We start from the raw sequence: 70,914 nt of genomic DNA on the forward strand, positions 1-70,914 counted from the left end.
ACATGTATTGTGCTTAACATTATTTTATTGAACTTAATTAAAAAAAAAATTTATTATGCGTACATTGCACGTAATATCAACATGCTATTTATATATATCGTTATTTATCTCTCTTTCATCTCATTTTACCTTCAATAATCCTAGAGCAACCACTAATAAATATTTGCAATAAAGGTAGATATATACAAATATAACACAACTAATAATAGTTCTTAGATTAATTAATCATGCATGATTATAAATGTGTTTTTATATATATACACTATTTAATACGACATAATTCATAATTGAATGAAGGTCTTCATGAGCACAAACACAATTAATGGTATATATCAATATTTTTGTTAAGAAAAACAAAATATTCTTAATAAAAATATATGTCACACTCATTTATATGTTTAATCAATACAATTAACTTATTTATTTATAATTTAAATCACTCCTACTTAGTTTATTATTATTATTATTATTATTATTATTATTTTATATTAGAGAGAGAAAATTTAAACTTAAAATCTCATCTTTATTAAAAAAAAAATGTAAAACTACTAAAAATATACCTATAACCACTTATATATATAAAAATATTATATAGTAAAATTAGTTTATTAAAATACAAAATATGGTAATCCTTTTATTTTTTTTGCTCAACTTATTAATTGTAATATATTTGTATTCTCATAATTTCTTTTTTTTTTTTTTTTGACAAAACCAAATTAAATATATATTATTAATTTTTATTTCAACTCAAGAGTCTCTCTTAATAAAATCCTAAAAAACCATATTAAGAATATTGTGACTTGAACTAAATTATCAGTTTCAAATCATCTATATGAGAGTTCTTTTATCATTGACGATATCAGAGTAAAAGATGTGAGCTAAAGATATAGTTGGAGTCTACATTAACGCAAGCAAAAAGACAAAAATTCAAGACAACCAAAAAAGGTAGAGACTAAAAAAATAAAATTACTAAGAACAAAATAAAATCTCTGATACCAAATGTTAGAGAAAAAAAATAAAAATAAAAATAATTAATAATAAATAACGTTATATATATACATATACTAAGTTAGTATGTATGTGTAAAACTAACTAACAGAATTGTAACTAACTCCAACACTTTATGCTAATAAATGTTAACACGGTATTTAAGAAAATTAACTGCGGTTACAATATAACACGGAGCGAATCACTTCTCTTCTTTCGATGTCAACAAATGAATTTAAGTATCAATAAGAACATAATTATAACACGACATAATAAATACAATAAACATAGATACGATCAATAGGAGATAATAATAAAAATTATACTTATATTAATGTATTATGATTATACTAATTAATATTGTGATAATATATGTGATAAGTGGATATTTCGCGTGTAAACTCAATTCAGTTATTCTTTTCTTTTTAAAATATACACTTGAACCACAATAAAATCAAGTTATTAATTTAACTTTAACTCAGATGATAATTGACAAAAATGATTTCCTCATAAAAATATCATCTTTATTGTACATGGTACACTTCATATATCTCATTAAAATTTTCTAAATAATTAAGATATATATGATATTTACTTATTATATATCTCTAATATTAATATATATGTGTTATCTCTATAAACATATATATATATATATATATATATACATAGATTTTTAATTAGTTAATTTTTATCAGTGAAGTCTTTATAGTGTGATGCCAAGTAAACAAATACTTACACCCATTTTTTTTTTTAAAAAAAAAAACAAATAAAACCATTTAAAATAGGGTTGAAAATCTATTTCATTCTACAAAACCAATATATTCGTAACCTACAAAATTAATGATTCCAAAAATACTCCAAACGTATTTTCCACTATTGAAAAAAAAAAAAAATCTCCCCCAAAAAAACCCTATTTAAATGAGCCCTTCCTACATCATTTTCCTCACCCCATTTCATACTTTTCCCATTTAGAGAGAAATCCTAAATAGAAAATAACTTTATTATTATTCTTCTTCTTTCTTGTTCTTATCAAGAAAAAAAACTTTTCTTTCTTACTAGGGCAAAGAAAAAAAAAACACTATAATATGGGGCGTCGTAAGATTGAGATGGTTAAGGTTCAAGACCGAAGTGCTCTTCAAGTGACCTTCTCAAAGCGTCGAAATGGCCTTTTCAAGAAGGCGAACGAGCTAGCCACCCTTTGTGATGTAGATATCGCGATTATTGTCTTCTCTCCCGGTGGAAAAGTTTACTCATATGGAAAACCTAATGTTACTTCCATAATCGATCGTTTCCTACACGAGCAAGAGCATGGAGTTTCGAGTACTAAGAAGAGACGTTCCACCTCTCGTCGCAAAACCAAGGAGTTGGAGAAGCTCAGCGAGCAAGTTAACAACGGCGACATGGAGTTGGAAAAAGAGAAAAAGAAGAGAAAGAAGAGAAAATATGATGAGAATGAGGAGATGAAGAGGTTGAAAGAAGAGTTGGAAATTCTCAAAGAAGAAGTGGATGATAGAAAGCATGTGGTGGAGGCTTCTTCAACCTTGATGATGATATCTAATGATACTTTCTAAACAATTTTAATTTTATTATTACTATTATTATCATTATTATGTTGCTAATAATAAACATAAATTGATGAAAGTAATATTTTTCTAGAGATATTACTATTCATTAATTTTTATGTTCTATGTTTTATGTCATGTATGAGTTTGTGTAAGTTTGGAGTCATTTTTATGAAATTTAAATGGTGTTTTTGTTTTAGTTAAGAGAGATGAATATGTGTTTTACAATTATTATTATTTTATTTTATTTTATGTTATATGCTTAGCTGGTTTTAAGATGCAATTATGGTATATGAGTAGGAGTGATAATACATATTTATTTTTGTGATTCTCTTTACAAAGAAAAACAAAGTAACGGATATATTTGTAAGAAGAAAACTTTGAAATTATATATATTCATTTGAAACGCATATATATAGTAATTAATTAGGTCAAACTATGTTTTAATTAAGAAACAAACACTATAGACCCTTCTCTTGAAATTTGAATAGAACAAAAATGCATGTGTGTGAATTAATGGTAGAAAAGCATGTAGAGAGGAAGAAAGTAATTAATAAGAATCAAACAATGTATGAACATCAATATATAGCTAGCTATATTAATTTTAGAGAGTTTAAATTGCTTATGTATAAGAGTAAACATAGTCATGAAATATGTTATATGTTTAAGAGATTATAATATATATATATATATATATATATATAATAGAGAAATCACACACATATATATATAGAACACTTTGGTTATAATATAAATTTAACTATAAATATTAATTTAGATTTTGATCAAATGACGAATAATAAAAGAAAAATTTGAAATCTTATGCTTAATTTAGCTACTTAATTAAAAAAATATTAAAATATATCTCTTTTTACACTATATCAAAAATATGTTTATATACAAAGTGTTAGACTTTTTATTTGGGCTTACATTAAGTTTTATTGGTTTTATTAAAACTTGGGTTGATTGGATAGTTTTTTGCTGTGTTAGCCCATGTTGTTGGTGATCAATTGTTAATGGGCTTAGCATCTGTGAGTAAAGTCTAGGTGAAGCAGAAGTGTGGGCTTTTCTAGTTGACTGAAGCCTTTGATGAGCAGGCCCAGCCCAACTAGGGTTTTGTAGCTAAGTCCCCTCCCTAACTCTATAAATACATATTGTCTCATCACAATTGTATACCTTTTGATAATCAGATAAATAAACTGCTTCTGATTTAGAGATCTAGGGAGGAAGACTTAGTTGATAGTATTGTACTATCAAGTGGAGTAACTGCTGTAAATCAAACAGAGATAATTGCTATGGATCAATCAGGTACACATACCTAATTATTATATATTACTATTGTGTTCTATGTTATATACAAATAGATCTTGGGTTCATTATTAATTTTTCTAACATGTGGTATCAGATTACCTATTGTATATGATTTAGAACCTATAATTTTTATAACAATTAATATGTATATGTTATTTTTTTTTTCCAATTACATATTAATTTCGTTATTATTTTATGTTGAATTTTTTATTTTTCGATCTTAAAAGTTTAGGGGTTTTATTCCTCATTAAATTCTCTTTCTTTTGATATATTACTTGCATAAAATCATTGAGCAAATTAGGAGAATTTTAAGATTAATTTTTTAGGGTTTATGTATTTTTTCTTTATGAAATTCAATTTGGGATTTTTGATTCTATTGTTTATACATTAAAATTGGTAGTGCAAATCTCATTACCAACTAATTTACAATGTTTCTACCCATTTAATTTTTCGAATTGGATAACACACATTGTAAAATCGGATTGTTTTTTGTTCTTAATTTTTCGGATTGTTTTTGCCATGAGATCTAGACATTGAGCCTTAAAAACTCGAAATTAGTAGTCTAGATGGACTAGAAATCCAATACCGATCGAAACCCCTCAAAATCCCAAAGTTTTCCGTCGGTTTTCGCCGGAATTTCACGTCCAGACCCGACCGCCTGCAACCGGGTCGGGCTCGACCCGTTTCACCCATGCTGGAGGAAGAAGATAACTCCCAGCCAGCGATGCCCACTCGCACAGCCCGCGCGTGGGGGCGCGTGCGGCACCTTCGGGTGTCGTTTTTTGACGTTTTTTTTTCCATCGTGCTTAAAATTAAATTTCTGATTTTTCTATGATTTTTAATTAATTTTTTGACTCCGTTTAATAATTATTATTATTTTAATGATAATTATGCAGTTAAAAAATTATTAAAAATAATTTTTGATGTTTTTTCAAAATCCGTAAATCATAGAAAATTTTTTGGGTTTCTTCTCGTTCCATAAAACATAGTCACTCTCTTATTTGATTTATCTTGACTATGTAATCTCCACCAATATTCTTTATTTCACATTTTTCCATTAATTGTTGTTCTAAAGTTATAAAACTTGATTATTTGATATAAAAATAATGTGTTATGGTGAACACTTTATTTTTTTTATTATCAATATAATAAAAGCAATTAATATCTCTCTTTTAGAAATTTGGTTGAAAATTATTAATTTTCAATGATTGTTTTATCACCAAATTTCACATGTTGAAGAAAATATTATATATTTTGGTTGACTATATGTGTAATTACTTGCCCAAAGGTAGTATTTACATGTATTAGTTCACATTCCATGAAGTGAGTTAATATTAAATATATATATTTTCATTATTTGCCCAAAGGTAATAATTTAAATATATAAATTTATTATTATTTTTTGCTTGAATTAATATATATTTTTAAGAAATTTATTTGCCCAAAGGTAATAAAATTCTTAAATGATATGTATTTTTTCTTTGTTGTTAACTTCATGAAGGTAGATCATGTGTGTGTTATATTCTCACCCCAAAGGGGAGTTTATAATGACCAGTTGATTCTACAATATTTTCTAATGCATTGCTCATATTGCTTATTCAAGTTTTAATTTTAATTTTTGGATTTTTCGGTCTCCTTTCTACGAACAACAATACCGTTTTCATCTGAATTCTGAATGCTTCAACTTTAAGACATGGAAACGAGATGTGAAAATTACTTTAGGCATAATAAATTTGGACTTATGCCTTCGAGAAGAAAAATCTGCTGATCTTATTCTAATATCAGAATTGTTGCCCAAAAATTCTTCATGCACATTGGAAAAATTCAAATCATCTTAGTTTCATTGCTATGAACCGTTTAATTCCTGAACATCTTTTGATGGTTTGCCAAACACCTCAAATACTAATGAGTTTTTCAAAGTAGTAGAAAAACTATTTCACACTAGTGAAATCGCTAAAGCTGGACATCTTATGGATGAAATGGCAACCATTAAGTATGAAAAATAAAAGGAGTGCGAGATTTTATTCTGAAATTGGTGAATGTTCAGTCCAAGTTGAAAGATTATAATATTCCTCTTCCCGACTTTTACACTATTTTTCAAGTTCTTCATGCACTTCCTGCCTCTTTCAGCCTTATCAAGACAACCTAAACACTTATAGTAAAATATAAAGTGTTAGTAACCTTATTTCTCAGTATAAAGTTAAGTAAAGCAAGCTAACAAAATGAGAAGAATGAGTCTTCTCACTTTGTTTCTCAACTCAAGCCCAACAAAGGATAAAGAAAACATGAAAAGAAGCAACCACAACCAGGGGCTAAGGGATCTCAGAAGATAAGTGAGAGGGAGTCAAAGCTTAAAGTGGCACTTATGTTAGAGTTGATGTTATCTATATTGGCACACTTATTCTTGAATTACAGTTTAGTGTTCAGATTGTTTTGAACAGTAATTTCTTGATTCCTACTTTTAAAGTAATTCAGTTTCGCTTCCGCTTTTAGTTAAACAGTGATTTTCTTTTCGTTTCGCCAATTATAGTGTTGACATTATGTTTGACTCCGAATAATTGGAAACTGTTTTTACTCTGATATTCTTTTCAAATTATCATTGACTTCCTTAGCTTCCTTTTTCAATATTGTGAATATTGTGGATAAGAAATCTTATATTAAGATAACATCCTTATTATTCTGGCACGATAAATCGGGTCATATTTCTAAAGAAAGAATTGATCGATTACTTCTAGCTAAAATTCTTTCTCCTGTTGATGTTTCTGGTTGTGATACTTGTGCTGATTGTACTGGTGAAAAATTGACTAAAATAAGAAAGCAGACTGCTCACTATAGTGACTCTTTATAAGAGATTATCCACACTAACATCGGTAAACCTTATTCCAACACGTTGTGCAACAACAAGTATTTTATAACTTTTATCGATGTTTTTTCTTCTTATGGCCTCACCTTCCTGATCAGAGACAATCCAACGCTTTTGATAAAGTCAAAATCTTTCGAAATGTTCTTGAGAAATCATTGGGAAGAGTCATAAAATTTGTTCATTTTGATCGCGGAGGAGAATATTCTGGTTGTTATATAGAATCTAAACAACACATGAGGCCTTTTGCTGAATATTTTCCAGAAAATTGTGTAGTTTCTCAATACAATATGTCAGGTTCACTGAGAAAAATGGCGTTGTTGAAAGGAGAAACCGCACTCTCATGAATTAGTGAGAAGCATGATGAGTAGAACAAATCTTCCAGAGTTTTTATGGGGTGAAGCACTTATGACTGCAACTTATATTTTAAATCATGTTCCCAGTAAATCTGTTCCCAAGACCCCTTTTGAGTTGTGGACTGGGCGGAAGCCTAGTCTGAATCATCTTCGTGTATGGGGTTGTCCAGCTGAAGTAAAGATTTATGATCCTAATTTGAAAAAGTTAGATCCGAGAATAAATCGTTGTTATTTCATTAGTTATCCAATGCGCTCAAAAGGCTATCGCTTTTCCTGTCCTACTCGTGGTACGCGAATTGTTGAATCTCAGATTGCTAAATTTTGATGTTGTTGAAAATATTCATTCACCATCTCTTGAAATGGGGGAGTCATCTAAAGGAATTTTTATTCCTATGTCTTTTTCAAGAGATGATAATAATAGCAGTCTTATTCTTACTCTAGTTGATAACGCTCCCATTGCTGATGAATATATTGCTCCTACTATCCAAGATGACGGGGGTCCTATTATTGATGAGGAACCTATTATTGAAGAAGGTTTTGTTGTTGATGAGGGTCTTGTTATCAGAGAAATCTAATTGTGGAATATGTCATTCAAAATGATGGTCAATAAATAGAGGTTATTCCAGAAGTACCTCCTATATGGAGATCTCAAAGACATAAGGTGTCAATAAGGTGTGATGATAAATCTATTTACCTTGGAGAAGGTGAATGTGATCTTGGTCATTTTGTGGAACCTCTTACTTATAGTGAAGCACCCAATTGTCCACATTCTTCAAAATGGATAGAAGCTATGGATGATGAGATTAAGTTCATGGACAAACATAATGTATATGTGGAAGTTAGTTCTATTACCTGATGGTTTTAAACCAATAGGTTGCAAATGAATTTTTTAAGAACTAAAAGGGATAAAAATGGACAGATTGAAAGGTTTAAAGCGTGTTTAGTGGCTAAAGGCTTTACTCAAAGAGAAGGTATTGATTACACTGAAACTTTCTCACCTGTTTCCACTAAAGATTCATTCAGAATTATTATGGATTTAGTTGCGCATTTTGATTTAGAGTTACACCAAATGATTGTTAAAACTATTGTTCTGAATGGAGAATTGAGTGAGCAAGTCTATATGTCTCAACCTGAAGGCTTCGAGGAAAATGGAAATGACAATTTGGTTTGCAAATTGAAATGATCCATTTATAGTCTCAAACAGGCATCTCACCAGTGGTACTTGAAGTTTAATAAGGTTGTGACACTGTTGGGTTTCATCGAGAACAAGTTTGACTAGTGTATTTATATGAAGATCAGTGGGAGTCATCATATTTTTCTTGTTCTTTATGTAGACGACATTTTACTTGCCAGCAGTGATTTGTCATTACTAAATGAGACCAAAAATTTTCTGTCTTCCAATTTTGATATGAAAGATCTTGGAGAGGCATCCTATGTTTTGGGGATTGCGATCCATCGTGACAAGAATTGAAAATTTCTTAGCTTATCTCAAGAAGCTTACATTAATCGTGTGCTCAAAAGGTTCAACATGAATTTGTGTAAAGCCGGTTCTGTTCCTATTCTGAAAGGGGACAAGTTCACTAAGCAGCAATGTCCTAAGAACGACTTGGAAAGAGAAGCAATGAAGAATATCCCATATGCAAGTGTAGTAGGGAGTTTGATGTATGCTTAGGTTTGCACTAGACCTTGACATTGCTTTCATGGTCGATGTTCTTGGGAGATATTTATCTGATCCTGACCATGATCATTGGGTTGCAGCCAAGAAAGTTTTTGAGATATTTGCAAAGAACAAAGAGTTTTATGCTTGTGTATAAGCATGTCAACAATCTTTAAGTTGTTGGTTATTCAGATTCAGATTTTGGTGGTTATGTAGATGATTTAAAGTCAACTTCTGGCTATATTTTCACTTTTGTTGGTGCTGCTATATCTTGAAAAAGTGTTAAATAGACTTTAATCGTATCATCTACTATGTATGTTAAATTTGTTGCATGTTATGGGACATCTTTACAAGCTTTATGGTTAAAGAAGTTGATTTTAGAGATACGATTAGTTGATCCTATTTCCTCTCCTATACTAATCTATTGTGATAATAGTATTGTTGTTTTCTTTTCAAAGAATAATGAGATTAGTAGTGCTTCCAAATATAAGGAAATAAAGTATCTCACTATTAAAGACTTGGTTAAGAAAGGAGACATTGTGATAGAATATTTAAAGACCAAGTTGATGTTAGCTGATCCTCTAACCAAAGGGTTAAGTGCCGTGCTGTTTAATAAACATGTTGTTAATATGGGCATTTTAGAATCTTTTGATCTTTTGGGTTAGTGGGAGTTTTGTTTTTTGTTTGTTTTTAGAAATTATTATTTATAATTTTCTGAATAAAGTTATGAACTACATTTTATGTTTCAATATATTTTTATTATTGAATGGATATGTTTTCAATTATGTTTTGTTATATTCTCGAGAATGATTGAATTGAAAGCATGTGGTTCATATTGTTGTGATCATTGTCTTTTAAATTTATTTGCTTATTGACAATGATATGTTGTTGGCTTAATTCTTTAAGCAAGTTTAGTGACACTTACTTATTTTAAGTGGTGTATGTTTAATTTCACTGGCTTATTTATTAAGCATCACGGTATCAGTGAAATTGAGGACTGATAAGGATATTATGTTATTTTATATTGATCACATGTTGAACATAAATCCTTACCACACTACTAGACTTATTGACCATGTCGATTTAATACTTTGGTATTTTGTGATTATGAATGTCTTTTGTTGAGTTAAAAACAATATGATTGTCATAGTTCATTATCAAAGGTTAAATTGGACCGGTATGTTGAGATGCTATCAGAGAACTATCATTTTTAAAGTGGCCACAAATGTTTTCTTGTTGTTCAACCCATGAGTCGTTTTAAAATAAAATTATTTTGATATATAATATATATATGTATTAAAATTAATGTAGCCCAAGTGGGGAATGTTAGACTTTTTATTTGGGCTTACATTAAGTTTTATTGGTTTTATTAAAACTTGGGTTGATTGGATAGTTCTTTGCTGTGTTAGCCCATGTTGTTGGTGATCAATTGTTAATGGGCTTAGCATCTGTGAGTAAAGTCTAGGTGAAGCAGAAGTGTGGGCTTTTCTAGTTGACTGAAGCCTTTGATGAGCGAGCCCAGCCCAACTAGGGTTTTGTAGCTAAGTCCCCTCCCTAACTCTATAAATACATATTGTCTCATCACAATTGTATACCTTTTGATAATCAGATAAATAAACTGCTTCTGATTTAGAGATCTAGGGAGGAAGACTTAGTTGATAGTATTGTACTATCAAGTGGAGTAACTGCTGTAAATCAAACAGAGATAATTGCTATGGATCAATCAGGTACACATACCTAATTATTATATATTACTATTGTGTTCTATGTTATATACAAATAGATCTTGGGTTCATTATTAATTTTTCTAACACAAAGCTCTCGAAATGTAAGTTTCCTGGATAGGTGCAACCTGGCTGGTAGTATTCAGATCAGGGGATCTCGGATGAATGTGGTAAGGTTTAGACGAAGGTATGTGGTTGGTAGATGTTCTAGATATTGGTTCTAAGTGGGGGTTATGATTGTTATATTCTGGTCGAGTAGGTTTCAGACATTGGTATGTTTGGTTAGGGAGTTGTTTCAGGAAAGCTCCAATTTTGAGGTTTCGAGAAGGAAGATTCCAGGTGGGATCAGATTGTCTAGATGAGGGACTCCCGGACAAGAACTTTCGGATGAGTTTAATTTAAATCAAACTTAACTTTTCTTTATCTTTTTTTTTTTTGTCGAAAAACTTTTTCTCTTAATTATTTTTTTCAGCCGATGGAACAACCACAACTCATATAATGTAAAAATAAGAAATTTTTATAATTAGATAGAAAAATTAAGTATAAAAATTCAAAGTTTCCTAATATTGTCCATTCATGAGTAGTATGCATATATAAACACTAATAATTATATACAGTGACGAACCTAGTTATATTATTGTGGGGGCTATAGCTCCTACTAAAAAAAATATTGTCTTTTAAAAAATTAAATGTAAATTTTTTAATTTGATAATTATGAACTAAAATAGTAGAAAAGCTTCCACAAAATTAAATAAATCTAGTAATAGTAATTATAATGTAAGTATAAATATTTTTGTATGATAAATAAGCCCCCATAAAGTAAAAATTCTAGGTCCGTCACTGATTATATATACAATAATTTCCTTAAGACTCACTAGTCACTACAATAGTAAAATTTTTAACCATATAATAAATAAAAAGTAGGATATTTATTCCTCCAACTATATTACTAGTTCTTTCTTTTTTCTAAAAAAAACTACATTACTAGTTCTTTAAAATCGTGTCCTTTCAATTTAATTTCCACATTGTGAAAATTTCTTTTAAATTATTATTATTATGAAATAATATACAATTTTTTAAGTTTATTGATACAAGGAATTTTGTAAAAGCAAGGGAATGAATTGCTCAAGTGAGAATTTTTTGTGTCGTGTTGCTGTAAATTTTTTGGCTAAACTTATTGATGCTGGATATTATAATAAATACTTTTATGTATATTAAGTTATATTACAAAATTGTAGAGTGATTTTATTTTTTACTAAATATTACTTTTTAATCACAATAACTAAATATAAATTGAATTACAAATGTAGCTTTTAGTTTGACTAATATTTTTAACCATCCACGAGGGTTCTCTATCTCCTGAGGTAGTGCACGGATTTTTCAGTTTAATAATTACTGGTATTTTCATTAAAAAAAATATATATGATTTTGTCCATTATTGTACTTTCACGAATTGTAATCCGTGATATACGGCAGCCGTCAGATGAGGGAGTTATTTGATCTGACGGCTGAGATTGATCTAGGGGTAATTAGGGTTAAAAAATAGAAACGTACCCTGACACTCATTTAATGTATCTTGAGACTCATCTAATGTACCACGGAATACATTCCGTGAAAGTACATCACGGGACAAAATCATATCCCTATATTTTTAACCATAAAGTTTTAATGCTTTTAGTAACAATGATATTTTTTTAGGTCTCAATTAAGTAAATTTTTTTTACCATAAAGTTTTAATGCTGCAAAATATATAGAGTGAAAATTACATTATTAAAAGAGTTTTTCTTTTTTTTTAAAAAAAAAAAAAAAAAAAAAAACTTAAGAAGAGAGATATGAATTATCGGAGATCTCTTTTTAATTTGCAAAAATATGCATAGTGCCATTAGATTATATTTACAATCACTACATTATTAATTGTTGAGTTTACGAGTTGAGAATCACCTATCTTACACACATATATTTAAATATTAATAATCATAAATATTTTTTAACGTAATTAAAAGACAAAATTGTATTAATAATTTATCTCACTAAATTAATACATTATTGTCATTTATTAAACATAATGCTCAATTATTATATGAAATTTGTCATATTTATAATAGCAATACATATAGACAGAACGTATGTTAGAGTCTACATGATTCGAAAAGAGTTAAAAGATAAAAAATGAGAAGTTAAATAATTGTTTTAGAAGTAACTAATTTTATGTCTCCTTATGTTATTTCTATATTCATTTTTGTATATTGGAGTTTCACTCTGATACCAATTAAAACAACTAAATTAATCTATAAAATTCATTTAAAATAAAATTAGTCATGCTTGAGTGTTTAAAAAACATAAAAAATTATACAAATATATAAATTGTTATCGCTATCATAAATCTCAATTAATGTAATAACAATATTAAATCAATTATAATTAAATCAAGTAATATAAAATAATAAAATTTTAAAACTTATTGTAACGCTAAAAATATATATTAATTATATAAACACAACACAATATGTAATTTTACTCTCTTGTTTATATGGGATAACAATGGAATGCTTCTCAAAATAATTAGTGTACATTATTTATTTTTACCATTTATATATTTATATATATATATATATATATATTTTACATATAACTAAAAATATATACAACATACATAAATAGGGATATGATTTTGTCCCGTAATGTACTTTCACGGAATGTATTCCGTGGTACATTAGATAGGTCTCAGGGAATATTAAATGAGTGTCAGGGTACGTTTCTACTTTTTAAGCTTAATTACCCCTAGATCAATTTAAGCCGTCAGATTAAATAACTCCCTCATCTAATGGTTGTCGTAAAGTACAATAACCAAACAAAATCATATCCCTACATAAATATATCACATGCATATACTTACACTTTTACATGCCTAAATATATCATATGCACATATTTATAATTTTAAAATTATGGATTATTGTCTCCAAAAATTAACTACCATTTTTATATAGATAATATATGTGTGAAAAATTCATGCATAACATCTTCAGACTAGTATGGAAAAAGAAAAAAAAAATTGATTCGCTACAAAATTTTGTTATGTTTGTGTTAAGTAAATTGTCATGTAATAATTCTTGATTGGTCCAAATCATTAAATTTTTTATTTTTTTAAAAAAAATTAATTTAAATATACCAATAAGAAAATGACACATGGATTATATTTTGACATTTAACAGCGAGGTACCTACAGAGTTCTAAAAATATAACTTAGGTATTATTACTGCTAAAAATTAAACTTAGGTATTTATTTACAACTGAGAGTTGAACTTAAGTATTTATACCGCAAATTACTTTTTAGAGCTAGAATAATTCTATTAAAGGCACAAAGCGAAAGGGATCTTAAGATCAATACAATCAAAATTCATCTAAAATAAGTTGAGCAGAAGACTCGACCACCAAACACTAGAGGTTTCTATAGAGAGACATTTTGAGCAAGAGCATTATTAACTCGGTTCTAATATAGAAATATGAGAAAATAACTTTCAAACATGAAAAATATAATTAATAACAACATCATACTCATTAGACATTTATCTTATTAGAAAGAGAGTTCACCAACAGAGATAGTCTGAAACTAGTAATACGAGTGTGATATTACACATAATTGTAGACATTTTTTTTTTCTTCTTTTGTATTTTTTGGTCTAGGTATCAACTTTTCTAGCAGCAGTTCTTGCTTTTTTAGTTGGATTAAGATAAGCTCAAAGAGTCTCGCAGTTATTCAAGCAGAACATGTAGCTCTAATGGTGGCATTTGTTGTTGGTATTGGACTTTCTCTCAATTCCTTTAAGCATGATTATTTAGCTTTGATCTCTGTCTTTTATAAGAGATTTTCTTTATTTAATGATTTAGGCTCTCTTTGAATGGTTTTTTTAGTTTAGTGTCCCTTACTCATGTAAATTATTCCGTCAATATAATTACACATGAATTAACTGTGTATGCACTTAGGATAGATGTTGAGCTAGTTTAGATGGAATATTTTCCTTTCTTTATGATGTATTCAACTCTAATTTTTTCAATGGAAGTTTTTCCATTGATAAAAAACTGCAAACCGAAGATGAATCACTCAAAAAAAAATTAGGGAAAAAAACAGAAAAATACAAAAAAGGAAAAAAAATTACAAAAATACTTTGGGCCGGCCCATTAAACATTTATACAGTCCACATACAAATATTTACAAAAATATCACATGCACTAAGCCTTCAGCTGTACAGAGCAAACCATAAAGATGAAAATACCTTGATCGTTTCAAAACCGCAAAACAACCAAAATGAAACCAAAACGAGAAAAATACAACTATTAATTCTGGCAAAATCAACTGGAAAAGAAGACCTGCAATGATCTAAACAGATAATGACGAAAAAAAAATCAGAAAAACTGTGAAGAAACTGAAATTACACATTTATTTTCTGTTTTATTCGATCAAAATAACTGCCCCTAATATCGAAATCTATATTCATGAAATGTAGATCTGTAACAAACAGATCTGGAGCTCCCACCAAATCCAAAACAATGTATGATGTGAAAAAATTAAAAAAAAAAAAAAACCTCATGAATAATACATCTACGTTATATACAGTTGTATTTTGATTGATTACTGGTTTCCAATATAAATATATTTTTTTAGAAACACAATAAGAAGAGTAAATTCGAATTAAGGTACAACCAGTTACGTATAAGTCTGTTTATTTTTTGTTTTGGTTGCCTTATAGTTGCATTATCGTTTTATGATAGTTTATATATTATGTAGGAATTTAATTTGACGGTGACTAAGAAATAGTAGTTATACATAGTAAGTTTTGTGCAAATAGTTGCATATTAGTTTTATAATGAAATAACATATGCAAGTAGCAAAACTATAATAAAACTATTAAACAACTGTATACAAACTAAAATACAGGAAAAACTCTTTGAACATCAACATCCATGATAAATCTCATTGTTGCCCATTGATGATATAAAAATGGACAGGAAACAACTAGACAAAAAACATATTAAAAAAAAATACATACAGAAGGTGTTTACACTATTAAAAAACTATGAAAAAACTATTACAAAATGAGAAATAATCAAATGAATAAACTGAAATGAAAAACAATAACAAATCTCGAAAAACAAAAACAGAAAAAAAAAACAACAAAATAAAACAGAAATTAAGACTAAACAAACGAAAATGAAAAACTCATAAAAAGAACAAATAAATTAAACTAAAAAAATAGAAGCCCTAAAAAACCAAACAAAACTAAAAGAAATGTTAAAATGAAAAATCTAAAATAGTAAAATCAATAAACACAAAACACACTAATGTCAAATACGAAAAAAATTTCAAAAAGGAGGGAAACGAAAAAGAAACCGAAAACAAACCTGAGATCGAAGACCAGCTCCATTTTAATCATTTTTTGAGCATCATCTTGATGAGTTTTTTCTTGGGCAACAACCTTTGATTTTTTTTTAGGAGGAGCTCGCTCACGTTTCGACAATTGAGGAGCAAAATCGGAGTCATCGTCTTATTCCTATTAGCTACAGATTTTTTCAACCCTATTTTAGAACTTTTCTTTGGCAAAGGGGAAGGAGAAGAGAAGGGAATGATGTAAGGTGTGATTGATATAAGTCATCAATCAATGACGTGTGTGGCTGCATGCATGGATTGTGTGTGCAAGTGGTAAAAGTGTAATAAAATAAAGTTAATGTGTATAAATGTTAGTTTAACCGTGTGAAGATATATATAATAAAGTGTGTATTTTTTATTTTTGGTGTAAAAATTTCAAAAAATTATGTTATTATTTTTTAGGAGTTTTTTCATTTTTACATTTATTTATTTATTTTTTTTTTGTATTTTTACGAAATTCTACATAAAAACCCTCATAGTAACTAACGGTGCAGTGTAAATCGCAATCAAAATTCACATAGCAACTCACACAAAAACTATCGAAAAAACTACTAAAACAACCCAAATGAAAAATTTGAAAAAAAAATTAAAAAATAGTATTTATATATTTTGTTGAGTGTTATAAATTAATTTCTCTCTTTTTTTTTCATTCAAAAGCTATTAATTATATATATTAATTAATTAATTAATTATGGTCAAATCAAAAGGTGGAAGAAAAGGGAATCAACGTGAATCTTCTCTACTTTGAGTGTCACACGTATAAAAGCAAGCAACCGCACGTGCGAGACACCCAAGCCCAAAAAGTACCGTACCTTATTCTTCTACATTCAATACCTTAAAATTACCAATATACCCTCGTCCTCTTCATTTATTTACCAAAATTACCCTCGACATTTTCCTTTCTCAGATTTTCGCCCAAAGGATCTAATCTTCTTCTTTTTCTTCTGCCATGAAAGATTCCATCAACGAGGTTTCATTCTCCCTCCGTACATTTTTACTTCTTCGCCAACATTTCCAACCCAATCCACTGCCAATTCAACAAGCTGTCTCCCATTATTAGAAACACCAGCTTTTTTCATTTATATATATAACTTTATTAGGCTATAGATATAGATATATTATATATATACAGAGACATAAACTGTAAAGGAGAAGATGATTGAATTGACGGAAGAAGGGTTTTGTTTTCCGAAGCTTTTGGTGGGTGTTAATGTTGCTCTTGCTCTTGTTGATGGTTTTATTGCGGTTGTTTCATTGGCTCAGGTTTGGTGTTTTTTTTTTTTTTTTAATAAATTTCTTTCATTTATTGCGAATTTGAATTGGGTTTTGCTTTTGTTTATCGATTTGGTGACTGGATTTTGTGGAAATATTGCCAATGTGGGCTTTGTGTGGCTGGAATTTGATGAATTGGGTTCGAGTGGATAAATGAATTTTAGATGAGTTGTTTATGTTTTGAAGCTGAATTTGGATTCTGGGTTTGGATTTTATGGCTTTGTTTTGATTGTTTTGATGGTTTGGTTTTGGATTATTGTTAGAAATTGGATTTGGGTTATTACAGGTATCCTCATTGGATAAAGTATTGTGCTTTATAGCTTGTTATAGCAATATGAGACTTAGTTTGAATAAGCTGTAGTTGAACATTTCAAATTTGTAATGTTTTTGATAGTTTGAACTTCATTTTGCTCTGTCGTAAATGGAGAGCTTGTATGAGCATTGTTGTTACAAGTCACCATTTGGATTGTAGTTTATTAAGCCAATTCTATTGAGAATGGAGAGACTAGTTATACATTTGAGGAAACAATGTATAATGCATATTCATGTACTGTTTGTTTTACTTTCTTAAAATGATCAATGCTTATTTGTTTCGATAATTTCAGCTACACAGGATTCATTCCAGGAACAGACACAGTGGGTGGACTCGCCAAAAAGTAAGTGTTATGTTTTTGGACAGTTTCGGTTTATATCTATGTTTGTAATGTGTTTGTGCATGCCTTTTTTTATTCAAGTGATATTGCTAGGGCTGTGATGTGAACTATATCCAACCCTATTTAAATTCGGTTCCTTGGCATACTATGAAACTGTTTAAGAAATTTTTAGAGATGTAGGCTGCTTGATATGTGTTAGAGACTCAACTTGTATCTCAAAAGTTAGTAAAAACCTGTTCCTAATAACCTGAGAAACACAGTCTATAAGTTCCCCACCTAGGAAGTGGTTTCAAGACTCTAGTTTTGAAATTCAGCTCGGTCATAGTAATACTTCATCCCCCAATCTTAACAGATCTCAATGAGACATATTGTGCCTGTTTGTATGCATATTGGTATTTTACAGTGTAATTTACCTTCCCCAATTGCATATATACATACATATGCCTATGTTTGTTGATATATTAATATATGAATGTACGTATAAAGCTTACATTTACAATACATGTACAAGTACTCGATAAATCTTTTTGTGTTGTGTTGTGTTGTTACTGTTTGTATGCCATAACTAGCATCTATCTAAAATCCTATTGAATGTTTTCATATTTACACATAAAACTTCTAAATTTCAGGTCTTTCATCTCATGATTGGCTCTTCTAATATGGGTAAGAAAATATAATTTTGACACTATAAAGTTTATACTATAAATCCCAGAACTTGCTTAGCTAGTCCAAGTTCAAACCTAATATTTGAAAACTACGGCAATTGCTATAGCTAACTACAAACCTAATCTTTTGAGCTTCCCCTTTCGGGTTTTTTTTTTTGACATACTAATATTTATTAGTAACTTTAGCTTAAGCATTTTGACACTTCTGAAACTTACTGTATCATGAGTTAACAACATATTTGGCTTCTCATTACAGGTTACTTTCTATATTTTTTATTAAGTCTTATTGCCGCTTGCGAGGGGTGGCAATGTTGGTCACACTCTTGTGGCTTTGTTTTCATGGGTATGCTTCCTGTCATGGCAGCAAGATATATATTTTCATTAATGGCTTGTTGAAAATTCTTGAAAAGTCAAACTTTTGCTTTGCAGCTTTCCCAAATGTTCTGTTTTCTGCAGCGTTTCTTCTTCTTTTATCGTTCTGGTATGTTTTCTTTTTGGTTGTTTCAAAGGTTCCAAATTTACTTAAGATACATTTTGAATGTAGTTTACAAATCTTAAATATCCTTTCTTCTCAAGTGGTTTGGAGGTATAATTAATTTTTGCTTTAGTTAGATCTAATTGCTGTTCTCAAATCGATCGTATTGCTATCAGCGTATTATAAACTATAAGTGGTGTCTTCTTGCTTCTCGGTCTTTTCTGTTTTTGTTCGCCTTAATAAACTTTCCTATAGGGTTGATCTCTGTCATCAGTCAGATGATGAAGATGATGAGGATGAAGAAAGCAGTGCTGAGGAATCTTTGTTAGAGAAGACATTTAATGAACGGAATTCATTAAACGCAGATAATCACAATCACCGAAGATGTTTACCTTTCCGGTTGGTTCATGTTCGAAGCCGCCAGAAAATTGTTATTTTGGTACGGAAATAATATGTACAATAGCTCATAATTAAGTGTTATATGTTACTACGTTTTCCCGAGATGCATAACTCAGTACTTATTTATCAGGCAACTCTTCTAGCTATTGTAATAATGTTCGCATTTGCCGTTATAATCTGGATTGGGATGGGGAAAAACCCTATTGATTCGACAGTGGTGGCTCGGGTATGCACTACGCACACATTGATACATTTTGTATTTTCTTTCCTTGGCATTGTTATAGAATGCTTTCTATATTTTCCCTTTTCTTAGATTAACATATATTAGAGTTGTTACGATGACTTTATCGATTTATGCAGGTATATGTAGAAGTTTTCGCTGGAGCAATGCTTTTATTAGCCGGAGCACTAGCTTGTTATGGTGAGTAATCTTTCGTTCAAGTTTATCCGATTTTATGGTCTCGAAACTTGTTACACTTTACAAGATGCTATTGATTTGTTTTTTGTTGAATGAAGTAATGTAAATGTAAAACACTCGAAAGAACCGGCCTTTCCAATTCAACACCGATGCTTCCTTATAAAGTCGTTTGTATATTTCATTATAAAGTCAAAAATGTTTATATTACTAATGAACTCTCATGGAAGTCACTACATAGATTGTTTTACGCATGTTTTCTTTTCTTTTTACCATTAATTTGTGTATGCTTTAATATTTTTTTGGTCCTTTTCTTTTTTCAAGGAATATTAATATGCCTGAAAATGAGCAAAGTCAGGACCGAAAGAGCTTCTTCGGAGCTTTGGAAGGTTTTTTTTTTCTTTCCTTTTTTTTTTCCATTTATTCTTAATGTGATATTTCTTAGCTGCGAGTTTATGCTAAACATACTTTACTTTTCAACTTTATCCAGATATAAGATTGCTCAAAAGGTTTGTTTTTTCGGCATATAATTGAAAACCTTTTTATGAGCACTTCCCATGTTTTTATCTTCTTTTTCTTTTCCTTTCATGAAAATTGTGCTGAATGAACGTAACTTTGGGTTCGCAGGTTGCGGGTTTAGCTGTTGTTTGTGTTATATGTTTCACCTCTAGTGCTTTTGTGGCTCTCTTAACCGATATTCCTGTAAGTTCTTATCCATAGTGAGTGTAATGACATTCATTTTTCTTTCAAACATCTAACTCGGTGTAATAGATCTCTCGTGACGTTCATTTCTCAAATTCTTTTCTTAATTGCAGATGCTTTATCACTGGCATGACCAAGAAGTAAATGGTGTTTGTATATTTCTTCTAATCGTGTATTACTTTGTAGGTAAGTAATGCTAACTAAGCCTCCAAATTCAGTTAACGAGTTGATCGTATTCTTCTCTCTTCTTGAAAGAATTAGAGCATAGGCATTGCATTGATATCAAAGAGAAAATTACGAAGTTCCAAACTCTTCGAGACTGTTTGGTTTCTCCCGGAAAGTGTTTTACTTTCTTTTAACACATAAATTCTCACTGATATTCTTGTAAGTTTTAAGATAGGACTAGCCTTTATATAGACTCAGCCACTAACTATAAAGCAATAACAGTATTCTAACTAAAGAACGAAACATCCGACCCTATAGGAACTAAGCTGAACTAACTAACTTGTGACTCATATATTTGAGCTCTAACAATGACTAGTTATGAAATTAAGTTCACTACTATATGTATATTCTCTTGAGATTTCGATTTGGGTTGTTTTAATCCTTAAAAATTCTCAAGATCTCTATTCCAATCAACAGGATTTGCATCAGGTTTTAGTCTCCTTAACACCCCTAATGATTACATGGTGTTAAGCACTGATTAGCTAAGTCAGATGCAAATGTGGTTGTTGATAACAAAGAAAAGAAATGATTTTTTCTCTTGGGAGAAGTGGTAAATTGAGCTCCCTTTGTTAATTTGTTTTATTTGCTTTCATGTGCTTCTAGGTTCATCAATGCCCTCAGCCTTTTTATTATGGGTCATGAGAGAAGTACCGCCCTTAATAACAGCTTATGTACAACCAGAATCAGCTACATTAACTTTCGTAAGCGATACTACAGCAGCAATACCAAATCCTCATCACTGGACTACCGCGCCAAGTGTTAGAAATCAGGTCTGCATTATTTCTTTCATGTCTATACCATATTCACATCCTCTCATAACCCAATACATGTTTTTTTATAAATATTATTTGTATGAACATTGGCCATGGTTTTATATAATTTTATGGATGGGAAGCTTAGAAGATCATGTCTCAGTTCTGGTTATTAGGGGCAGCAGTCCTTTGTTTTTATTTTTTCAACTTTAGAAATCAATCGAACGGGTAAGGCCAAGGTAAGTAAAATTTGCAGTCTAAAGATTATCGAAGGTGGGTTCGATTACCCCTTCTTCCAGATGATATTTTTTTCTTTTTACAAAGAACAGTTACTCATTGATGAAAATATGGAGTACAAAGGTCATAATAGCTAGTAGAATTTCTTCCAACCAAATAACCTCGTTTTCTTCGAAATGATGTTTAGTCTAGTCAAAGTAACCGATTTATTGTATACTAATGAATATTTAAACTGAAGGGTAAATACTATTTTAGACCAAGTGTTTTGCAAAAGTTACTAATTAGATTTTCTGTTTTGTTAAATGACAAAACGGATCTTATATTTTTCAAAATGGTAAAAATAAGACCATAAACTCAATTTTTTTTAAAAAAATATTTTTTAATATAACCAACTTTAAGACAATGTCTAACACGAACAAATATAGAAAATGTAACCAATTTGTCATAACATCTTTAGATCAGATTATTATTAAGTTTTATTTTGACAAAAAATCAGTTCAGGATCTTATTTGTATAATTTTAGAAAATACAGGGTCTATTTTGTCATTTAACAAAACAGAAAGTCTAATTGATAACCTTTACAAAATACAGGATTTAAAATAGTATTTACCGTATACTGAAAGACATTAGCAGAATTGAAACTTCATTATAAAGTAGTGTCCTGCTTAGGTCAAAATAAAAAAGAAGACCTAACCGAAAACAGGATCGGACAATAGAGATATCTTGTGTTTATAAAAGAAATACATTTTTGCTGAAATTTGAACATTTACTCTTTGGTTTTGATCTGCAGATATCAAGAGCAAGTCCTATATAACTTAACATCTCTATGCAAATCAAGTTCTCTTCTTTTTTTCTGCCCCAAAAATTGATATAAGGATATATATGGCCAAGATCTGCATATGTGGATTGTGGGCACTGGATTTGGTGAGATCACAGCTTGAGGAACTTGGACAATTATGATGAGATCAAAGAAGGAGGCGGCTGCTGCTACCGAGTCACACACAAATCCTTAACGGGCACTTGGAGTCGAGCCGTAAGGTTGCCAATGCCATGGTTCCTTTTTTAACATTTTGTCCATGTACATATAATAACTTGCACAATGATAAATCTTCTAACTTTATAAAAATGTTTCTGTTTAGCAATGAGAGAATAGAAACATAGTATGTGAATCCTTTTCATTTGTTGGACATAACAATATTTAGCAGAATTTTCAATTTCATTAATAATGAAGCTTGACATTTTTTGTTTGGTAAGCCAGAACAATCTCTTGCCTCAAACCAATGTACCAAAACATAATAAAACTGTCAAGAAAGAAGTCAAAGAGAGTTGCAATCTAAAACCCAATTGAAAAACAACTCGAAACAAATGGTGGCGACAGCCGAACTTCGCAAGCTTTTGCTGCAACTTTGATTGAATTGATCATCCTCTGTACAATGACCAAGGAAGGAAGGTCTGTGATTGTTTAAATGGCTTCAGTTGAAGACAGATCCTGAATTTATGAAAACTTATTAGCATAGTTTGCTATGAATTAGTATTAAAAAATATATATGTTCTTGATACCTTATCTGAGATTGGCTCTGTTTTGTTTGGTCCAAGTGACCCAAAATCTTTGGGAGGCCATATCTATTGTACAAGAAAACAAAATTGGGAGAAAAATCAAGACAAAGATGACTTTTTTCAGAGTATTGTACCTTTGTTAAAACCATATTAAAAGTAAACAGTTAAGAGAAGAAAGAAGAAATATACCCTCCAGATGAATTTTCCTTCAAGGAGACCATAAGGGACTGGCCCAAAATTTCTTGAATCCCTTGAAGCATAGATATTGTCTCCCTCTACCCAAACATGTCCCTTTGGAACCTTAGAAAAAGACAGAAACAACAAACTAATAAATACGATTTTTGCCACCCGAACTATCATGCTCCATGATTTGTGTTCCGAACTACTACCAATACCAAATCATGTCTCCCGAATTTTGGACAGACGAACACAATTTGGTGGTTGAAATTGAAATAATTCCAAGCCGAATTTAGAACAACATGAAAATTTCGGGAGCATGATCAGGTAGTGTCTATGGTTTTGGAGTCAAAAATCATATTTATACATTTCTAAACTCCAAAATCAAACACAACAAAGCTAATCACAAATTCAAATCCAAAAACTCAACAAATATTACAAAACAACAAGATAAATTTGAAAGAGGCATAACATCAAACACTTGGAAGACACAAACAAAAAACATCAAAAAATATCAAACAATTTCATCAAAATCAAAACACATTCTCTTTACATTATACTCAAAAATCAAAACCCAATAGCTTAAAACTAAAAGAAATCTAAATTTGATTCAACACTCATACCACAGTGGTGTCCGTCCGATCACTTTTTCCAGGCTCAACCACATACGAAACAGAGTCACCTTCCAATCCAATCAACCGTTTGGTGACCACAACAGTTGGGTGAAGAGGTGATCTCACCAGCACGATATCACCGCGATCCACCGATCCCAACCGGGTCGAGACCCGTTCGGCGAGGATCAAGTCGCCATTGAGGCTCAGAGTCGGGAGCATGCTAGGACCGTAGGGCTGCAAACAGAGGATCATCAAGTTATGTCCTTTTTGGTAATTTCGTTACTGATGTTATTACATAGAGATTGTGATCCAGTGTGGTGACGAGTACTTACCAGAACTATTGTGAAGAGGTATTTGTTTGCCACGTGGAGTCCGCAAAAGACCTTTAAGGTTAAAAAGGCCATTTCCATTCCTTCACGTACTATATTTTTCTCTCTCATTACGTACAGAAAGTCTCTCACTTTTCTAAATGCCATTTTTGCTCTCTCTCTCTCTCTCTCTCTCTCTCTCTCTAGAATAAGATTTTTTATCAATTGAAATGAAATAGTAGTCTTGTGGGCAATAATGTCATTTCATAATTTTATGGGCCTATGGGCTTGGACCTTAATGTAGCAAAGGTGAGCCCAAGAACTTAAACTGCTCTTTTTCTTTTTCTTCTTTTTTTTTTTTTTGGGTAAGTTGAAAAATGCCTCTTTTATTAATCAATTAATCAAATTTACCCTTAATTTTATGTTTATTTGAAACATACCTCTTTTTATATGTATTGTACCCAAAATACCCTGACATAAGAGAGTCATATGAAGAGTATCTTAAAGTGAGGGGCGAAATTGGTACAATGTTTAAAAAAAGAGGTAAAAATACTAGACTTTAATAAAGAAGGTAAAAATAAAAGAGGACAATATAAAAAGGGTATAGAGTGTAATTTCCTCCTTTTTTTTTTTTGAGTAAGGAATAATTAAGACACAATTTTTTGTAAAATATTTACATTTTTACGTTCAAAGAACGTTTTTTTTATATTTTTACGGTTTTTCAAAAAATAACACGAAAATAACAAGAAAATTACATCAAAATAACAACAAAAAATAACATACATATTACAAAAAATTAACAACAAATTAACAAGATTACAACATAAAAAGACCGTATTTTTTATAAATAAAATAAAAGAAATCGTAAAAATGTTTAAAATTCTGTGAAACCGTAGTTTTGTAATTTTTTTGTTGTTTTTATGTTTTTGTGAAATAATCCCTTTTTTAATATGCCTTTATAAATTACAAAGAGGGAATTATAAATTTTACAGGTTTTTATATATTTTTGTGCAAAAATATAGTTTTTTTTTTCTTTTCAAAAAGATTATTTTATGAAAAAATTGAAGAAAATAATTAAAAAATATAGGAAAATTAAGTAAAAGTAACCATGATAACCAATTAACATAAGGGGATAACTAGATACTTATGCTGTTTTTTTTTTATACATTTTAACTTTTTTCTAAAAATTTTCCAAAAAAATAACTTTTTAAAAAAATATATATATATTTATAATCTTATACTTTAAAAATTATATAAATAAAAATTTCCCTTATAAATAAAGGATAGAATTAGACATCATAGTCATTATAGATAATGTTTTGCTGGTATTATTGATAACTCAACTATATCAGTTAAGTTTTGAGCAAAAGTTCTTTTAACTACGTTATGAGCCACAAAATTATAAAATATAAAAATAATAGCGAAATTACAATCTAAAAATAAAGTAAAGAGTTTATTACATTGATGAAAGTAATTACCAATACTCCAACTGAAATAAGCATCTTTCATTATTTTTGTAGTTATCTTAGAATCGCTCTTAATCAATACAATGGTGCTTTAAAGAAACCACTGTCTTCACGACTAGCAAACAAGTCGCAGGTTCCCTGTCTCCTTCGACTAATTACTTAATACATATTGTGTGTTTGTAAATAACTTTACAAATACCAAATAATATAATTAATAATTAAAATATATTTAAAATTACAAAAGATATTTGAATGCGAGGTTATAATTATAAATTTTACAGACTTGTTAAGCCAAATAAGTAATAAGTATATAGAAAAATAATTTTTTATTAAGTAATATTTAAATTGAATTTCTTTAATAATTATGTAGTATAATTATATTAAATTCTCATAAGATCGTAAGAATTAAAAAGTAATTAAGACTTATTAATTACCGTATAATTACATAGTCAGATAAGCATATGTCAAATAAAATATTCACGTAATTAAATAAATACACCTTTAAAATAAAAATATTATAAAATTTATCCTACATTATCATACTAATATATCAAATAATACCATTCAAAAAACATATATCAAATATCACATAATATTTATTACAAGAGAAAAATAACAAATCATTTACTAGAATGTAAAAAATAAACATATACTACAATTTTTACTCAATTTTGTTGGATAACATCCTTGCCAAATTCCAATGATTGTGTTGGATTTTTTATATATATACTAAATTTGACATTTGATAGCCTAATTTGTTTTGGTGGTATGTTACTTTCAATTGGGGATTATTCCTTTTTTTTTTCAAAGTTCCATTGATGACCTAAAATGCAATTTTCAAAGTTGGAATATTTCCCTTCAATTTTTTTTTTTTCACACTCATGCTATCTTGTTTATTATCATAGATTGGTTGCTTCTAACAAATTTATTTCAATTCATATTTACTTTATCACATAAGATAATTGAATGATTTTCAATCTAAATAGTAAATAGGTGGCTATGATTTGTGGTCTATGAAATATTCTAATGGATTTTACTTCTTGACATTTTTTATCTTTTCACAAAGTAACTATTTTTTAATGTTATTATTATTATCATTATTATTAGAATTACTCTATATACTATTTTTTTATTTTTTATTTTTAAATTTACGATTTGGGTTGCTCTGGTAGTTGCTTCTGTAGTTTCTATGTAGGTTGCTATGTGGATTTTGATTGCAATTTAAATTGCTCTATTGGTTGTTATGTGAATTTCTGTAAAAATACAAAAAAAAAAAAAAAAAAAAAACTATTTTGAAATGTAAAAATGAAAACACCCTTATTATTATTATTATTATTATTATTATTATTATTATTATTATTATTATTATTATTATTATTATTATTGAAGCGTTTAAATATACATTACATTGCATAAGTTGGAATTCGATCTTAAGATCACAATTCATTTCTTACGAACGGTTAATAATTTTTTTACTAAATTAAAATATGTAAGATTTGATATTAAGTTATATCAAATTAATATCATCTTATAATTAGGGGTGTTCATTGGATCACATCCAATGAATTTGGACCCATCCGATCCAATCCAATTATTTATTGGATATTAGATTTTTCCATCCGATCCAATCCAATTGAATTGAGTCATCCGATCCGATCCGATCTAATGGATGTATTGGATTGGATCGGTTCCATCAATTGGATGCTTTAACTGGTTTTTTATTAGATTGGATTGGATCCATCCAATGAATCCCAATGATGAATCCAATCCATTTTAACCACTATTTAGGCTAATTTCATTAAAAAAAAACATATATGAAAAAACATAATTTAAAACCTAATAAATAATAAAATAATATATAAAATATTAAATAAAATAATTAAATATATAAAATTATAAATATTAAATATGATTGGATGGACATTGGATGATATTGGATTGGATTGGATCGGTTATCCATTGGATCGGATGTCTCATCCAATATCCGATCCGATCCAATTAGATTTTTAAAATTTGCATCCGATCCGATCCAATTATGATTGGATATCCGATTCTATTGGATCGGTCGGTTGGAATTGAATTGGATGACTTTCTGCACACCCCTACTTATAATAGCTAATGTTGGACATTATAGAGGTTCTTTGACAATTTTCAATTTTTTTAGTGCATAAGATTTGCACAAGAAAATAAGGCTCAAATCTTTGAGTATATAGGGTAAAATTTAAATATATTAATAAATAAATAAATTTTGAAAATAAAAATAAAAATAAAATCACATAAATACATAAATATCATCAAAAGAATTTTTATTTTGAAGAAAATAGTGTAGCTCGTCCTCTCAATTTCCATGAGAAATTCTTTTGTCATTTAATCTCAACATGATTTTGACTAAGCATTGCTTTGATCTAAATACTTTTATTATCTCCTAATTTTAATAAAGTACTAATTAATGTAAAATTACATCACTTTAAATCATCAATACCCAAATTAAATGAGTGTTTGGTATAAACAATTTTTGGCCATTACAATTTCTAAAATAAAATAAATAAATTCGTACCAAATATATATTGTAAGGAAATTACTTATTAATCTTTTAATATTTTTTAAAAAATAATATTTAAAATTTTAAAAATTTGAGGAAAATAAATATACAATTTAATAATATTAAAATTAAACACATTCCCAATATTAAAAAGAACAATAAAAAAATAATATTGCAAATAATCTATTAATATTTATATATATTTAAATTAATCTAAAATTGGTATAAGCTTAATAACCTAAAACAAATAATATTAATATTTATATATATTTACATTAATATAAAATAAATAATATGTATATTTATATATATTTTTAACATTACCTTATTAACACCACTAAATTTAATGGAATATTCTCATATTTTTAAAATATTCTGTTAAACTAACAAAAATCGTTAGATATCCACATTTTATATATAAAGATATATTTATTGACAAAATATATTATTTTACTCATAATGTAAAATGTTTTAATATTTCCTTCAAATATGCAAAACCTTACTCTTTAATTTAGTAAAAACAAAAAAAAAAAAAAAAAAAATTGAAAACCTCAAGTTGTTGTATAAAAATCTCATATGGTATAATTGGATCAACAAAAGTAAAATAATAAAAATAAAAATAAAAATAAAAACGTTTGTCATGATGTAAACAAACTTGATTAAAAAAAGACATAAAGAACCAAGTTTCCTAATAATGTGTCACAACAAAGAAGTATTCTTGTGACCTATTTTTTTCCATACTAAATTCATAGTGCTTCCTCCCCTTTAAACTTAAAAAAATACTTGGTTTTGAATCTTACAATGCATGCTTACTTGATTATATAAAATAATAATAATAATAATAATAATAATAATAATAATAATAATAATATAATATCACATTTCTCCTAACCTCATATTCATATACATTAAGGTTGATAATGGTTCCCTTGATCAAAGCAATTAGGTTAAAAATGATTGATATTGTTCATGAGGAGCCCACTATATACTCACCAAAGCTTTCTCTCTCTCTCTCTCTCTGCATTTCATGTAGAAATAAGGGCAGATCCACATAGAAACAAGGTGGGACAGTTATCCTTTTAAAAAAATCGAGAAAAAGATGTATATGTTTTGTAATTAGTTACGACATATATTTGTAATAAAATATGATATTTATAAATATGATATTAGTTTTGGTGTAATAGTTAAATTAGATTACATATATGATAGAGGTCACGGTTCAAATCTCATGAAAAGTTTTTTTTTTTTAATTTACTTTTGTCCCTGTTTTACGGGAAAAAAAATTACACACCTTTTCACTTTAAATCTTAGGTCAGCCATTAAGTAAAAGTCAAAGTAAATCAAACCAAGCTTAGAGTATATATTACCTTAAACAAAATACATAAAACAAAACTTGGAATGGAATGCAATATTAATTTTTTTAATGAAGAAAGAAAAGAGGACAATCCTATTTGGTTATATGCTATACATATTGTGGCACAAAATATGCATTAAAACACTATTTCATTAAGTGTGATATTTAAGAGGACTAGTTTTTAGATGATCACATTTAATTTGTTTTATTAAGACAAATAGTTTTAGATATCACTATTATATTATTAAGTGTAATATTTTGATGTATTTTTTGTGTGTATCATTACTGTATGCATGTTTATAATAAGGGTGTTGATAAAATACTCGACCTAATATAATTTATAAAGTGCAAATATTTTTATTTATATTTGTACAGAATAGATTTGAGTTAAAAACTCTAAAATCCACACGTGTATGGATTAAATGTTGTTTCAAATACAAAAATAAGAGATACAATCCAATTCATACTTATTTATATTTATTTTAAAAAATTTAAATATAGTATTAATATTTTAAAGTAACTAAATACAACTAATGTATAGTTCATATCTTTTTTAAAATTTAATGTATCAAATATATTTATATAAAAAAAAAATAATCTAAAACTGTAACTATTTTTTTTTATTATTATTATATTTTGTTTATTATTTTAATTTATTGTTAGAAACATAAAATAACAACTTATTTTCTTTTGTTGTTGAAGACTTTAAAACAAATATCTTATGTTTTATCTTTTAATGATTTTGTTTTTTGGTGATGTGAAAAAAAATATATATTTTTAATTAATATTAAATAATTTAACATTAAAAGTAATTAATTTAAAATAATCGATTTAATCTAATCTACACTATTATAGATTAGATTAGATTCAAAATATAAAATCTACTTAGTGCGGATCGGACACACTATAAACAAAATAGTAATATTAGATTACCTATAATGTAATGTAAGAAATATCTGTACAGTAAAACACTTAGAAAACTTTTGCTAAATTCTATCATAATCTTGTCCTATATCTAATTATATATTCTTTGTTGTAATTATATAAAACTCCCCCATTTAATTTTAAAACCCTTGAACCAGAAGACTTTGTTGTTGCTTTTAATTTAGCATAATGAGTATTGAGTGGATTTGTGTGATGCTCCCCCAAACAAAGTCAACTTAGGGGACACTTATTCTTCTTTATATTTTATAACTTAAATTTTGTTAAAAAATATATATTGATATATTTTGTTGGAGACAAAGTGGATATTCATAATATAAAATTTGAGCAATAAGCTTTACATGTTTCAAAAATATTCTCTTTTATCATATTAAAAAAAGTTTCAAAAATATTTTCTTTTATCATAAAAAAAAAAAGATAAAAAAAAAAATAATAAAAAAAAGTTATAAAAATATTCTCATATTTATGAAATTGTGAAATAGGGTTGTATACTTAGAAGTTTGACCAAATAAAACTACTTTTATTTTATTTATTTATTTTGAAAAGATTTTATTTATTTTTATTAAAGTATATAAAGGAAATTGTTATTTGGTATTATGTGATTTTACAAAGTATAAATTTGGTACTTTTAATATGATATTGTTTTTTGGGATTTTTACACTTGGTATCTTTTTTTGTCATTTTTTTACATTTTTATCTTTATTCATTTATTTAAACATTTTTAAAAAAATTATTTTTCAATATTATATTTAAAAAGTTTGATAATTACACAAATACCTATGCATGCTTATGTCATAGGTTTTCTCCAATATTACACTCCATCTCTTCCACCTTCTTCTCTTTCATCTCCAATATTACATTCCATCTCTTCCACCTTCTTCTCTTTCATTCATTTTTTTTTTAATTTTTCTTTTATTTTCTGTTAGTTTTTTTTTTTTTTTTCCATAACCCACTATCATCCCATGTGAAGCCCTAACTCACGGATTTCAAACTCCCATCTATGCTACGATCCTAAAATGGGTTTGAAAGACATTGCAAAGAAGGGAATGGGTGATGCTGCAGAGCCATCTGGTTCTAAAAAAAGATTTTTCCAGCTAAGATTGAACCTTGTAAGGCAAAGAGAACCAAATCTTCGAGATTTGTCAAGGATGTAAGTTGGGTTGTTTTTTGATTTTTTTTTAGTTTTTTTCTTGTTGTTTTGTTTTTCGTTTGCTGTTTTGTGTTTCAATTTTTTTTCTCCATAACGTCTTAGGTTCTCTCCGATTTTGACTTCGAGGATGAAGTTTCTGATTTGGAAGTGAAGCCTAAAGTTAAACCCAAGAGTTGTTTACCTTGAATTTTTTTTTTATTTTTTTAAGTTGAAATTTTTAATCAACCGTTATTTTTTATTTTATTTTTGTTCTCATTTTTGTTTTCTTAGTTTTTTTTTTTTTTTGGTTTTGTTACTGCTATTAAATAGTTTTTAGCATCATTTAACCAAACTACACTATTTTTCTTTTTGTCAGTTTGGGTTTTCTTATTAGTTGTTTTTAAGTTTTAAATGTATTTTTTTAGGGATTATTGTTGTTTTTGTTCTCATTTTTTCTACGAAGGTTTTAAGTTTTCATAACATTTTCTCTTTATTTTTAATTCGTTGTTTGATTGTTATTTTAGTGTTCTATTGGCCTTTTCTAAACAGTTGTTTTAATGTTTAGTTTTAGTAGTTTTAGTGTTGTTTAATTTTATTTCACAGTGAACAATTTTTTTAGTAATTTCATGTTTTGCAGATTGTTGTTAATATGTTTTTTTCCCAATTGTTCATCTTTTAGGTTGTTTATGTCTGGGTGTTTTTAAAATGTTGTTTTGTAGTTGCTTTCTGGTTTTTTTTCTGAAAGCTTAGATGATGTTTGTTTTTTCATATTTTATTACCTTCAATTCTTTCTCTGATTCAATCATGGGTGAGTTTCAATGATTTCCAGATCTCCTTCTATTTGATTCTTCATCTCTGAACGTGATTTGCTTTTTTGACTGAATGTTGTTTTTGAGTTTTTTTTGTACAACAATGGAGGTTGGATGATTTTTTTTCTTTCTGTTTTTGTATTTGGATTTTCGGGATTTAAATTGTTTTCCCTTGAGATCTACATTTTTTTTAGATCTGATTTTCCTGGTTTTGGAAGGAAAATGGTTGAGAATGGGTTGGGGGATTCGTCCGCTGGGTCACGAAGAAGATGGAGGGTTCCATTTTCCTTGCTGGTATTTTTGTAATTTAACAACTTTTAGTTTCTATTTTTGTTTATTTCCCTTTTTGGGGTCATAAATGTAAACTTGTTCCATTTTTAATTTATTATAGAAAAAATCCCTTGTTTTTTGGGGTAAATAAGTCTATTGTATTGCTCAACTCAAAGAGTTATAAAGGGTAAATAACGGCATAAGTATCCAAAGTCTTAAGTTTGTAAGTAGCATAAATTCAATATTTATTTTTAGCGATATAATATAAGTACCTAATGTTTGTAAAACTGTAATTTTTTTCTAATTTCGTCAGTACAGACTTTATTACTATTTTAAACATGACACATATAAGGTCTAAATTCTAGATCATTGGGTCTAGATAGAAACATGTAATAACAATTACTTCTAAATATTATTTTAATAAATTCATAACAAAGTCTGTACTGACGAAATTGGAAGAAAATTACAATTTTACAAACATTGAGTACCTAAGCCGCTAAAAATAAATATTAGGTTTAAGTCGCTTACAAAATTAAAACTTTAGGTACTTATGTCGTTATTTACCCAATTACAAAACTAAGGTGGTGTTTGGTTAGAAGTAATAAAATGGAATGGAATGAAAAGAAACAATCTTCATTCCATTCATTTGTTTGGTTGCATATTAAAGTATTGGAATGTCATTCCAATAGAATGACCTTTTCTACCATTTTGGTAGAATGACTATTCCATTTTGAAATTGAAAGAAAGACCATTCCAATACATAATAAAAAAATTCAATAATTTTTTTATCAATTTTTTTTTATATATTTTAAATTTTATTTCATTTAATTCCAATTCATATTCTCATTCTCATTCTTATTCTTATGTTTTTATTTCTCCCATCTAAACACCACCTAAGATATACCTCAAGCCATACCAGCACAAAAACAATAAGAAAATAATTGTTAGATTCAGCCAAATCAGGATGTTAGATTACTAGATACTTGTATTTATAAAATTAGTCAAAATAATACTTTATCTATGATTTTGGTTAATAATTTTACCATAATACCTAAATTATTATTCCTTTTTAGTATTTTAAATAAGTAAAATTTATTGGGAAAGAAATATGATAACACATATTGATATTATTCACGAAAAAATAATTTTGAAATTATAAAAAATAACAAATTAAAATAAAAACTAAATAGAACTTTTTAAAAATTGGTTTTTCATTTTTGTTAAACGCATTTTTAAATAATTTTTTATTTTAAAAATTAAGAACTAGACTAGTTATAACATTATATGTGTCATAATATTTTTTTTAAATAAATTTTGACAATTTAAAGTACCTAAATAAGAGATAATTGTTGTTAGTAGTTATGAATAACAAGTTCTCTACAATTGAAGAAGTTGTTAGCGTTGTAGTTACGTAAGGGTTTCTGCTGCAACAGAATCTACTGTTGTGTCTTCTAAGCGGTAGAGGAAACTGAATATAGAGTTCTTAAGATTAATTATGATGCTGTAATATCTTTTATCCAACTTTATTTGAGTTTTTGTGTCAAGCAATTTGTGAATCAGGCGATCGATTGGCTGACTCATTTTTCTAATTTTAATATGGCAATTAGTGATTGCTATTAATAAAATTATATAACTTTTTTTAAAACAAATTGAGTAATTTGGGCAATATAGAAAAATTATTGATCGAAATCCTAAAAAATGCTATTTCAGTGACTGATTTTACAAATATATGGTACTAAATAAAAAATAATAATTAAAAAAAAAATCAGGGTACCAAAATTATACTTTGCTATAACACAAGACACTAAATAATTACCTACCCAAATATGAATTCACAAAGTAAACTAGAAATGAATTAATTATGCTTTGTGAGTCAATGATGATATCATTAGTACACCCTACACTCTTATGAGTGTATGATAGAATATCATTTTTCTTTTTTAAGTTCTAAAATCCACTCTTTTCCACTAAAGGATAAATTAAAAACTAAACATGAAATCATTACCAATCTTAAGCATTATTAATAAACTCATCTCTATTTGTTCCCTAACAACTTGTAAAATCCTACCTCACAAAAAGCTAACTTTTACTATGTATATCAAAGTCCTCTTATATAGCCATAAAGGAAATAAAATTTTCAAGGGTTATTATAAACTCTAAATTTGACATTATTAAATTAATAAGAGTGTTGTTATTAGATATTATTACAATATATTTAAAAATAGTTAACAATATTTTTTATAATAATTATTAAACTTAATATTTAATTGAGTAATTATTATTTTTGGATCTTATATTTTATAAAAGTTATTGTATGGACCCTCTGTTTTATAAAATGACAAATTAGATTTTGTATTTTTTAAAATAATACTAAATAGTACCTTGAATTGATTTTTTGTCAAAATAAACCTTAATAATAACATGATATAGAGATGTTGTGACAAAACTAGTTACGTATTCTACTGTTCGTACTAGAAATTTTCTTCAAATTGATTGTATTAAAAATAAAATTGTCAAAAATTAAACTCAGTGTCTATTTATACTATTTTAAAAAATACAATTTTTTTTTATTATTTAATAAAATAAACAATCTAACCGATAACTTTTACAAAATTCAACATCTTATTAACCCTATTTAGTTATGATCACTAAGCACATATTTATTTAATAATGTTTATGGACTTATAAGAAAAAAAACACATATTTATTTGATGATCCATCCATTTATACCTTTTGGATTTTATTCCTTTGTAAGAATTAAAATCCCATGCCCCCATTTCTCATGTCTTTACCATGTCCAACCAATGAATATATGACAACTCATTTGATAAGATAATGCACTCAAGGTAACATCAAAAACTTTAGTGGTCTTGCTCATGAACTTGGCATTATTTTTAGTTGTATGGTTTATTTGTTTTTGTCTTTTGTAATAGTGGGGCTAGAATTATAAGAAGAAAGAGCTAACAATGATGATTTTAAAATTGTTTTGTTTTGTTTTTGAAGTGAGAAAAAATCTTCTAATTAATTTTTAAAAAAAAATGTTAAAAGGTACTAGTGGTGCATAGTACTTTCTTATGTGTTAATATCACTATTGGTCTAAGTATTAGATCCCATATAGTTTAATATAATAATTTTTAGAGAGTATCATTAGTCAATCGCCATGCGACGTGTTTAGAAGTGTTAAGCTCTACTGATGTCCAATACCAATACTCTTAATTTAACTATACTTCTTTTCGCACTAAATGAAAAACTTGAGCACCAAAACTCAACAAGCCTTTCTTCAAAAGAACAATAGTCTTAATTCACCATGAATGGTCCCAAAATGAAACAATTGCTCATGAAAGAACCTAATGAAGGCACATAAAAAACAGTAACAAGAAAATGGGCAAGCAAAAAAGAAAGAAAACAAAAGAATAAGATGAAGAAGAAAATTAAAAAAAAAAAAGATTGAAAGGTCTAAATGTAGTGGTGCTCCACTATAACCACTACCCCTATTTAATGGGTGTGTTTGGACATAAGAATAGAAAAGGCACCATATAACAATGGGCATATAACATTAGCAAACACAAAAAAAGAGAAGAGAGACCAAAGACAATGACATAGAATCGTACACAATCATACATGCTCACATAAAGTAGTAGTTTCCCATCTTGTAGCCTCATAAAACCATATATATTTATAAATATGTATATTTAAAATTGTTGGGTAGTGATTGGTTTTAATCATTATTTATAATTACTTTTTATTTGTCGAAATCAGAATTCAAATAGTTCATCACTTTATCGCAGTATGATTGTTTTGAAATTTATGTAGTATACAATACATTATTTAAATGTATATTATCACACTCGAATTATTCAAATATTATTTGTAACTAGTAATTTTGGTTGATTGGTTAAGAAAAAATAAAAAAAATATATCAATATTCAATGACATAAAAAAATTACTAATATACATGTAATTAGTAAATTTTAATTCTATTATTTGTAAAATTCTCAAAAATAATTCTATTACTTGTAAAATTAACTAAAAGGTATAATTTCTAACAATTAAGGTAATAATAAAATATTAGAGATAGTAAATAATTATTTTAAAATTCTATAATAATAATGTAAAAGTAATTTTTTCGCGTAGTATTTAAATATACATATAATCAAGTAATAGGATAGGTACGCCTATACTTGAAACCTACCCTATACTTGCATCGGGTACATATTTTTATACCCTAATCATATCCTAAACCCTAATTTATCGAGTAATACCCTACACATACAAGTAGGGTACCCTTAGGTAAACGAGTTTTCGAATAAAACTACAATCCCTAAAAAAATATCAAAAGTGCCATATAGATAGTGATTAAAAACAATCACACTACTATAGTGGAACCCTATACAAATAATCACATACATATATATATACACACACTAAAAAGCAAAAGGGGCACAAGACATTAGTAAACAAACAATGTTGTGAGTGTGTGTGCTCCACAAACCCCACTACCCAATACCCATTGGATATGGTGACAGAAGCACCATGACCACCATGCATGGAGAGGGAGCATTATGCTCATGTGTTCAATGGATTTTCCCAACTGATAAGACTGAAAATGAAAAGTGCAATAGAGAAAACTATGAAGAAAATTTATTAACCATTCCAAAGAGATGAAATATCAAATAAACAAGGCATAATAAGCACTCAAAGAGTAGTTAGTGGCAACACACACAACAATAACTAACTTATGTTCTTAGCAATACAAAATACAATATTACATAATGAAAATATGAAACTACTTCAGTCTCAGCCTAATAATGTTGTAATGTCTCTCCCTGCTTTTGTAAAAGATCGATTCTTTATTCAACAAACATGGAAGAAGAACCATAAGAAGCCTCGGATACAGTACAGTAGTATTACCGACCGCTAAATATTGGATATTATTATCTTAGTCTTGTCAAGTCCACATGAAGAACCATAACTGCAGCGGTAGAAGAAACGAGCGAGTTTTGATCACGATTACTATGATGACATAATTCAGATACTAATTTCGGAAATTCTTAACTCCATGCTTCTGTACTTCAACCTTGAGAGACTTTAAGTACTGAACAGCTTCGTCTAGGACAGTGACGGTAGTCATGTCATTACCGCCAGGTACAATTCCTCGCAATGCTTTCACCATTTTTTTCATCCTGTGTCGTTTCCTTTCGCTGTTGGAGCTGCTACTGCCACTGTCAGAAGACTTTTGAACAGAAGATGATGATGTTCTATTCTTCTTGTTCCTTGTACCATAATTGGAACAAGATTCAGGGGATGAGCTTCCATAATTCCCGTAAGTTCGTGCAGTGCTTAGCTCTTCCTCGTCGTACTCCTCTTCTTCTTCTTCCTCTTCCAAGCTCAGCAATGCATCGATATCATCTGAGTCTTCCTTCAGAGTAGAAGACAGTTCTCCAACCTCATTATTATTCCTATCAATTCCTCCGAAATAGCCTTGGACACAAGCTGAGCCCATGTTTAAAGCAGGACTACCGAATTTGTTGGCAATAGCAGGGTGGAACATAATTTGACTGCGATGATCAGTCTGATCAAATATAATGAAATTCTTGGGGCAGACCTCAGAGGGTTGAAACTCAACACCATGAAAATGTTTAAGGTGGTTACCACCAGGAGGTAAAGCTGCTGCCCCGAAACCAGATGCAACTGGAACATGCATTTCATTATTGCCCGCTTGATAGTCAAGGGGAGGTGGTTTTTTTTCAGTGTAAAATTGGTGGTTGCGCTGCATCAGGATTCAATTAGTAGATGAACGTTCGGTTTTCAGCTTTTTGAGTAGACAAATTATTAGGATTCAACTGGAAGAAGGTTCTTAAGTTAAACGCGAGATCACAAGACTTATGCAATGAATGAAGAAGTTATTGCCACTCAGGTACAGTAGAGAGCCAAAATACTATAAGTTCTTCTTATGTATAAACAAAACCAGAGGGCAGTCCGTCCCAAATCCCAAAGTCCGACGATTACAAACAGACTACGTCACAGGTTTAAGCAATTGACGGAAATACTCAGCCTGCAATAAACAAGTAGCATGTAACCAACAACACAATGCATATTCTATAACACAAACATGGTTTTGACAAAGCAACAACAGCAGCAGAATATTGTTAGATTTCGAGAATACACAATAGCATTGCTCTGATCAAATTATCAAACGATTAAACGAATTCATAATGTACTCTTGCTTGCACCAAAGACTCCAAATTTTCAAACAGTAAAAGTTTGGTAAATGTAAAATAAATAGCTAGTTCTCCCTAACTCATAAACCAGAGGATTCAATAATAGCTTCTCCTGTTCCCCAATACAAGATAACATGATACTAAAGCCTTAGCAAGTTAAACACACTATAAACAATATTGTCTTTGAAGAAACAATAATGAACATACTAAGCTTGACAAGAAGTACAAAACAAAAGTAAACATAGAAAAATGCTAAAAAGGGAGTAACAATTGTACCTGGCAAACTTGCATCAGTTGGTAATAAGCAATAACCCCCACACTCATTTTAATTTTTCCAACTTCTTTAACTGCTCGATATCTTTTAATGGAAATGGCAATGAACATTCTCACACCTCCAACCAGCTTTTGTAAAATTCAAAGTAAGAAAGAACAAGCAAACAAATCGAATATAATACTTTAACCCCCCCAAAAGCAACCACCTGCAAAACCCAATAAAACATTAGAATCAAAAGCTAAAAATAAGCAAAATCTTATACATATAACATATATATATATATATAAACAATCCAAAAGGGTCTCACCAAAATGAATCAAATTACAGAATAACACGAAAGAACACCACCAAACGAACACATTTGCTGCAATAAGTTGAAAGGGATGACGTCCAAGGCATCTTGATTTCAATTCTTCTTCAATTCAAATATCATCGAAAATTGAATCAAAGCTTTCACTGTATACACAAACAAAAATCACAAATATAACCTAAAAAATAAAGCTCACTCCTTTTTCTTCTTCAAACAAAATAAATTCAAAATTTTCTCAGCAACCAAACAAAATGGTACTTTTTTTTCAATCAAATCAACAAAAACCCACAAAGAAAAACAAAGATCTAAGCTCAAAAACACAACAGAACAAGCTCAAGTTCAAAACCCTAAATTTAAAAAAAAACAACAAAAACATACAGTTATCTAAGAAGATCGAGAGGTATTGACGATGAAGTTTAAGGATTGATGAGTTGTTCAGATGAATTTCCCTAGATTTGCGCTGGCGAACAAGATCTATATCACAGGATATGGTTGTAGAGAGAGAGAGAGAGAGAGAGAGAGAGAGAAAGAGGTTGAAGAGAGAGAAAGAGTATAGAGAGAGTTAAGGGAGTGTTTGGTTAGAGGGGTATTTATGTAATTTGAATGGGTTTGGATTTTTATGGAAATATGTGCCGGGTTTCGAGACAGTGAGGAGTCAAACCCGGAAAATGAGAGCCGTTGGATTAGAGAGAGAAATGAACAATCTCCGTCTATTGCGGATTGAATATGAACCGTTGGATTAAGCACGCGTGCGAGGGAACACGTGGGGGCCCACCAGCTTTGACGAAAACGGAACGGGAAAAACCACTTCTTTACTACCCTCGTGTGTAACCCTCGCTTTCATAATTATTAATTATTCTTTATTATTATTATATTATTATTAATTAATTAATTAATTAAGACATTTGTTTTTTTCTGAAGAAAAAAAAAATAAAATTGGAAATTAAAATTAGTCTAATCTATGTCCACTATTTTTATTTTTTTTAAAAAAAATATTATGTATTGTTGTGATAGGACAATTTTCATGTGTTTTGCATTGATACTTTTTCACTTTGTTTCAAAAGTTTTATATATACATATATATATATTTATATTTATAGAGTATAGGTTAGGGACTCATAATTTTCATTATCATAAATCAATATTTAGGTCTCTTTTAACTAACTTATTTAATTTTGTGGGATTATTTTAATATTTTGCAGTATAAATATTAAATTAAAAGAAAAATATTTAAGGTGTATTGGTAATATTTTCTTAATTAATTTTTTATTTTTAAAAAAGTGAAAATATTTTTTAAATCATGTCCTGAAAAATTGTTTTTACTTTTCAATTTTATTATTAAGAATTAAAATTTTAAAAATTTTGAAAATAAAAAAAAAATCACTTTCTAAAATTTTTTAAATAATTTTTTTCTTAATTAATATTTTGGACTCTAACTCCAACCTCGACCTTAGAACTCGGACCGAGACCCAATTCTGGCTTTGACCTCAAACTCGGACCTGGCCCTTGATCCCGACTTCGGACTCGAACCCAACTTAAATAAAATCATGAATAAAAATAAAAATAAAATTTATAGAACACATTTTTATTTTATGTTTTTGAAATTAAAAAAATAAAAGTGGTTATAGAATACATTTTTGTTTTTCAAAATCAAAATTTTTAAAAAAGAAAGGTGGTGTTTGTAACACTTTTGTTCTTAAATTTTTTAATCACAAAACACAATTTTGTTTTTAAATTTTAAAATTTTGCTTTTGAAAAATAAAAATGTGTTCTATGACAACTTTTATTTTTTAATTTTAAAAATAAAAAATAAAAATGTGTTCTGTAAATTTTAGTTTTATTTTCATTTGTTGATTTTATTTAAGTTGGGGTTAGGGTTCAAGTCTGGGTCGGGATCTGGGTCCGGGTTCCAATGTCTAGTTCGGTACAGAATTAGGTTACACCCGAACTCATTCAACTAAAACTGAAATCTATTTTTTTTTTTTTTTTTTTGAGTTTTGAGCTGGGTGAGTTTGTCGGGTGAATAGTTCTCGCGTGTAAATGTGCACTCCTATTGTAAAGTAACAAAAAAACAAAAAATAAAACATAACAAAATAGAACAATACTATTCCAAAACTCACCAAACATAGGTAGAAAGGAGCATTACAACCTTTCAAAAAGCAATGGTTTTCCAAACTCAACTTTCCATAAGGTTCAAAATGGTAAAAGAGACAATACAATAAACATACCTCTAAAAAAATGGGTGCATATCTTAATTAGAAGAGATACCATTACTTTTTGTACACTAACAATGAAAATAACTCCTGAGATTGTATGAATCAATGCTGAAACTAAAATATGTTATTGATATGGGAGTTTGTACAATAACAGAAGATTCTTATAATAAGTTAAATTATGTGAATGTAATATTTCAGTGCATATTTATAATTAATTTAAAGCTAATTAGAATATCTATCAAATCAAATCCTCCCTCAATTTTAACATGTACTAAACTTTGTTATTTATCAAATTAAACTCTCAAATTTTAACATGTACCAAATCGTGCTTCTTAAATTTTCATCATGTTAGATTTTCGTTAGTAAAATTAAACAAAATTATTTAAATCAACAATCTCAATAGTTTAAAGGGAATTTTTAAGCTACTGAAAGGTTTAAAGAACATGGTTTGATACGTGTTAAAGTTCGAAGGAAAAAAATTCTAATTAACCTTAATTTAATTAAAGAAGAATTTTAAAAATATTTTTTTTATGTTTTATTTACAATTTTACGGCCTAAATTTTCTATTAAAAAAATATACTTGTAAAATTATAAAATTATAAATATACACTTTGCTAAAAAAAAAGTAAGAAAACAAATAAACGACAAATCAACTTCATAACAACTATAAATAAACTATAAAACAACAAAAAAAAAATAACCAAAAAAATAAACTCATGACAACTACTATACAAATTTGATTGGTGTAGATACTTGAGAGTTGGTAATTTCTATGGTCAGCAAGAAGCAGGCCTGATCCTTGGTTAAGGCAGGCTAAGCCTGTGCTTAGGGCCTACTCAAACTCAGGGTCCAAAATTTTTATATAGTACATTTTTTATTGAAAAAATAGTATTTTTGAAGAAAAAAAATGTGAAAAAAAGACTCAATAATATTCATATTTTACTTTAAATAAAACACACCTTCAATAAATTTTTTAGACTCATTATTACTCGCCCTGGCAAGAAAGAGATTCTATCAAATGTGTTTGAGAAAGTTGACACTTTACTTGTGCCATAACTTCTTATATAGACAAAAACAAGGTTAACTTTACTAGTCCTTATTAATTTAATGTATCAAATGTTATCGACTTTGAAGTCTTATTGTTCTTGAAAATCTAATTAGAGTTCTTCAAATACATTCATAGCAATTTCTCATTTTTTGTGGTAATTGGATAGTTGCAAGCAGAACGAACAAACAGAGCGTGCTTTGAAAGAAACAATTTGTTACCTCGCTATATTATTAAGATAAATACTCAAAGTTTATATCCGAAGCGAGTTTTCAAAAAACTACTCGCGTTTAAGCAAAACCCACGTTATAAAAACGAGACTTATCAGAATCGAACATTCAAATTATTGGGGTCATGAAGAATATAAATTTCAAGTTTTATGTTGAAATGCCATAATGGTTCAATTTGAAGGCTGCATTGACTGGTAAAACTATAATCTTTATCTTTTAAACCCTTATATATACACACATACATTGTACTATTGGTACTAATATTAATACATTAAGGACCAATTATATAATTTGGGGTATGAAATTATTTAAGCTTCTCTATTAGTATTGGCTTGGTTGAAGGAATTCTTTCTAGCTGTGGCCAGAACAGTCTTGTCAGCAACTATGAAATATGCAGCTCCAGCCACTGTCATCAGATTGATTAAACTTTTCATTAACAAAAACCCAACATTTTATCTTAATAACTAAAGAAAAGAGTATAGTAAGTAAGTAAGTAACCTGTGGAGATAATAAGAGCTTGAGCTGTGTGGTTCAGATGGGCTTTTGCCCAAGGCAGAAATCTCACACTAGCAAGCTGTGAGTAAACAATATATATATACTATTTTTCAGAAAATTTTGAATAATTTAGTATACCAAAATCAGTATTCTAATAATCTTTTGTACCTGCGTAATAAGTACACCTACAATAAACTGTTTGAATCTTGATTTCGATATCGAAAATTATCTAGAATTTTTTGAAAATTTGGGTGAAGGAGAGGGAGGGACTTACAGTTGGAATGGCAGTGGCAATAGTAGCCACAACAGCTGCCTTAGCTCCTGCTTTGACACCTTCTGTTTTTGTGTGAAAAAGGTAAAATGTTATTGCATTTTTTTATTGGTCCAAGACTATGTTTATTGAGGCTATCAATCATTTTTAATAAGGGTGTCTCTCGATCAGTTTGGTCGGTTTAGGTTATATCATTATTTAACTTATAAAAATCTAAGCGCAACTCGTCTAATTAAGAAAAAAATTTCAATCTATCTAATAAATTGGTCGGTTTAGTCGGGTTAACACATCCAAACCGAGCACTAATATTTTTTTTTTTTAAATTCAATTGTTATATTTTAATTAATTGTGATTTTAAGATAAATATATAGATTGAATTCAAAGTTCAAATCAATCACCATCAAAAAAATATAGTAGTTTGAAATTTCTATTTTTTTATAAATATGTATATAAATTATATTATATATAATAAAAATATATATATAAACTTTCTTAATCGGGTTGGTCGAGTTAGCTCGGATTAATTAGGTAAGTTGGTATTATTTTTAACACACTCAATATAAAGATTAGTCAAGTTATATTTTTGTCGGATTTTTCAGTTTATATTTTTCGTCGAGTTATCTCGATTTGTTTTGAACGAATTGTTCGGATTAGACAGTTTATAAAAATTTATGCACAACCCTAATTTTTAATCCAGTTGCTATTTGTGATTATATGCACAATTATACATACAAAACCTAAAACAAAAAAACTTTTATAGGGATTTTCTCATCTTTGGTTCATCAAACAAAACAACCAAAATCTTAAGAGCATTTTGCATTGAAAGATTAAAAGCAACAGAAAGAAGAACATACCATCAGAACATCGTTTAGCCATGGCCAATCTTTGGTCCTGTGAAGATTGAGCTACATTCTTTGCCATTAATTTGTATTATAAAAGATATAACTAGTGAAGTTGTTGAATTTAATTGAGATATTTATAAGCATATTTGAATGAAAATAAAAATGAGAAATAGTTGGTGAATCAGAGACATATGTTGAGGTTGTTTTGATGAGAGTTTGATGGTTTTGCTTTGAATTCTAAGGTCTGTGGTAGGCACTTGTTTTCATCAAGACACATGTTAATCATAATCAGTTGCCATTTGTTTTTCTTTTTTCAGATTTTATTCCTTAATTGCCCTTGGTTTCACAAGACTTGTCTTAGTTTTGTTGAGGGCCTCAAGGTAATTTTGATATATGAGCAACTTATCTTGAGATAACTTATTCTTTTTTGATTGTAAAAGATTTTTTTTTTCTCAAATTTTGATTATGTAGATGTGAAGCTCAATCCACTGGTTTTAAGACAAAAGTGGCCAAAACAATCATGGGTCTTGCATATGTGGAATGTAATCTTTTCTCCAATGTAACTAAGACAAATGTTTGTACAAGTATTAAAAAAGTGGTTTTATATTTAATGCAATGAAATTAATATTATTGAAAAAATTCTAAATTGCACCCAAGGATGTATCGGTGTATTTCTATGTTTTGGTATCTGAAATAATTTTTTAGTTAATTTTTTTTTTTCATAGTCATATACGTTATAGTTATTTTAGATATCCTATAAAATTTTAAAAAATTCGAAAAAATTTAACACGTCTAAAACGTGGTTCAAATATTGTGTTACACACGTGACTATTTTATTTTATACGTGTGTGATATAGACTGTTTAAACACTACTTTTTATATTGTAAATTATTCTGAATTTCTCAAAATTTTGTAACATATCTTAAATAACTATAACATACGAATAAAAAAAAAAAGTTGGACATAAAAATTATTTTGAATGCCAAAACAGATAAAAAGTGCATTAGTGCACTCTTTTTAAAAAGGTGCATTGTAGAAGCACCCAATATTATTTTGGCCTAATATGAGATTGAGTTATTCTAAAATGGACCCTTCTAAAGTGGGTGCATTGATCACCTTATATCTGTTTTAACATTCAGGATAATTTTTTAGTTTAAGTTTTTTCATAGTTATAGTTATTTAAGACAACTTTTAAAGTTTAGACTAATTTACAACATAGAAATAAATGTTCAAAGAGTCTATTCCACAAAAGTATAAAATAAAAAAATCACGCATACAGTAGACTGCTTGAACTCTATTTTTTGCGTGTTAAATTTTCTAGAATTCTTCAAACTTTTGCAGGATGTACATACACGACCATAAAAAAAAATTAGATTAAATTTTTTTCTCGAATATCGAAATAGATAAAGATACATGGTATACCTCTTTTTAAAAGATGCATTGTAGAATATTCCTATGAGATTTATTATGGAGTGATTTTCACTAACATATTGTGTAACATGTGTGTATTGGAGTTCTTTGCCTATCTCCTTTAACATTTGGCTATTTTCCAATTAAACGTAAAAAAGAATTTTTACACAAAATACTAAAATCACATTTATTTGCATTTCTAATAAAAAATATAGATTTCTTTTTTATATTTTTACATATTTTTTTAGTTAATTTTTTTATGGGAAACAATGTTATTTTTATGCTGCAACATAATATAGCTCAATAATGTGAAAATAACTGTATGTATTTTTGTAAAAAAAAAATTAAATTCATAAAAATGCTAAAAAAACTTTAAATCTGTACTTTTGTAAACTTTTTGCAATATTATGAACAAAATCCCAAGTTAAAAAAAAGAGCTTCACAAAAAGTAAAAAGTACATATAATATATAAAAGCATTACTATTAGGCATCAGCGATGTTCGTATCTCGCAATTAGTTAGCAATATATTCTAAAAGCTATTTTTTTAAGTTATGTGTAACTTGATACTTTTTTTTGACTTTGGGGAAAGGGGAATCCGAACTTAGGACCTCCTCTTTGTGAGGAAAGTGTGGAACCATTAAGCTATGCCTATGACCTATGGGACTCGATACTTAATTATAGCAGTATGACACTGAAAAAAGTAATAGACACTAACAGTTAGTATCTTTTAACAATTCTCTATATATATAAAAAAAAACAATTCCTTCTTCTGCCAAAGAAAGAAAGGTATTGATTATTTTTTATTTATTATTTTTTTCTCTTTGCAACATACTCATTATCTAATGTTGTTCAAAACCAAAACAAACTATAAGGAATTGGAAGGTGCTTCAGACAAACTAGTAATCAAAAGAGTTTTATCTTGGAAAGCTGATATGACCTCAAAAATCAAGTATTTCAAAGTGAAAGGTATTGATTAGTTAAATAACAATAATAATAATAATAAGAGTAATTTGCAGCATAAATATCTAAGTTTAACTTCTGGTTACAGAGAAATAACAGCAAGAACAAATAGAGAAACAAAAGAAATAGTGGCTGACATGGTATTGCTGTAAAAAGAGGATTACAGTTAAATGGTTCTCTGAGATTCAAAACTCGATTCATGCCTAACATCACTCTCCCCCTAATCTTCTACCTTACTAATCTTAGGGTCTAACAGTCCTCAACCCGAAACAGCAGGAGACAAACATATTGCAAAAAAAGAAACATGTAAAAGAACCAAACCAAATCACCTATGAAGAAACATTATTATTTTAAAATATCAAAATAGCATCATAAACATGTAATAGAAATTAGCATGCAAAATTTGAAATTAGAAATCAGAGGAAACTCAATGACAAGCTTAAATGTATGTGTTCAGTTTACTATGTAAGCCACCTAAGAATTCTATGATTGATATCCTCTTATGTTTAGATCTCATTTTATCCTCAAAAGTTGTAAAAGCACTCACCTTCTCATGTTCTGCTTCAATTTCCTCGTAGGTGGAAGCCTGCTTCTTCACAATATCGACTTTTGTTCGATCAGTTGTCTGCATAATGACACAGAAAACATTAACAATGGTGAGTTTGAAAGAAGTGGGCAAGGGAGTGGTAGGAAAAAGAACGAAAAGCTATGCTATAACGGCTCACCTAATCTCTTCCAGTTTGCAAGGGAGAGGGCCGAAACAGACTTATTATGCCAAGGAATGTAGAACAAGGATCAATAATTTTCAGATTTGTAGGCACACATTGTTACTTAAGTTACCTAGCATTAGTAAATGCTCTTCCTCTCTCTCACTCATTCGTTTCATTTCCGATCCTAGACATTTTGCTATCAATCGAATCTCCTCAGATTGTGGATGGGATTTGTCCCCAGATGAAAATCCATGAAGACATGAAGAGACTCCAACATCCACCCAACTAAATCCTACTTCTTTCTTCACTCCTTTGTTCTTCATTATTCTCCTTATCATTGAAACCTTTTCCCACTCCTCTTTCTCAGCATACAAATTGGATATCATCACATAAGGACCGGATTCCATTGGCTCCAATGCCAACAAATCCTCAGCTATCTCCTCAGCCATCTCTACATTCCCGTAAATTTGACAAGCTCCAAATAAGCTTTGCAATGAAGACAAACTCGGTTGTCCTGGAATCATTCTGACCATTTCCCTTGCCTCCTCTAGTTTTCCTGCCCTTCCGAGCACATCCACCATGCAAGAATAATGCGCAGGAGATGGTTCGATATGATACCTATTTTCCATAGAATCGAATATTAGACGGCCCATCTCAACCATTCCCTTTCTACTGCACGCCGTGAGAACAGAAAGAAAAGTAACTGAGTCGGGCCTTTCCCCTTCTTTCTCCATTTCATTGAACAACTTTATCATTGATTCATAGTCTCCATGGCCAGCATAGGCAGAGATTATTGCTGTCCAAGCAAATTGACTTCTAGTAGGTGTATCATCGAAAACTCTTTGAGACTCATGGATGCTACCGCGTTTTGCATACATGTCAAGAAGAGCAGCTGAGATAATTGGATCGGTGTTTAATCCAAGTTTTATCAAGTATGAATGGCATCTTTGCCCATATTTTAGAGATATATCCTCTGCATCAGCAATGGCACTCAAGGCACTACCAAAGGTATAATTGTTTGGCTTGGACTTCGTAACTGCAACTAAAAACATCTGCAAAGCTTTTTGGTATAACCCATTTTGAGCACAACCCGAAATCAGTGAATTCCATGATGTGATATCTTTGCGGTTGAGCTCTTCAAAGAATTTCAAACAATCTCCCATGGACTCAAACTTTGCATACATGGTAATGAGGCTATTGCAAACATTTTGCTCTGATAAAAATCCAGTCTTGATGCAAAATCCATGGATTGTTCTTCCCTCTTTCGCCAACTTTCTAACCGATATGGCATAGATTAGTCCAACAAATGTAACATCATTCGGATATACACCGTCTAGTCTCATATCATTGAAGAGAGACAAGGCATCATCTTCATTCAACGAAATCATCGATGTCCAAGACACTACATTTCGTTTGTTTATAGCTTGAAAAACTAGTTTTGCATCTTCAATAACATCACACTTAGAATACGTTGAGATCAAGACATTGCAAACCGAAACATCAGTTCCATATCCTAATTTCATTGTCAAGCCATGTATCAGTTTCCCAAGCACTAAATTTCTTTCATGACCGCAAGCCGAAACTGCACTCGTTAATGAGATATGATCAAGCTCCATCCTTCCTCTCACCATTTCAGTGAATAACAAAATCGCTTCTAAGCCATGATCTCCTTCTTGAGTATACCCAGATATCATTGCATTCCAAGTAACCAAATCCTTGTTCGGCATTTCATCAAACAATCTCCGAGCTTCCAATAGACGATCCCATCTAGAATACATGGATATAAGTGCATTTCCAACAAAAACTTCACAATCCAAACCAAATTTGGTAATAAGACAATGCAACTGAATTCCAAAAAGAAAATCTTCATGATCCGAACAATATGCTAGAATCGTAGTATATGTCACGGGATCAAACCTGACCCCATTCAAGTTCATTTGAAGAGCAAAGTTCAAAACATCCTCACTCTTCTGAAACCCTGTAAGTATAGTGTTCCAAGAAACCACATCAGGATAACACAAACTCTCGAAAACACATAAAGCACTTTCCAACCGCCCATTTTTAGAGTACACATTCATCAAAGAATTAGCAACCACAGTATACGAAACAAACCCTGAAGAAATAGCATACCCATGGACTTGGCAGCCGATTTTCAGCTCACTTCGACAGGCCTTAAGGGCAAGAGCCACCATAACTTCGTCAACATTTCCAGAGAAACCCATTCGAAGCGTGTCCTTAAAGATTTGAAGACTTTGATACGGAAGATTCTTGTGCAAATAGCAGAGCATTGAGCGGGTAATGGATGCATTATCGGCTTCACTACTTTGATCAAACAAGTGATGCTCATTTCTAAAAGAATGAATCTTTATAACTCTAATAGAACGTTGATATAGCAATCTACTGATTATGGTGAAATTCAGTTGGCGGGTAATCATCAGAATCTTAAGAAAAGGTAGTTATTTTGATCTGGTCGAATAAAATGTAGTGCAAAAAAACTGAGAGACAAATGCATTTTTCACTTGCATCAAATTTTGCCTTTGATAGAAACTCAAAGTTTTCATGGCAAATAATCTCAATCCCAACTGCAAAGCCATTATGATTTTAGCTTATCTTATGAACCTCAGAATTGTCCTACATAAGAACAAGAAAGCATATAAATTAGCCAAAGTTATTCTTAAGAATTACTTCGATCTGAGTTCATGCCAATCTACTCTAGTCTCAACAACACATCTCACAAGAACACTCATCACAATCTCTCTGTATAGTTTCTCTCTTACAAAAACAAATTACAAAATGAATCTAAATGCTACTCATATACTTGTCCAACCAAGTACTAAAGAGACTTAACTATCCTAAACAGTAACTAATGACCAAAACAAACATAAGCTTAACTAAACTCTAAGATGGTGTTTGGTTAGAAGTAATGGAAACATAGAATAGGATTGAGAATAGAAATTGGAATTGGAATGAAAAATGTTTACAAAAATTTATCAATACATTGGAATAGGGAAAATAGTAATTACACTGCAATTCTTCAAAATACAACCAAACTAAGAAAATTTGATTCATTTCCATTCTATTTCATTTCATTACCTCCAACCAAACACCACCTAACTATGTAGTATTGTGTCTATAAGTATGAGCATCATCAAAAAGCTTGTCATTTTGCAGAAACATAATAAAGTTTAGTTGAGAAATTTTATCAAACACATAATGAACATAAACCATAAAAATTTCAAAATATACAAATGAAAATACAAATCACTATCTAATCAATATCCATATCAAATACAAACTCATCATCACCAAAACCAATATCCAAAAATTTCTCACCTTCTAGACCCCGAGACCCACCCTAGCACTTCGTCGCCGTCGCCGTCGCCGTCGGGCAATTGTAAAAGAAGATGATGAAGAAAATCGTAAGAAGGAGAAAGAGAGGGATTTTTTTTAATAAATAAATAAAGAATAAATTGGATTTTTACCCCTCAAGTCTATCATATTTGTAGAATTTTACACTATTTTCCCGAACTATACAAATTATTACAAATATCTCCTTCCAGTTCCAATTACATTCTTCTAATTTTTTATAGAGTTTTTTGTAGTTAAATTTTCTCAATTATCATCTCACTTGCACTTAACTATACAAACTCAAATTTTGATAGTAAAACCCTCGAAACTACCCCTGAAATTTATTAGGCTATAAGAAAAAAAACTTATATTTTTGGGCTTTTATTTAAAAAATATAATATTTTTCAAAATGAGTAAAAAAAAAGTGTAATTTTAAAAGGAGACGAACTTTTTTAGGCCCTTCAGCTAGGTGGGCCCTAGGCACAGGCTTAGCCCCCATATGCCCAAGGCTGACCCTGAAACTACTCAACTTTTAGTAAATTTAAGGTATCATCTATTTTTTACAATTAACTGTCAACATGGATTACTTATGTATACATTTTTCTACATGTGACACGTTTATATAAGTACACCTAATATAATTATTTCAAAATTTATAGTATTTTTTATTTTTATAATTTTATTTAATTTTAAAATAAATCTTAAATAATAATATTAGGTGTACGAATATAAACGTGTCACATGTACAAGAGTGTACACATAAACAGTCCATAGTGGTAGTTAACTGGATGATAACTTAAATTTGCTACCAGTTCAGTAGTTTGAAAGGTTTTACCATTTTGAATTTAGAGGGTTAGGACTTAAGTGCACGTGAAAAGATAGTTGAGAGAGTTTAGCCGCCAAAAACTTTTTTATACAAGTACAATTGTATTACAATGACTTATTTAATAACTTAAATTTATTTAAAATCTAATTTATTAGCATTAAACACATAAATAATAGCTCTAAGAATGCACATACATACCTCATAATTTATCATTAGGCCGCTAATTATGTGTTTATTTCTTGTCTTGACTTTTAAATTGAACTGAATTAATAATATATTAGTGTTATAGCAACAAATTATTTAAATAAATGACTAATATACAATTGCAGGAGTATGTTATAGTTCAGGGGAATAACCTCCACTAAACAAAATATTACACTTTAAAAAAATAAATATATATTTTTTTTATTTGAAAATTATAAACTATAATTGTAAAAAAGCTCCCCACAAAATAAAATAAATTTAGTAAGAGTGATTATAATATAGGTACATATTTTTTTTATAATAAATAATTAGCCCCACAAAATAAAAATTCTGAGTGCATCACTCCACGTTATGCAGGTTGACATGTTTGATTGGTTAATCCTAACCCAACTCATTATGTTCTCGTGTCAATGTATCGTGTTCGCCTGTAGACTATAAATATGTTACAGTACATGTTGATCGATATGATTAGTATGACTATTTAATTTTTATAAAAATAATTTATTACGAATTATTAGTATGATTAATAAAATTCTCAATATCAAATATAAATTATATATTTATCTTCTTGTAAGTAACTTTTTTTTTAATTTATATATTTTTTATGAAATATTAATTTAACTATAAATTAATAATTTTAAGAATATATTAGATATAAATATATCAGTCAGTGTTGATTTCGTGTCACATTCGTTAACCCTAATCCAATCAAAATAAATAATCGTGTCATTTGGGTTAGAACCAACTTCAACCCGCATTTATTTTTCAAGACCCGCAATAATTTATTTCGAGCTCGTGTCGTGTTGTTGTGTCGTGATGACTTGAAATGCAACCCTTATTATATATGTGTGTGAAATAAATTAATTGAATATTATTTTTTACTTTGAAATTATTCAAAATATATCAAAAAAAATTTTTTAAAAAAATATTTTAAATAATTATAACGTTTGTTTCATGACATGAAATATAAAATTGAAAAAAAAATTCTTAAATGTCGAGATGCATCAATGCACCATTTTTTAGTAGGCATTGCAGAAGCATCCCATATTCATTCTAATATTGATAATACTAATTAGTACTTCAAAGTAAAAGTATAAATTTGAGAAATCAAACATTCTTTATTCACAAATTTTTATGTCTTAAATTAAAAAACTCACAAAAATACATAAGAAAGAAAATACTCTTCAAGCAAACTTATTACAATTTAACCACACTAATCACTTATAAGATAGGCTGCAAAACCCAATAAAAATAAGATCATTATCAAATCATTATCATTTGTTTAATACATTAAGTACTTCTCCAAGAACCATTCCTCTTGGATTATTTGTAACTCAATTTCGATACTCAAATTTGCAACTACCATAACCTGAAAAATCCACACCAAGAGTAAAATAAATTAATAAAATTAGTACATTATTTTATGAAAGGCCAAAAAAAAGTAATTGATAGTGAAACCCCATTATGTTAAAATATTATACATGTTAACCCCTTGAAATTTGAGATGTTAATTAAGTTTCACCGTTAAATGCTAACTAGATTACCACCATGCACTGTGTGTATACGTGACATGTTTTTCATTAATTTTGAAGTTTTAGTACCACATTTATACAAGTATACACGGTGTTAATCTCAATTAGCATTTACTAGTGGAATATTCAGCTGACAACTCAAATTTACTAATAAAAGTAAGTTAAGAGGGTAAATGTATAAAAATTAAAACATAAGAAAATTATTCTTTCAGTTACTTAAAAAAGAATGAATGAGTTAATAATTTTCTTACTCGGGTCGGTCATGACAATTACACCGGTACCCATAAAATCGCAACCCGAATCATGCTTGCCATTGGCTTGATAGAAAAGGTTCATAGCAGCCGAGGCATGGCTAATTAGGTTAGTTGGATCATAACAAGCACCACCACTTTTAATTAGGCTGCAATCAACATGGCTGCATGCATAGTCAATGTTGGTTTGTAACATCTGATTATTGCTCACTGGATTAGCCACACACCACTTTCCCTATAGCCAAACAATACCACTCAATTAATTAATTAATTAATTATTAAGAAAAATGTTACACTAATAACTAATTATAATTACCACTGATGATAAGTCCACTGATATTTCTCCACCTACAAAATAAAATTTGGGTATAAATAAAACAAAGTTTCTTGGCTCTTAAGAAAAAGAAAAAACTTAAAGGACCCTAATTTTATAAGATTCTTAAATTAACTAAAGATTTTAATTAATATGGAAAGTACTTACCAGTTAAAATGCAGCTGCCAATGCCTGTAAATTTGGTAAATAAGAAAAAAAAATGTTAAGATTATGTATAACAATGGGATGTATATCAAGAATAGACCAAGTTAATCCTGAGATTTTGTGGATCTTAAGAAAAGAAAATAATATTAGGCTTTTATTAAAGAAATATATAGTATTTTCAAAAATATTAAAACAAAAATTAGAGCTTCTAGACTGAGACTCTGAGTGGGCTCTAAGTGTAGACCTAGCCCACTTTAGTTCAAAACCAGCTAAAACTAAAGAGAAAATTAGGCTGTATACCTCTTTTAGCTTGCAGTATTTAAATTTTACCCTCTCTTTCTATGTCTTTCATTTCTACCTTTTTTTTCAGCCACTATACCAATTTTGCCCTTATCTCCCTTCCTCCCCAACTTGCCCAAACTCCCACTGAAACCTAAGCATCTCAAAATCCTCTCAGATTTTTGCTATTGCTATTGCTTTCCGATTTTTTCAGTTGCTATGGAGGAATTCGTAACTTATAGTAAGGGTATATTTGGTAGTTAATTATAAAATAAGGTATATTTCAATTAAATTTATTTTAAAGTTATTTTTAGTGAATGTGTAATAAAAAGAGGTAATTATCAATTTATCCCAAAACTAAAAGTAGAGTGGCAAAAATAGTAATTTTAAAGGAAAGAAAGATATTATTTTTTTAAGAAAAATTAAAAATATATAAATAATAAAACTCGATGTAAAAATGTTTTTTTAACAAAAATTTGGGGTGGTAGATGGGCCATAGGCGTAGGTCTAACTCGTCTTAACTCAGTGCGGAACCAAGAATGGAGTGGCCAAATTGAAAAAGAAAAAAGTTGGGTGGCCAAAATCATAGTTTTAAAAGAAAGAAAATCATTGTTTTTTTTAAATACAGATTTTAAAAGTATATTAATAAAAAAATGGAAAAAAAAATGTTTTTTTTTTCAAAAAAAAAAAAAAAAAAAAAAATTGGAGTGCCTTCCTTCATGTTACTATAGCTTAATTTAGGAGATTAGAGAGAATTATATAGTAATAACTTGAGTTAATTATAATTACTTGGATTGTTTAGAGAGACAAGACCAGTTTTGTCAAAGTCACAATTCCAAGGGTGCCTTCCTTTTCTTTGGTAATAAAGATTCATAGCAAATGAAGCATGAAGCATGAGTGAATTTGTGTTGAAGCAAGGATGATCTTGCTCGATGGCGTCGCAATCGTGTTCGTCGAGATGATCACAAGCGTAAAATTGGTTATTTTTAAGTGTTAATTCTGGCGTTGAAGGCTTTGCAATACACCATGTCTAAAAAGAAAAGTTCATAACATAATTAATTAAGATAATGAACATAGTAATAAAGCTAAATAATTTGAACTATTTTTGTTACCTGCAAAGTCTCTACTCCAAAACTTTTACCTACAAAATAAGAAAGATTATTAGAAGAATAGTAACTAGTTACTAGAAAGATGTTACTTACAATAAAATTATAAAGTACCTAAGTTTAAAGATAACACCAAAAGGAATTTAATAGACATAATAATAATGTTCTTATGAGCCATTATTGATTTTGCACTATGAGAAAATAATGGAAGAGAAGTATATAAGGATTTATAGATGAAACTAAGATTTGGGTTTTGAGAATGGGAAAGATTTGAGCAAAGCAATGGTATTTAAAGGCCTATAATTAAAATGGCTCTTGATTTGGGAATGTGGAGAACTAGCTGGAAAGAAAGAGTTTTATTTTTATTGAATTAAATATTTTTAGCATAAGATCAAAGAATTAATTAATTAATTAATTAATTAATTATTCTCTCTTAGTCTCATGTGCATAGAGAAAAAAAATGATATGTAACTTTCATGGATGGAATATTGAGATACTTTTTGACATGGTTTATGATAAATTAATAATCCAACATTATAATAAAGTTGAATACTAAACTTATATTACATTAGGGTAAATATAACTTTAATAGAGATGATGAAATTTTGAGAATTACTTAGGTACTATTCAAAAATTAGGTATGTACTATTGTAGTGTTGAATTTAGCATATTTTACAACATTGTATTTGTACTATTAATATATTTTTTTTATTTGTGTTTATGATAAAATATGTGACACACTCACAAATCATATTTTACAATATTGCATTTTTAACTATTACTTCTATATATATGATAATTATATTGTAGGACATTTAGTTTGTATCTTGGGTAGATTTTTTACCAATAAAATTAAAATCAAATAAAAATTACATGGTATGATAATATGTACACATAGGATTATTTTTTTCTGGCTAAAAAAAAAGTGGTTGCTTTATAAAAAAAAATAATAGGTTTGTTTATTATTATTATTATTATTTTGCTATTGAAAAAAAATGAATAAGTATGTTTTAGAAAAAATACATATATAATTTTAAAAATAATATATAAGTTAGAATGTGTTATAAAAATTATATTATATTCATAAAAATGTGTTAGCGAGTGAAATTTATGGTATTTAGCTAAACTAAAATTTGTGTACAAATAAGAAAAAGTTTATTAACCCGTATAGATGGTAGCATTAAAGAGAGCATTAAATTAAAAATACATTTAATCTTGTATAGAAAAAGAAGTTGTGTAAGATAAAATTATTCTTAAAAATTATAAAAGAGTTGTAAGTTTTTATGTTGAAGGAGAATCCTCTTGTGGATGTAATTGGCTCAGTTTGATTAATAGATATTATCTTTCTTGATAAAAAAAAAATAATAAAGTAAATCAATTTAAAACAATTATGGTAGAACTATGTATGTAAACAAATTGATGGCAAAAATACTTAAGTAATCAATTTCGTTATAGTTAACTATTAGTATAAAAAAAAATAGGCATATACCATTTTTTAACATTTTTTTTTATTTTTAAGGTTTGGATTGCGCTTTAAGTTGCTATGTGAATTTTCGTAAAAATGCAAAAAAAAAAAAAAAAAAAAATACTTTGAAATGTAAAAATAAAAAAACTTTTAAAAAAATTGATAGTAAAATTCGTAAGTAAAATTATTTTTTGAACATAAATACCTATATAAAAATAATTTAGATTAACTCTTTTTTAAAAAAATAATAATTTTTTAATTATTAATATTATTTATTTTTTAAATAAAATATATAATTAAATATTATTGTAATATGTATAAAGTTGTAATTATGTATAAGTAGTCTTATTATAAGAGTATACATAATTGTCAAAAAAACTTACTTACTGGTAGGGAACTTATGTTAATTAAGTTTTACTATAGTCTTACTCTATATGTATAAATATGTATATATTTAGAGTTTTTTGTGGTAAAATCTTTTTAACTGTCGTTTTACTTGCATATAACCTTCTAAGCACAAATTTTGACGGTAAAATCTTCTAAACTACTGAACTAAGAGAAAATTTAAAGTGTCATTTGGCTAACTGTCACTATGGGCTGCTTATGTGTACACTCTTGTACACATGATACGTTTATATTGGTACACCTAATATTATTATTTAAAAATTATTTTCAAAATTTATTTTAAAATTATAAAAATAAAAATAAAATATTTTTAAAAAATAAAAATATTATAAATTTTGTAATAGTTTTTTATATTTTAAAATAATAATATTATTTGTACCAATATAAATTTGATACATGTACAAAAGTGTACACATAAGTAGACTATATTGGTAATGAATTGTAAAAAATGGATGACACCTTAAATTTGCAAGTAGCTCAATAGTTTGAAGAGCTTTACCGTCAAAATTTAATCTTAGAAGATTAAGTGTAAGTGGAGTGATGATAATTGAAAGAATTTTTTCGAAAAAACTCATATATTTATATTTATATTTTCTTTCCCACTAGTGATCACTTTTTTTTTTCTTCAAGTGATCCCACATGGATAGTGAAAATTGTTAGCTAGTGATCAAACTCTTGTTTTATAATAATCAAATTTGATTTAGATCATAATATATCAAAAATTTATATAATTAAGTAACAAAAGCAAACAAATAAATTAAGTTTCCCTATATAACTAAGTAAGGTATTAACAAAAAAGTTAGTATGTATAATACTATGTTATATCAAAAAATATTATTCCTTCTCAAGTTTTTTTGTAATGACCAAATCTATTTAATTTCCTTGCAATTGAATTCACCATTCTTATAAAAATTATTATAATTATTTATTAATCATATTCAGTTTACAATACTATTATTTTTGTAGTGATGAGAGAGTAAATAATTCCTAGTAGACTAGTTGTGCTTTTTCTTCTTTTCAAGTGATCTCCATTAATAGAACTTTTATTATGAGAATTAAATGATTAATAATAAAATTATTCAACAAAAAAAATAGATAAATTTTGATGAAAATACATAGACACAAATCAATTATTATTATTATTATTATTATTATTATTATTATTATTATTATTATTATTACTAGGGAATGGATCCGCGCTTCGCGCGGTTTTAATAAATTTTTTTGAAATTATATATTTTAAAATTTATTTCTTAATTATCAATAAAATTAAATCTAATACTTTTCAATTTTTTTTAATTATTTACTTATATACATACACTAATTAATGTATATAGAAACTAATTATTAAATAACAAAATTATAAATAATTAAGAAAAACTATCAAGTGTATAAAAAAAATGTAAAAATAATTTTTTCGATATCTATTAAATTTAATCACTTAATTGAGCAAGATTTAAGTATTCAATCACTTATATAAAATAAAAGAAAAATACTACTAATTTTTGGACAAATTGAACTGATCAATAAAGAAATGATTTATACTACTTATAATCCTAACATAATTTGTAAATATGTAAGATTTTTACTTAAACAAATTACTAAGATGATATATTAATATTCGATGTATACAAAATTATATAAAAAAACCACAAACTCACTAAGAGTTTAATAAAATAAATAAATACCACAAAATAAAAAGTAGGATGCCACCTTATTAATTAATTTGTACTTTCTAAAAAATCAAAAATCAAATTGCTTGTATGTTTAGAATTTTATTTGTTTTTCTTTTTTAGAATTAGGAAAGAAAAATATTGTGCTTACATGTAATAAAAATATATAGTAGAAAGATCAAGAGTTTGAGAATGATGGACAATGATGAATAGAGATGATAGTAACTCTCTTTATATTTGTTTGGTATTAACTTATAGATAGGTATAAAATTGAAATATAAAATTATTATGTTACTAATTATAAAATGTATCTTTATTTTCTTTAAAGGATATATGTAAATTGATTGATTTTTTTTTTTTTTTTGATTGTATCTCTCATCTTCTCACTTTTATTAAATTATATTTATTTAGTTAATAATATTTTTAAAAATATATATGATATGAGATTTATGCACTTTTAATTCTTATATTTCTTTTTTTAAAAAAAAATACCTTTGTGGAAATATTTATATATATTCAGTTATATTTATATATATTATATATATAATATGTCTAATGTTGTTTTAATTGTTATATGAAAAAATATTGGAATATAATAACATCAGGATCTTTGTTTTTTTTCTGTTCTCTTTTATATTTATGTTTCAATTAAGCTGAATATTAATTATTACAAAAAAGTAATAATATTTGTCATTAATATATATTTTTTTACTTCCAATAAATATTTTCTTTGAATCATATGAGATTGGGAATTTGTTAGTGGAATTCAAAAGTCAAGTAAGATTAAAGAAATATTGTAAGAAAAAAAAAAACATAGATAAGTATAAAAGGTTATGGATTTAAATGGCATTGATATAAGAGAAAAATGATTCAAATGAGTAATTACCAAATTATGAATTTTGTTGGAGATGATGTTACTTAATTTTGAATAAGTATATTTGAAGTTTTTTTTTAGTGAAAGAATTATTGCATGAAAATGATTCATAGTCATTTATGTATATCGTATTAGTATAGAGAATAAAAATACCAAAAAGTAGCGCAAATATTTGAAATATATATATGATTTGTCTTTTGAAATCTACTCCCATATTAAAATTGGCAAAATATAACTCATTATTATGGTACTGATATAAGAGGTAAAATGATTCAAATGAGTTACAAAATTATAAAATTTGTTGAAGATGATGTTTCTTAATGTATAATAATTACATTTGAAGTTTTTTTGAGTGATAGATAATTAATGCATGAAATTCTCAACATAAATAATTCAGACTCATTTGTGTATATAATATTAGTATCAAAAATAAAAATACCAAAATTTAGTAAAGTATTTATAAAAAAATATATATGATATGTTTTTTGAAATTTTATTCCACTCTAAAATTAGAAAATTATTAATTATTATCTTCATCACATTAACTAAATTCGTTTTTTTTTTTTTTGCATCCATCTAAGAAAATATTAAATTATAAGTCGTTGAAAGTAATAATTTATAATAAACACATTAAAAAATAAAAATTATTGACTATCTTACACATATGAACAATATTATTAAAATACTATTATTTAGAAACTAATTAAAAGGAGTGGGAACAAAAAAAAAAAATGACAAATGACACAAATAAACATCAAAATGGTTTTACAATAACAAAATGAAACAAAGAGAAAAGCTAGAAAATTAATTGGCAATAAAATGTTAAGACTTACAAATATGTATAAGAATGAGGGAGAGAGAGGAAGAGTGAGAAATAATGTAAATTAAAATTAAGGAAATTTGAAAGACAATAAATTCTATAGTGACAAATGACAATGTTTTAATATATAGCAAAGTATGAATTAATATTATTTGTCAATAATTTTTTATTTATTAGTTAACTATTACCATTGTTAACTTGGTATAAAACATTAGTTCATTATTATAAATTATTATTATCATGTTATTATTTTTTTAATGAATTAGTAAAATATTATTATTTTTAATTTATTATTATAAAAAATTGAAGATAATAAATAAAAAGTAATAATTAAAAATTAAAAATTGAAGATAATAAAAAAAGGAAGACAATACTATAAAAATTAAAAATTAGAAATAAATAAATAGTTGTAGAAGATTTAGGATGCCATTGCCATATCATACATATCCATATACAAGTATACAATGTTTATATTTTTATACATATTTATATATCTAAATCAAAATGTGTAATTACTTATTATTAATCAGTCATAATTTTCTTTCTTAGATAAAGTTTATCATAATAATTGATAAAACATAAATATTTCATTCTTAATAAATGAAACAGTGGGAATGAGAAAGGGTTAGTCATTTAACGTTGAAAATTTATATTAAAACGTAGGCTAATAATAATGAAATAATGTTAAACTTTATTTTCATATAAACCCATTATAAATTAAGTAAATTATGTAGGCTAATAATAAGGAATTAAATTAAAACGGACACTTAGTAAAAATTTATTAAAAAAATAATTAAATAATAAGAAAAATTGAGATGTCAAGAAATAAGAAAAAAAAATTCATAAAGTTCGCCATGTCACTTTTATTTGTCTTTTTTTTATATAATTATATAATATAATATATAATGAATATAGAAATTTAAATAATGTATGCAGATTTTTATTACAATCTATCTATATATATCTGTAAAGAAAATTTTTAAAAAAAGTAATGTGGCATTATATATTAATTATATTGATAAATTGCTTAAATTTTATGACTTTTTTATTTTTAAAGATTGAAAATCTTCCTCATAAACTAAATAGAATTTGTAATACTACTTCCAATTGTTATCTAAATTAAAGATATTATGGTTTTATGTCTTATTATGAGATGAGATTCGGATAGTTTATATATATATATATATATAAACAACAAAAAATCAAAATAGAAGATGAAAATGAAAAATTTAAACTTATGAAAATCAAATTTATAAGAAAGAGTAGAATGGAGCAAAAAAAAAAAAAAAATAGTAGAAAGAGAGATATATGATGAAAATAAAAACAAATAAAGATTAGTGATAATCTTTCAAAGCAAGAAAAAAATTACCTAATAGTTTTTGGTGCAAAATATCTATTTGAGAGATTTGCCAATAAATAACCTGAAAATAGAGCATTAAGAATTAGAAAAAAGATGAAAAGAAAAACATAATAAAATCTTCAAAAATTAATAGCCATATTAAGAAATATAAAAATAAAGCATAAAAAGTTAGAAAGCAAAACAAAACATAAGAAAAACTTAAAAATTATGAATGTCAACAAAATTTTAACTTATATATATAGACAAAGGAATAAGAGCTAGAATACAAAGAGTTTTTTTTTTAATAGAAAAATATAAAAAGTTTTAGTAATTAATTATAGACTTAATATATAAACATAAATATAGGAGTTATACAAAGAATACAAATAGTTTTTAGTTATAAAATTTTGTTTTAAGTAGCATTAAAAACTCTAAATATATAAGAAAAATTAAAAATTTTGAAAAAATTAAAAAATGAAAAAACTCTCATATATGATGTCACATCACTTTCCTTAAAATTCTCATATATATATATATATATTTTGATTCTCTTTTATATTTAATTATTTAATAAATAATTAAAAAAGTTAAAAAAAAAATGAGAAAAATAAAGAATACCTCTATAAACATTAGTGTGAAATTACCAATAATATATAATTAAAAAAAATATTTACATAATTAATGATAGGTAGTCCTTTCAAATAACACATATAATTAAGAATAGTATACATAATAATTAAAGAGCTAATAGTATTAAGGCTAGACATGAATTTGAAATGAATTAATTACCTAAAACTAAAAATATGCATTAAAAAATAGAAATAGGAAAAAATAGAGAATAGAGAATAGAAGAAGATTAGGATGCCACTTAACATGTTTTGTGCTTTCCTTTATATTATATATTGATATTGATATTGATTATTATTATTATTATTATTATTATTATTATTATTATTATATTGTGTTAGTACAAGGAATATGCTCACTTGGTATCTTATATTTGTTTAGAAAACAAATTTAGTATTTTTTATTTTCAATAATATTTATTTGTATTTTAAAATTATACATATTTAATAATTAAAAGTCAAATTTGATTTGACTAAACTAATGTCATTATAACTAAAAATAATTCAATATGAATTGAAAACTCATCTAATTGAAAATAGCCTGATTACATTGATAAAATTTGACTGATCAAATCAAAGTTTAAAATGCCCAATATGTATGATTGTAAAATATTAAATACTAAATAAATATTATTAAAAATATATAGAGTACCAAACTTATATTAAAATAAAACACATAAGTACCAAATTTATATCTAAATATATTTAAATAAATTTATATTGAAAGTGACTCTACTTTTGTTATTTCTTGGGTAACTAAGTAGTGTGTCTAATTTCACCTAAAAAAAAAAAAGTAGTGTGTCAATTTGTGTTATGCTCATATTATTGATGATATTGTTAGTTTATTAGTTGTTATTTGTGGTCCTTGTTATGTTATTTCACTAAATGGTGTATTCTAAGGCTAATTTTATGCTAATTAAATTTTTTAAGGGGCTAACAATTTATCGTTGGTGACTCTCATAAAAAAAAATATCTATTACTACTATTTACTATTATTTTTTCAAACCTTTCATATTTTCTTTTTTATTATTTTTTTGACGTTGTATTGGAATCGATAATAATTTAATAAAATAGTTAGAGTTTTTTTTGTGTGAGTTTTATAAGATATATAACTATATGATAAAATGTTTAATTAAAAATATTATTTATAAATTAGACTTTTCTTTTTTGTTAGGAGCTCAATTTTTAAAATTAGAATACGACCTTTAAATATTTAGGACGACCCTAGTGTAACCCATGCACAACCTCATTTTGTTACTAGTTTTAGTGAAGATTGTATTTAGACTGATACTTGTTCTCAATTCTATGTTCTCAATTCTATGTTCTCCTGTAACAATTAATTTTTATTGAATAAAATCTTTCCTTCAAAATAAATAAATAAATACCAACATTACAAAAATATATTTTTTTTTTAGTATCTTCAATAAAGTTTGTGATAAAAAAAACCATGAAGTGAAATATCTGTGTTTAAATTATATAAATTATACAAATATGCACTTTTTAATTTCAAACAATTTTACAATTATGTATAATAAAATATGGCTAAATTATCTTATAGTTAATAGTTGCAATTGGCTAAATATTATTCCTTAATCCTAATCAATTTTTAGTTAGGACATATCAAATGATAACTCTCTCTCTTTTTGTGTTTTTAGGGTGTGTTTGGAAGTAATTGTGTAATTACTAGGTAGGGTAATTATTAGGGTAGCAATTACACAGTTTAGTAATTACACTATATTTTAAAATGCAAGGTGTATTTAGATATGAGGTGGTAATTACATATGAATTCCTAATATCTTGTTTGGCAAAATAATTAGTAATTATATGGAAAATAATATTTTTTAATAGCTAATGTTTAATATGAAAAGTTTTTAGTAATTACACACTGTAATTACATTCAATTCTCATGGGGGGTCATGAGAATTTGAGAGTAATTGGAACCCCTCAATTACTTTCAATTACACAGTTACAGTGTAATTACATGATCAGACAAACATGTCAAATTGTGCAATTACTTCTAATTACACACAAATCCAATTACATTGTAACTTTGATTGTTAAATGAGAAACAATTTACTATTATTATTATTATTATTATTATTATTATTATTATTATTATTATTATTATTATTATTATTGTTATTGTTATTATTATTATTATTTCTAAGTGAAAGTACCAATATCAAAATCCCCATGTGATGTTTTAAGCATTAAAAAATAATCTCTAGTGGTAGATGCATAGCTAATTATTTATCAATCATATAAACTTATAATGATCTTCTTTACATATATTTTATTTCTCTTTATGTTATTTCTAAATAGTTTATTATAAATATTAATTATTTTTCACTTTACTATTTAGAATTTGGGTTTTAAAGTAATTATATATGTTTGTTTTTGTACCTTAGTAATGAAGTTAAGGGTAGTGCCTTGAGAATTTGATATTATATGCATCCTTTTTCCCATGTGTGTTGAACTTTCTTTTTCACTTTCTTTTTTATTTTCTTTTTCTCTTTTCTATATTTGAATTTTATTCTATGTGCTTAATTAATATTCTCACATGTTTGTCAACCTAGCTTCCAAATTTCTTATTTGTGGATGTAAAAATAATTTCCATTTTTTCAATAATATAATTTGCTTTTGTAATTAACATATATAATTAATAATTTTCTTTAATTATTCTTCACCTTATAAATTATGTTTTAATTTTTATCTAATATTTTCACAAATTTTTAAATGATAATTTTTTAGTCAAAAATTTTATTGTGTCGTACTAAAAATATTTTTTTACAACACTTAAATATATAATTATATTCATAACTATTTACATCAAAAAAAACTTCATAATTATTTATTAACTAATTATAATTTTTGTCCCTTAAATTTTGACACGTACTAAATTATGCTATTTAAACTTTTCTTACCGTTAAAAATTCTCCCAGAACTATTAAGATTATTGACTTTAAGGACTTTTATCCCAAATTTCATTTAATTTTACTAATTTGGTGATTGTTTATGTACTAAATTATGCTCCTCAGACTTTGATATCTAACAAATCATGCCTCTTGAACTTTGACATGTACCAAATCATGTCACCTGAACTTAATTTCATCTATGTTAGACTTTCTTTATTAAATTTGGATAGAAATTCTTAAATTTGACAATTTCAATAATTCAGTTTTTAACGATCTTAAATATTCAAAGACATAATTTAGTAGTTTAAAAGCAAAAATCTTAATTAACCTTATTTATTTATAGACTCCAATTCGATCAAATAACAAAGTACTTCTTTATTAGCCACACAAAAATATAGAAAAAAAAAATGAAAATTCTATAATGCACTCCCTTAAAAGAGATGCACTGATACATCTTTATCTGTTTTAGTATCTGAAATAATTTTTTAGTTAAATTTTTTCTCATGGTCATGTAAATTATAGTTATTTAGGATATCCTGTAAAATTTTAAGAAATTCAGAAAAGCTTAACACGCCGAAAATTGCATTCAAACAGTGTGTTGCACTCGTGATTATTTTATTTTATACGCGAGTAAAATAGACCGTTTAAACATTATTTTCTATATTGTAAATTATTCCGAATTTTTTAAAATTTTGTAGGATATCTTAAATAGTTATAACGTACATGAATATGAAAAAAATTAGACTAAAAAATTATTCTGGATGCCGAAACAAATAGAAAGTGCATCAGTACATCATTTTTAAGGGTATGCATTGTAAAATCACCTTAAAAAATAATCTTAATTAATTAAATAAATAAACTCATATTATTGCATTAATCATAATCATATATAATTAGTTGTGTATATAAAAGTATGGAGTTAGTGTGTATATAAAATTGACACGTTTTGTTTATTTTTCCCAATCATTGACTATAGTAATTGAGCTAAGTCTATAATTAATTTTTTTCTTAATGATATCTTCATGCAATAATATACCAACCCACTTAATCATATATTCAAGAAAAAAAAAAGTATTTTTCTTTGTGTGATTCATAAAGTATTGTTAATTTTAATTCAAATGTTAGGAGTATTGGATCTGTTTTATTAAAGTTTCTATTAATATATCTATTAATCTTACAACTTAAAAAGTGGATTGAAAATTGTAAATGAGTTTTTTTTTTTTTTCCAAGTAGTACATGATTAGTTGTAAACTCATGTATGCATATACCAACACCACCAAAAAAAAAATATACTTTTAGTCACAATAAAATTTGTTATTAAAAATGAAAAAGTTGTGACTAATAATTATAAATCATCATTCTTATGTTGTGACTAAAAGGTCAGTGAATAAAGGTATTAGTCACAAAAATTACAATTTGTTGTGACTAAATGTATTTTTAGTCACAATACTTGTTGTGACTAAAACTAAATTAGTGACAATTTGTATCTAAATATTCTGTTTTAGTCACAAGTAACCTTTTATTATGATCACAAAAAAAAAAATATATTGTGACTGAAAAATTATCGCTTTGGGTAATTAATTTTTTTAAATAATAAAATTGAACTATGATATAAATATTGTTAATTATTTAACTAATTTAGTTTTGTTGATATAGTTTTTTGGCTCCCCAAAGTTGAAACATATATATAGCCATTTTTAACAAAAAAAAAAAAAAGAAAAAAAAGAAAAAAAAAGAGTATAGCACATGATGAGCTTTGATTAAATCTTTGCTTTTATGTGGAAAAATATTTAATTTATCAAATCATAGTATATTATATATTTTAGGAGTCGGTGATATGTATAGTATATAACTATATAAATTTATTATTAAGCACCAAAAAAAAAGTATATAAATTTAATAAAAGAAAAACTATATAAATTTATTTATATGTATATACATTGTGTTTAATAAAGTAAATATTTTTCTTGGTGCTTGATAATGCTCAATGACACTCAATGTCTACCTCGAACAAACATTAAAAATAAAAATAAATATTTTTGCTTGATAGTGTTCGATATTCTCGTAGTTTTGACAGTTTTAGATTTTCTGTGACATGATTTTTAGTGTTTTAATCTTGTCTGTACGATATAGCTTTGTTTTGTTTTGTTTTTGTTATTTGTTCTTCTTTGTTTTTCGATGATTCGTTATCAAATCACTGTTAGTGGTTAGGAATAACAAGTTCTTTGCGACGAAAGAGGTTGTTAGTAGTGCAGTTACGTATCTTGCACAATAGTTGAGTGCTTAAGATACGAGGTTGAATGAGCCTGCTACAACAATTAATTTCGCTGTATCTTCTGAGCGATAGATAAAATTGAATATAAGTGTTCTTAAGGTTAATTGTGATGCTGTAATCTTTTCCATCTAATTTTTTTTAATATTTTTGTCAAATAATTTGGGAATCAGGCTGCTTATTTTTTGGCTCGTTTTTCTAATTCTAGTCCTAGTCATGTCTTTAACGGGGAAATATCCTAATTGGATTGCAGACTATTATTTTAATTAATTCCTATTAATAAAATATAATAATTACATAATACACTAATTTTTATAAAAAAAAAGTATATTTTTACGTTGTATTTTATAAAAATACAAAAAACAACAAGAAAAATACATGAAAGTAACAAAAAAATAACATAAAAAAATAATATACAAATAACAACAAATCAACAACAAAATAATAAGAGTACACATAAGAAGACCGTATTTTTTTTTTTTTTTTTTTTTTGACAAAGTGATTAAAATCACTCATGAATTTACGACGCCCACGTCCGCCACCGGCGCTGGAACCTCCTCGAACCAGGATAGCTCATCGTCTAACCGCAGAGCATGCTTTGCCAATCATGAGCCGCGAAAATCTTAGAGCGAGCCCCATGGGACAAAACTGCTCCCGGAAATTTAGACAATAAAGCTATAACATCTTCAAACAATGCTCCTAACTCAATAAAATACTGAAGTTCCACCTGAAAAAAACATAAAAAATAGCATAAAACTTTAATTAGAAAACTATTCAAACTGAAGAGAATCAACCAACCACCAAGACTAAACAACTAGATCTCCCTATAAAATACTAGAACTAGCCAAAGGGTAATCCCTTTGGCTAGTTACAACTAAATTATAGCATAAATAAAATATTACTTATTTATAGACTAAAACATGTCAAAATCCTTAATAAGTCAAATTATTTATTATTTTATTTATACCGTAAAACTATAATCTTTATTCAACCTAAATTAAACCAAAATTGTATTAATATCCTTAAAACTTAATATTGCAATTTTCACATTCAAAAGTACCATTTTCCTATTACCACTTCATCATACATTTAATTAATAATATTAAATTAATATTAATTACTCCAATTCGGTATTATGACATAATGCTTCCTTATTTATTATTTAAATAGATAACCTCCTAATTATTTTACCATTCAAATTATTATAAAAACTATTCATATTAGTATTTTTCTATACAACTAATAAGGCAATAATCTCAATACTTCATTAACATTTACTTCCCATTTATTTCAATATCTTCCCAAAATAAAAAGTAAAATAAAACAAAATATTCTCAATTCACAATTAATATCCCTATCTCCAATTTATTACAAAATCCCACATTTATAATTTATATACCAAAATTAATATTATGTTATCTATAATAAACTCATAATATATTTTATATACCCAAAATTAATATTATGTTATCTATAATAAACTAATAAAGCAATAATCTCATATTTATATACCATAATTGTTAGCTATTAAATTTTATAATATTTTTAAAAATTCATGATATCTTGTAATTTTAATCAATTACCCTAAATAATTAGGGGCCAGCCATAAATCATGCGCAAAAACCTTAAAAAGCACCAAAGTCATAAACAATGGCGCAGCTCATCCATCAAATTTGTACTTCCATTTCTTCCATCAAAAAACTAATAACACTCATCCAGAATTTCTTTAAAAATACAAATAATATAATAATTTTGGTACACTCCCATAATATTTAGAACAAACTAAATTTTCATAATAATTTGACTTCCCAAATATATCTAAACCAATATATTCTCATTACCATTAGTGTTTCCACCTCCCTTTATTACAAGATCCTCAAGATTCTTATTCTTCATTTTACTTAATTAATTATAATATTAAAATCTGAATACTAAAATTCCAAACACTTTCCTTTTATGCTGAAAATTCCTAAAAATATAAACCAAAACATAGCTAATAAGAATTAGCGTTTAAAGTAAACCCTCTTAAACCTTATTTCAGTTTAAAATATTCTTTAAATCATACCTTAACCAAAATAATCCTTTTATTCCGACTAATAAATCTGTATAGTGCATAACTTATTAACTTTAAAATATTATTGTGTCAAAATTTTCTTATACATTCAATACCGAAAAACGTGAAAATTTAAACAAACTGCCCTAAATAATTAGGGGCCCAACCATATAATAGGTGCTAAAGCCTTGTAAGGCGCCAAAGCCATAAATAATGGCGCAAAATAGAACAAAATCAATATAAAACAAACCTATAACAAAAAGAAAAACATTGAAAAAAGAAAGAATATAAAAGAGTTGTGAAACAAAAAAAAAGAAAAACATTGAACTCATTTACAACAACAAACGATAGACAAAGAAAATTAAAATAGAAAACTCTTAAGGAACTTGAAGAATGAATATGATCAAGAGGTATTAAATTACAGAAAAATTACTTCAGAATCGTGATCACTGGCCCTTAAAATAACCAATTCTTTCACAAATCACACAAACATTATATCAAACAGTATATACACCAACTAAAACACTCTCACAATTCACATAATATCGAAATACGGCTATATAAAATCGAATGAATTCAGTCTACAATAAAAGAAAAAAAGAAAATCAGAGAGA

General features: G+C 27.4%; 7 protein-coding genes across 10 annotated transcripts; 2 read left to right on the forward strand and 5 right to left on the reverse strand.

The window, feature by feature from the left end:
* Positions 1-1,699: 1,699 nt before the first annotated feature.
* On the forward strand, positions 1,700-2,843 carry LOC115696778 (agamous-like MADS-box protein AGL29). Its single transcript, XM_030623662.2, has one exon. The coding sequence runs from the start codon at positions 2,076-2,078 to the stop codon at positions 2,559-2,561; it is 486 nt and encodes a 161-aa protein (XP_030479522.1). The 5' UTR covers positions 1,700-2,075; the 3' UTR covers positions 2,562-2,843.
* A 13,898-nt stretch (positions 2,844-16,741) lies between these two features.
* Positions 16,742-22,888, forward strand: LOC115697516 (tobamovirus multiplication protein 1). Its single transcript, XM_030624556.2, has 13 exons — positions 16,742-17,149; positions 17,764-17,814; positions 18,441-18,474; positions 18,733-18,819; positions 18,906-18,957; positions 19,207-19,390; positions 19,481-19,576; positions 19,711-19,771; positions 20,090-20,154; positions 20,393-20,467; positions 20,581-20,653; positions 21,296-21,462; positions 22,472-22,888. Exons 1-13 carry the CDS (start codon positions 17,042-17,044, stop codon positions 22,493-22,495), a joined length of 1,077 nt encoding a protein of 358 aa, XP_030480416.2. The 5' UTR covers positions 16,742-17,041; the 3' UTR covers positions 22,496-22,888.
* Positions 22,879-24,547, reverse strand: LOC115697517 (mitochondrial ATP-independent inner membrane protease subunit 1b). Of its 2 annotated transcripts, XM_030624557.2 has the most exons (5): positions 24,362-24,544; positions 24,039-24,263; positions 23,428-23,538; positions 23,242-23,304; positions 22,879-23,170 (listed from the first exon to the last, which is right to left on the reverse strand). In XM_030624557.2, exons 1-5 carry the CDS (start codon positions 24,503-24,505, stop codon positions 23,144-23,146), a joined length of 570 nt encoding a protein of 189 aa, XP_030480417.1. In that variant the 5' UTR covers positions 24,506-24,544; the 3' UTR covers positions 22,879-23,143. The 2 variants fall into 2 exon arrangements, with proteins under 2 accessions (XP_030480417.1, XP_060957593.1); XM_061101610.1 differs by having other exon boundaries at positions 22,879-23,304; positions 24,362-24,547.
* A 12,921-nt stretch (positions 24,548-37,468) lies between these two features.
* Positions 37,469-40,245, reverse strand: LOC115697186 (transcription factor bHLH144). Of its 2 annotated transcripts, XM_030624096.2 has the most exons (4): positions 40,033-40,245; positions 39,652-39,800; positions 39,347-39,549; positions 37,469-38,904 (listed from the first exon to the last, which is right to left on the reverse strand). In XM_030624096.2, exon 4 carries the CDS (start codon positions 38,623-38,625, stop codon positions 37,885-37,887), a length of 741 nt encoding a protein of 246 aa, XP_030479956.2. In that variant the 5' UTR covers positions 38,626-38,904; positions 39,347-39,549; positions 39,652-39,800; positions 40,033-40,245; the 3' UTR covers positions 37,469-37,884. The 2 variants fall into 2 exon arrangements, with proteins under 2 accessions (XP_030479956.2, XP_060957594.1); XM_061101611.1 differs by having other exon boundaries at positions 37,469-39,800; positions 40,033-40,213.
* Positions 40,246-43,270: 3,025 nt separating this feature from the next.
* Positions 43,271-45,646, reverse strand: LOC115697950 (early nodulin-93). Its single transcript, XM_030625128.2, has 4 exons — positions 44,766-45,646; positions 43,915-43,976; positions 43,644-43,719; positions 43,271-43,551 (listed from the first exon to the last, which is right to left on the reverse strand). The coding sequence occupies exons 1-4, from the start codon at positions 44,830-44,832 to the stop codon at positions 43,454-43,456; spliced, it is 303 nt and encodes a 100-aa protein (XP_030480988.1). The 5' UTR covers positions 44,833-45,646; the 3' UTR covers positions 43,271-43,453.
* A 1,805-nt stretch (positions 45,647-47,451) lies between these two features.
* Positions 47,452-51,408, reverse strand: LOC115697949 (pentatricopeptide repeat-containing protein At4g32430, mitochondrial). Of its 2 annotated transcripts, none has more exons than XM_030625124.2 (3): positions 51,168-51,408; positions 47,850-50,465; positions 47,452-47,749 (listed from the first exon to the last, which is right to left on the reverse strand). In XM_030625124.2, exon 2 carries the CDS (start codon positions 50,267-50,269, stop codon positions 47,930-47,932), a length of 2,340 nt encoding a protein of 779 aa, XP_030480984.2. In that variant the 5' UTR covers positions 50,270-50,465; positions 51,168-51,408; the 3' UTR covers positions 47,452-47,749; positions 47,850-47,929. The 2 variants fall into 2 exon arrangements, with proteins under 2 accessions (XP_030480984.2, XP_030480987.2); XM_030625127.2 differs by lacking the exon at positions 51,168-51,408 and having other exon boundaries at positions 47,850-49,812; positions 49,965-50,105.
* A 1,890-nt stretch (positions 51,409-53,298) lies between these two features.
* On the reverse strand, positions 53,299-56,313 carry LOC115698024 (PLASMODESMATA CALLOSE-BINDING PROTEIN 5). Its single transcript, XM_030625204.2, has 7 exons — positions 55,973-56,313; positions 55,865-55,893; positions 55,542-55,782; positions 54,477-54,500; positions 54,312-54,343; positions 53,996-54,230; positions 53,299-53,581 (listed from the first exon to the last, which is right to left on the reverse strand). The coding sequence occupies exons 1-7, from the start codon at positions 56,034-56,036 to the stop codon at positions 53,547-53,549; spliced, it is 660 nt and encodes a 219-aa protein (XP_030481064.1). The 5' UTR covers positions 56,037-56,313; the 3' UTR covers positions 53,299-53,546.
* Positions 56,314-70,914: the final 14,601 nt, after the last annotated feature.

This window comes from Cannabis sativa, chromosome 7, assembly GCF_029168945.1.
Source record: "Cannabis sativa cultivar Pink pepper isolate KNU-18-1 chromosome 7, ASM2916894v1, whole genome shotgun sequence".
Classification (NCBI taxonomy): Eukaryota; Viridiplantae; Streptophyta; class Magnoliopsida; order Rosales; family Cannabaceae; genus Cannabis; species Cannabis sativa.

Bases quoted from the DNA above. Each gene is read 5' to 3' on its own strand.
- LOC115697186 (XM_030624096.2), bottom strand. From the start codon at position 38,625: ATGCAGCGCAACCACCAATTTTACACTGAAAAAAAACCACCTCCCCTT.
- LOC115697949 (XM_030625124.2), bottom strand. From the start codon at position 50,269: ATGATTACCCGCCAACTGAATTTCACCATAATCAGTAGATTGCTATAT.
- LOC115698024 (XM_030625204.2), bottom strand. From the start codon at position 56,036: ATGGCTCATAAGAACATTATTATTATGTCTATTAAATTCCTTTTGGTG. The intron at 55,783-55,864 runs GTAACAAAAATA...TTTTCTTTTTAG, and splicing joins TTGGAGTAGAGACTTTGCAG to ACATGGTGTATTGCAAAGCC. The intron at 53,582-53,995 runs GTAAGAAAATTA...TGGATTTTTCAG, and splicing joins AATTGTCATGACCGACCCGA to GTTATGGTAGTTGCAAATTT.
- LOC115697516 (XM_030624556.2), top strand. From the start codon at position 17,042: ATGATTGAATTGACGGAAGAAGGGTTTTGTTTTCCGAAGCTTTTGGTG. The intron at 18,958-19,206 runs GTATGTTTTCTT...ACTTTCCTATAG, and splicing joins CTTCTTCTTTTATCGTTCTG to GGTTGATCTCTGTCATCAGT. The intron at 21,463-22,471 runs GTCTGCATTATT...TTTGATCTGCAG, and splicing joins CGCCAAGTGTTAGAAATCAG to ATATCAAGAGCAAGTCCTAT.
- LOC115697517 (XM_061101610.1), bottom strand. From the start codon at position 24,505: ATGGCATTTAGAAAAGTGAGAGACTTTCTGTACGTAATGAGAGAGAAA. The intron at 24,264-24,361 runs GTAAGTACTCGT...CTCTGTTTGCAG, and splicing joins ACCTCTTCACAATAGTTCTG to CCCTACGGTCCTAGCATGCT. The intron at 23,539-24,038 runs GTATGAGTGTTG...TCTTTTTCTAAG, and splicing joins ATCGGACGGACACCACTGTG to GTTCCAAAGGGACATGTTTG.
- LOC115696778 (XM_030623662.2), top strand. From the start codon at position 2,076: ATGGGGCGTCGTAAGATTGAGATGGTTAAGGTTCAAGACCGAAGTGCT.
- LOC115697950 (XM_030625128.2), bottom strand. From the start codon at position 44,832: ATGGCAAAGAATGTAGCTCAATCTTCACAGGACCAAAGATTGGCCATG. The intron at 43,977-44,765 runs GTATGTTCTTCT...ACACAAAAACAG, and splicing joins GGCTAAACGATGTTCTGATG to AAGGTGTCAAAGCAGGAGCT. The intron at 43,552-43,643 runs GTTACTTACTTA...ATCTGATGACAG, and splicing joins AGCTCTTATTATCTCCACAG to TGGCTGGAGCTGCATATTTC.